General features: G+C 32.5%; 1 protein-coding gene across 1 annotated transcript; it reads right to left on the bottom strand.

The window, feature by feature from the left end:
• Positions 1–20,620: 20,620 nt before the first annotated feature.
• Positions 20,621–36,686, bottom strand: LOC143078243 (uncharacterized). Its single transcript, XM_076253164.1, has 5 exons — positions 36,548–36,686; positions 33,960–34,060; positions 25,200–25,487; positions 22,063–22,095; positions 20,621–20,811 (listed from the first exon to the last, which is right to left on the bottom strand). The coding sequence occupies exons 2-5, from the start codon at positions 34,012–34,014 to the stop codon at positions 20,660–20,662; spliced, it is 528 nt and encodes a 175-aa protein (XP_076109279.1). The 5' UTR covers positions 34,015–34,060; positions 36,548–36,686; the 3' UTR covers positions 20,621–20,659.
• Positions 36,687–55,472: the final 18,786 nt, after the last annotated feature.

Genomic DNA, 55,472 nt, shown 5'->3' with positions numbered 1-55,472 from the left:
TTTTTAAAAATATGTTACAATTGCATCGTGAAATGTTCCCAACAAAATCATATTTTGTCAATGTTATTGACGAATTAAATCTGCAAAAACTTTTAATTACCTCTTCCGCGATTATAATCTTGTTTGTACATAAACAACCAATGACATATAGTTGTAGGAAAAACGGTAGTATTTATTCTTCCATCGGCGAAAATACCACTTTATAATAAAACCTTGACAAAATAGTTAGTTGTTGTATTAGTACATTTTATGTACTTCGTTATTTAGTTCTAGAAATTGATGCCTAATGGTATCATGACCAGCTACGAAAAGAGCTTGACAATTTGTATATGGTTACCGTCGTTTTAAAACAAATTTGTGAAAATTTGGAAGCCTTTTTCAAATAATTCTCAAGAAAATATTTCAATGTGTTTCAAAATCTAAAATGTAAATATATTACATCCTTACATCCAATCAAAGCGCTCGTAAATTCACTTCCTTCACTGTGCCTTAAAAGAGCGGTTCAAGATATTAGAGGTCCATTCAAGCTCTTAAATCGAAATTCAACATCCAACGACATGGATTACGCCTTAATGGGCACGAAAGGACAACCTACAGCCAGGAAAATATAATATTACTTTTTTCTGTATAGATATATCTATTCAGACAGAGTAAAAAGGGGGACAATAACTAAGACCCCATTTTCATAAGAAAAGAAGACACAGATTTCGCAAATCTATGCGATGGCGAAGACAAAATGTTTTCAGTTTGTTTTAAATGTCTGTAAACAGATAAATATGGAACAACGAACATCTGAGATAGTTTTGGCGCTGTACATGCGCATACGTTATTTTCGATTCAATCGTACTAGTTTAAACCGATCTCTGCGTTCACATTTAAAGTAAGATCGGTTTACTTTAGATCGATTCAAACTAAACTACCTCTTTTGGTTTTTTAGTTTAGACCGATTGAAGATCGATTCAAAGCGTTCACATTGGCCCTTAAATCGATCTAAAGTGAACCGGTCTAGTTTAAATCGATAAAAATGTCCTAGTGTGAACGGGGTCGTTGTCAAGGAGGTTATCAAAATCCATCTGCCAAAGAAGGACGGACAAAACCATGGTCAAAAGTAAATAAAAGGCGAACAATAAGCAAACTTATCAACACAAACCCCCCAAAAACATATAGTGAACTCAGGTGCTCGAGAAGGATTTAATTTAAGAAGTTCCTCCTCCCAATATTCATTCATCGTACGGCTACTAATGGCAAAAAAGGTCCAGTGACAAATCATTACCGGTGATGATCTCTTTTTGTATCTTGCATCTATTATGAAGCCGACTAGGGTGATAATTAAAAGCTATTATCATTTTAAATACAAAAGAGGCTCTATAAATGTAAAAATTGTAATTACAAATTTGTATGTGAAGATTTGAAAAAAAAGGCTACAGAAGCACTGATCAAGCCTTGATTATAACAAAAAAAATCAGAATAGTTTTATACACATAATCTATATAATGCATAAAAATATAAACATATTCAGTGACATGCAGAACAAACTTCCGTCTGATAATTTTATTGTATAACACATTTCAGCTCTGAAAAAAAAGTAATATCGGATGTCCTCGCAGTATATATTATATCGACAACTCATGCAATTGATTTATAGATTTAATCAAGTTTTTTTTTTAATTTTCTCATAAAATGTTGGTTTTAAGTTTATTAGGTTCGTTACAATAAATTACATTTAATCGAATGACATCTTAAATTGTATTACAGTTGTGGAATAAATAATTGAAAACGATGCGAAATTACGGAAATTGAACAATTTTTATTAGTTTAAATGTGGTTATTATGCACAAGATGTATATGTGCTTATATGATCAACGGTAAATTTATACTTTAAGGAACGATTAGTGAATATGAAGTAGCTTAACTTGACACAATTAACCAAAGACTATACTAGAAGGCTTGCCAAAGAATTGGTTTATTAGTGCCAACAACCAAAGATTTAGTCTTCTTTAATAAAACAGATATGTACTCATATGATCAACGGTAAATTTATACTTTAAGGAACGATTAGTGAATATGAAGTAGCTTAACTTGACACAATTAACCAAGGACTATACTAGAAGGCTTTCCAAGGAATTGGTTTATTAGTCCGAACAACCAAAGAAGTAGCCTTCTTTAATAAAACACATATGTACTCATATGATCAACAGTAAATTTATACTTTAAGGAACGATTAGTGAATATGAAGTAGCTTAACTTGACACAATTAACCAAAGACTATTCTGGAAGACTTGCCAAAGAATTGGTTTATTAGTCCCAACAACGAAAGATTTAGTCTACTTTAATACAACACAATCATATTAGTGCATTTGAAGTAGGTTAATTTGACACGTTAAACAGCTTTAAAGTAGAACTGTCTATTTAGCTGGTCTAATGCCCCTGCATTGTGAATTGACATTTGAATGTGGTAGTGGTTGAGATACAACAAATCGATGGAGTTGATAATATTAATATCACTTTCTCATGTTTTTTTTTTCTTCTACTGTCTCGAATCCTTGTATCATTTGAAGTGAGAATGGCTGTGGTTCTAAAAATAACTTTCTGGACACCAACATCCCGCCCGTACGCATACACAATAAACTCAATCATTCTTAAAACATATAATACATAAGTTATGTGAAAATAAGATGCGTAATGAGTGCCACTGAGGCAACTCTTCATTAGTTCATAATGTGTAAACAACTTAACAAATATAGGTCAAAGTACGGCCTTCAACACGGAGCCTTGGCTAACAGAAAACTATTCAGGACCTCAAAATGACAAGTGTAAAACAATTCAAACAGGAAAACCAACGGTCTTATCTATATAAAAAACGAGACACACTAGTCTTATGACAAATGAAAAATAAGTATTTTTCAATTTTCTACAACAACTCTCTATTGTTATAACGTTTCTCTAGATTAATAATTAAATTAAATTAACGTTTCTTTTTTTTATGGTCTTTAGTTATTAAAACAAATTTATATTTTGTCATTCAATGACTTATATAGGTTTTTGACAAATACTAAATTTGCTTACATTCATACGTTTAAAAAAAACAAGCGCTGTAACGTTATCTTGGACTGTAACAGTAACAAATCAAATAATTTCACAGTTAACGAAAGAGGATTTATTTAAAGGTTTTGTCATAGCTTTCGAGGGTTTTACCTAAGCCTTTGGTCTAAAAATTTTAAAATAAGAAAGCGGTAAGGGTCTTATCAAAGCGTTCTTTTACCACCAAAACTGACTGTTTTTGATCACCGTAAAATCATTTAGTGAAAAATTTCAATTCAAATAACCTAGACGAATATTTAAATCAAATAAAATACAAAATCAAATTTAAAAAATATAAATGTGTTGGTTTTTTTTTTTTTTTTGTTGGTTGGTGGGGGGAGTTGTGGTTGAACTACTACTCTATCTATATACATCATAGGTATATACGTTTGTAAAACCTACTAAGAATATTCACAAATGTTCATTATGAAATTTCCATTTGCCGATTGAATTTTTCATCTGTGAATCTGTGCAACCAAATAATTTTTCTATTAATATATGGTTCATTCGCAATACCATGCATTTACCTTTTATAGTGTACCTAATGACACTTCTGGTTTTAATTTAAATTTATATTTCTAAATCAAAGTTTTAAGTTAAAAAAAAAATGTAATAATTGTCAGTTTTGAATTTTTTTCGGTTTTAATCATCATTAATCAAATTAATATCAAACGTAGTTTTTGATGATTCCGATGCGCATGTGTAGACTAACTAAGAGATACAAACACGAGGATTTATTTCTATGTTTAATTTAGGGCATTAAAAGAATTGTCTTGATCATATACACATGTACGATCAAGTTTTCCCAATGATCTTTTTTTTTTCACGCCCAGTGGAACATATCACAAGCATACGAAGGACGATAATATTTCAATAAAAAGGTTAGTTTTACAAAGTGTGTTGGACGTTATGAAGAGATGGAAGTGTAGACTGCCACGGGAAAAAAACAACTATATATTTGAAAAAAGGAAAAAATGTTTATCATGTTTTTTGAGATAAGTCACTTATGGACCCTTCAAGAAGTGTTTGCTAGTGTTATATAACTTCTAGGGTGAACGACACTGTCCAAACGTGATGCATTGGATTAAACGTCATAATTACAACTGGACATCGCTGCAATATATGCATCCACACAGTTAAAAGGACGCCTTCATTGGCATGGATTTCCCAGACGGATGCGGGAAATCCAGACGAACCAAATTGAATGTTTAAAGCCACAATCAATCATTCAATCGAAACTTGAAATGGACAAAATTTCTTAGTTAGAATTGATAGAAATAAAAGTATAAATTTCTCACAATGTCCAGACAAAGTATAACTAAACTGTAATACAAAAAAAATATGCTAGTTTGTAAAAGACTTGAAGACTAACCTACCTCACAAACCCCTTCTTACTCAGATCCTCATATTTATAAATTATAAATGTATTTATTACCGTAAAATATCTTTTGATAGTTCTATTTTTTTCTCTATTTTATCCGCAATACAAGAAATAAAGTATACATCATTATGTACAACTATACAACTGACAAACAAATATATGTAACGACACTATGTTTTCCTTCTTGTCTTATGTTTGTTAGGTCAAGTATTCACGTTTTTATGAAGGAACATAACAGAGAAACACAACATATTATGTTGAGATGCATTTTTCGTAAGTGCATTAAATAAATAATACAAAAAATATCACTGTGACGATTCTGTTTTTCTTCCAGAGGAAAATTTTATGTCAGGTAAATAACCCCATCGTAAATATGAAGTAGGTATACAATGAGAAAACGCCTATATCTGTTAGTTCGATGACCCCTATAGAAATCTATAAATACATAGAATATTTTAAAAAATATTTGCTTCCGCTTCTGGTCCAAGACCACAGTTATTCCGTAGTGCATTTCTTTCAGACAGTTAATGAAAATTAAAAAAAATCCCAACTTCGCTTTCCCAATAAAATTTATACAGTGTTTTGTACTACTTTTTGGACAAGTTATATATTAATAGAAAACTATATCGGCTCTAACTAAAAATATGGACAATTTTATGCTAAGGGGTCTTGAAATCTTTTGACAGCTTCCGAAGTGCTAATTTTCAACCTTTTCACAGCTGGACCAAATCACTACTTAACTTTAAAATTCATGATTTTTTGACAGTTTCATTTCATCCCGCTACTTGCTATTTGAGGCATAAAACAATGAGAAATACATTTGGAAGGGGTATACAAAAAAATTGGCAAGTACCTGCTCTCCTCATGTCTGCCTCTAATCTTGAGTTACAGAAAAAAATTGACAATGAAGGTCGGTAGAAGACAAAAGATTTACCTAATGTGGTATGTTCTATAAAGCAACATCTAAGCAGAGTATATATCCTAGTTGAACGATATGTCCGGGCTTGTATTACTTATCTTGATTTCTTTGATATCTAGGGTTGCTTCTCACAAGGAAGCTATTAAACCAAGAGTTCGAAGTGGTAAAGTTGAAAATTATCCCTTCATAAATTATGAAACGTTGTCAGTTTATTTTCTAGCAGTGAGTTTGGTTTATTTCGCCTCTCTTTTAGCGTGACTGTTATGAAATCTGCACTATACATTTCGTGCGTGCCAAGCGCTTTCTCGATATATTCACCTGAAACACTCAAACCTAAATCGAATACGTGAGGAACTGTAGGACTAAACATTCAGCAACTTAGCCTGAATCCGACCATTCTATTTAAAAGACATTCAAGAAATACCCACCATGAGCACTGTATAGTATATAACAGACGTTTTAGGAAATTTAAAATTTCTGGTGTGTTTTATATAATTTAAAAGAAAAATATACAAAGCGGTTTAATAAACAAAATATTTTCAGTGCTGAAAGGTAAATTAGGAATATTGCACGTATGAAAACAAACATTTCGTTTCCCATGTTTATTGATGGTTGGATAAATCATTTAAAGAACTGAACTGATAATATTTATATTTTTTTTAACTTATAACAGTTTTTTGGTGATAATTCATCAAAATTTACAAGTTTTAAAGGTTTCTCATTTTTTATTGATATTTGTAAAAGTATAATCAAAACCAAAATATGTTATATATTTTAGGCCTTTTGAATGTCTGTGTGTGTACCGGATGGATATCAGGGAGCGATCATTTGAAATATCAGGGGTAGGATGCTTTTAAAAATGAATATCAATTTATCTTGCCAAAGACAAGATAGAATTGAAAAAAATGAAAACAATACGTTTAATAATTTCATGCGTTCGAATCGCTTTTCTGGATTCACCTTCTGAAGAGTCTTTAACACAAGACGCAGGAACATTTATATACCGTAGAAAAATAAATTAAAACTTCAAAATGAGTATGCGTAATAATGGATGAAAATGAGTTATTCAAAAAAAAAAAACTCTCCCGAATATAAAATGGTCCGTCGTTCCCGTATTTCAAAACCACGTGTCATGTGTACGGAAAAATCTATATTTTAAAATGTTGAAACCACAATTAATATTAATGGTTGTTATTCTAATTATTTACCCATAAAATGTGCGTAATACAAATTTTGATATGAATCATATACCGATCCATCAATTTTTCTTGGTAACTAAGAAAGTACAAAATTGTGTTCTCAATCTATTTCTAACCATGTCTCATTGACAGGTTTACTCCATGTTAACTATTTGAATATACATAAACAATAAATGTTGATCTTGTTAAGTGTTATGATGAATGATTATATATCCAAAGGTGTAATATATATCACAGTAACCTGAACTCTGCTGTAAAAAATATATCAGACAAGACTTTGTTTTTGGTATTATAAATTCAACACACATTCTTTCTTCCGTCGTCTTCCCGATCAATCACTTCAAACCAAAGAAAGACAACCTCATTCTCGCATTAAAGAGATTTTTTCTATATGCACGAGGTGATATGCACGCTCGTTTTATTCAAATCACGCTCATTGAATACGCCTGACTGCATGTCATACGATGAATCTTGCACTTGTACTTTTGTGCTAACAAGTTTAAAGTAATGCGGGACGCGAAAAATTATTAAACTTGTGCTTTAAAAAATTGAAAGTATGCCGGTAATAAAATCTTTATTAAACTTGTGCTTTAAAAAATTGAAAGTATGCCGGTAATAAAATCTTTATTTTAAAAAAAATTGAGTAGGAGTCATCTGAATTATTTGTTGTCCAAAATTATTTAAAGGTTGACTGACTGATGACTACTGATTCGAGCATTTGAATGATTATAGAGAAGATCCGTGGTGTAGTGGTGAGTGCACCGGACTACTAACACAAAGGTTCCTGGTTCGATTCCCGTCTGGGATGAAAATTTCAGCGACTGAATATTAAACTCTCCCTTGAAACCATTTGCGAGTATGGTCTTGAAGAAACAATAATAGTCCGACGGGAAGGGGACGATAAATGGCTGACCCGTGTTAAGAGAGAGCCATATCTCTTGCACGTTAAAGACATCCATGTAAATTTCGATTAATATAAGTTACAAAACTTGTTTCCCAATCCACTATAAATAAATATGTTTAAACTAAACTAATGGTTTTACACTAGTAATTGTTTCGGCCCTTTATAGTTTGATGTTCGGTGCGAGCCATAGCTCCGTGTTGAAGACCGTACTTTGACCTATAATGGTTTACTTTTACAAATTGTGACTAAGATGGAGAGTTGTCTCATTGGCAGTCAACGTTACTTCAACGTGTTCAGGAAATAGATATCAATTACAGAGATAGAGCTTGTCTACATCGAATATATTTGATGGACCATTTTTTTCCTCTGTTTTGTTTGCATGCAAGTATTTCTTTCATGACATTTTTTATCCCACACACCAGAAAAATGCAGACAAAGATAATCGGGTGATTACATGCAAGTAGTTTTCAAGACAATGTATTCCGTATCATGCTTCATGGGAAATGCAGAAATTTAGTGTCAATACACGAACATTACTTCTCTTATGCCGCGATAACTATTCACAAGTGTGATGAAAACTAGTATAAAGACTTGTACGACTTCGCCTCCAGCAGAGGAATAAACAAAAAATTCAAGTATATTACATTTTTTTTTTTTTTTTTCAGTACACTTAGGGATTGACCGTTTAACTTCAAAACGGGGTTAAGGTTTTTTTCATAAAAAATATATACACATGTATTGTAGTCAATTAAACAGTCGACAAAATAATGTTCTGATTCCTGATTTTCCGAATACCGGATATCATAGTGCTTATTTCGAAAAACAATATTTGGGGGATATCGTTAAACAAAATTATTCTTAAAAAACTCTGAAAAAAACATACCCATCTTTTGAAGCTAAAAGGTCAGTCCGTAAATGTATTTTTGTTTACATGTGTAACAGGAGGGTCGGGTGTCTATACGTCACCGTTCCCTCGTGAGTACTAATGTGAACCCAGAATCGCTAACAAAATCCAACACAAACAAACTTCGACCGTAACCATTATAAATGTACTTTTATTTCATTCTCTAACCAAAAATGCGGTAAACGACGGATGCCTTTAATATTGGTCTCAATGGCAAATATATACCACAAACTTCTGTGTTAGCAATTCAGGTTTCTCGTTCGTTTCTCTGGGAGATTGTGTTATAGTAAGACTCGAGATTTATTAAGTTCAGATACTTTATATAGAAATAACATAAATCAACTTGTAACAATTACCAAGTAAAAACAATATAATTGAATCAAAAAGGCAAAAGTAAACTATAAACAGTTTTCTTCAATTTAACTTCAATAAATCGGTACTTTGTTTACAACAAAAATAAACTTATTTCTTTCTTTAAATTGAATTTATATAATAAGAAGTGTAGCTATCTAAATAATAACTGTTGAAATATCGGAACACCCTTTTTACGAAAAGTCAAGTGCACCGCGACACGTGGATAGATAGGGCTTATCTATTTATAAATTAACATCGCAAAGTTACTAAATAAATCTAGAATCAGAAGAACACACTGCGGTGAACGATTGAAAAGCTCTACCAAATAAAATTCTACATTTTTATTTTAATCTTAACCAGTCTACTTAGATGGGGGACAATATTTAATCAAAATTTAGTCACAGACAAAATATCGGCTATATATAGAGAGAGGAGAGAGAAGTAGACCTTACTCAAGTCACTGGTCAAGAGACAAACTAAACTATATATAGAAAGAGGAGAGAGAAGTAGACCATACTCAAGTCACTGGCCAAGAGACAATAGAAAGAGGCGAGAGAAGTAGACCATACTTAAGTCACTGGCCTAGAGACAAACTAACAAATAGAACTTTTTAACGACCTAGACTGGCTATACAGCCCTTGCACGTTCGGGGACAAACTAAACTTCGAAACGGCCGCTTTTATACCACCGTTGACCAATGAAATTAATTATTCAAATTTATTTTCTTTAACCCCATATTAGCCAATGAAAACTGCGGTAGCATACATCATTCGGAATCAGTGCCAATATGGATGAAATAATAACATTTGAAGATTTCCAAAAAGAGATATCGGAACTATCTATCTAAAATTTCAAATAACATCCAAAAATATGTAAGACAAAGTTAAACTAGATGGTAGGTGACAACGTCTCTCCCTCTTATGTGAACACGAACTATACAATTTAAATGATATACGAAAAACCGGCAAAAGTTATTTTTATTAAAAAATGGCAATTTCAAAACATTTAAATGGCAATTATTTGAATATCAAAAATAAAATTATTCAAAAACTATTACAAAAATATCAAATTATAAAATAAACATGTATAAAACGCAAAATCAAACAAAGTTCACAATAAGTCCATATAACAATATCACAGTCGCAGGTACGTACTACAATACGATACACCACAGTCACTTGCATTCTGGGAACCATCCAGGCTTGGCCTTCAGTTGTAATCTTGGTCCCAATCCTGGTACATCGAATATGTTAGCCACTTTGTCTCTGGGCACAGTCATGGCACCTTCCAAATTCGGAAAATCCTTCTTATGCTCAGCGGCATACCTTTCACGTTTGCGTCGTGCCGCTTCCCGTGCTTCAACATATACTCGAGTTTTGCCTGTCGTGGCAAAACATCTTCTGGATCCCGGTAGTTCATGTTAAGAAGCTGCTCAGGTTGAACCTTACACAGTATAGCATTGGTGTTTTCGACAGTCAGATGATGGAAAACCTTAGATGACGGGTTAATTCACACCTTCTGCCGAACCTAGACTGGCAAATCGAACACTGGTATATTAATACAAAAGGGAGGTGTTTTGCCTTCCAGTGCTTGATGCAGATGGAAAGTGATGAATATATAGGGGTTTCACACCCCTCTACTTCACATCTCATCCCCTCTGTGGCCAGTAATCTCTTTTCTTTATATTGAAGTTAACTGCATTTGATTGTGCTTGTGCCATTTTGAAAAAACTGAAAATATATAACTGATAAATAAAAAAAAATTAAAGATTTACATTCATTTAACATGTCTTAATAAATTTATCTATTTAATTAATTAGTCCAATTCCGCTAAATATGAATATTAGTGTGGACAATGCTGAAATTATAGACGTTTCGTTTATATTTCAATAAGGACAGGAACTATATATACAGTCCGCGAAAAGTTAAGCACCACCCTATGTTTAACACCTATGACATTTTTCAACACATTTGAATCTTAAACAAATCTCAAAAGTGAACTAAAAAGTGGTATACTCTTGTTAAGGTATGAATCGTAAACAAAATTAGTGTCAAGTTTTATAATATTTTTTTGAAAGTTTTGACTCTCAAAATTTATGATTGAATACTGTCAAAATCACAGTGTTAAGGCAAGAATAAAGTTTCACTTTGACAAAATAATTTTATTGTTTAACAACATTTAATTTGCACACAAATATCATAGCACAAAGTAAAAGGCATCTGGTAATGTAAACATGGAATTTTGCATCAATATGATATGTATCCCCCCCCCCCCCCACCCCCCAGCTTCAACTAAAGTTCTCTTTACGGTGTATTATACTCTGGAAAAGTTGTCTGGAATTTGCTTTTGGAAATCTCTGCCATTTGAATACTATTGCTGTGCTCACCGCATCGAGATTTTGACGAAAAGCTACGTTCCGGCGGTTACGATTTCGTCCAATTCTATCCCGCACATGCTCAATTAGGTTCATATCCGGAGACATAACCGGCCAACAGATACTGCCAATGAACTCTTGCTGCTTATCAACTGTAACAATTCTAGCTCTGTATGGTCTAGCATTATCGTCCATGGACAGAGGACGATCAGCAAGTGGATGGCCATTGAAATGTGGTACAACGATGCCACGAAGCACCAAGTCTGTAAATTTAACCATTCATGTTCCCTCCCAAGACATGAATAACAAGTTTACAATTCAACGAAAAACATCCCCACGCCGTTATATCACCTGCACCAAACCAAAAGCATGAGTTCTTTCGTTGTGGGCTGTGTTGCGTTCTCACCAAACGCACATACGGATCGTAAAAGAATCGACTCTAGTCAGACCAACGAATTTTCCACCAATTTCTGATGTTCCAAAGAGGATGGTCTGAAGCCCCTTGTATACGAATTTGTCGATGCCTTAGTAACAGACGTGGACGTCGTACAACTCTACTTGTTCGCAGATCAGCGTTATGGAGCCTACGGATAACATTTCGAACACTTATCCTTCCACCCTGGGGGCCATTGCAGTCGAAACTGAGTTGCAGGAGTAAGTGCATGAGCCCTAGCGCTGCGAATTAACAATCTGTCACTACGAATTGACGTTTTACCTGGTTTTTCAGATCGAGGTCTGTAATTTACACTTCCTGGTTGATACACAATAATGTTTATTGTAATCATTTACAAACAAAAGATACGACTAAGCAATACTTTTATAAAAATTATAACGTAATATATATAGTTGTCCTTAACATTTGGCGGACAAAAATAAATCAAAGCTAATCAAATTGGGTAAATTGCAATAGCAACGGGTGCTTGCAAGCGAACAAATAAACAAGACCACCCATTTATGCTCCGACGAAAATATAGGATTCAAAGTTATATCTAATAAAAATCAACTGCTACACAATTAAATAACTTTGACGGACTAACAGATGGTTTTAACATAAATTAACATGCATTATCATTTAAAAGAAAATCACTTAAATCGAATATTTTAATAAAAGATTAGTGTGCACTCTATTTGATGATCAGTTTATTACAGTTTAAATTCTAAATACACATCTCCTTTCGAAAATTTGATATAGCTGTGGTTGAACAACTGCATGGTGTTTTCATCTGCGGTGAGGATATTTTCTGATCTTCAGGTTTCATTAATAGCTTAACATCTGCCGTAGTCTCAAGTACGTCAGAAATCCTCTTTACTTGAACTTCGGGTTTTTTGTACATTCTGACTCTGTCGCTTTTTTACTAGCTGCTCGTCTGAATTGTCACGGAAGAGCATTGTTGTGGTATTAACCTGAAAGAAGGGTGGACACATTTTAAGATGTGGGGTATCTCAGATTTAAATTAATACTGGGTAAATTTTTTTCTATATGGAAATAATTAAAACCCAACAACATCTTTTCATACCTCAAAGTCTTTGACAAGTTTTCACACCAACAAAAGTCTTTAAGAAAAGCGTATTTTGCAAGTACTGTGATTCATCATAGCCTTAAGTAAACAAAACAAAATTGTAACATAGAAAAAGTAAAATCACAAAAATTCTGAACTTAGAGGAAAATCAATTTGGAAAGTCTATAATCACATGGCAAAATCAAATAACAAAACGCATAAAAAACGAATGGACAAGAACTGTCATATTCCTGACTTGGTACAGGCATTTTCTGATTATTATTTTTTAAAACGAATTGGAACATGCAAAAGTGGGAAATGTATTTATCTAGCATAGTCATCACGGGAGATGCATGACCAAATGATGTTTTCTTAGATGCATAACCAAATGATGTTTTCTTGGATTAGCATACTTTTGATAGATGTAGAATTAAATGATATTTCATAAATATGAAAGCATTTGTATTTTTTTCATTTTTTAAGTATTTGAACAGATATATACAATACTAGTTTATTGGCTTGACATATAAAGGCAACAGTAGTATACCGCTGTTCCAAAGTCGTAAATCGATTGAGAGAAAACAAATTCGGGTTACAAACTAAAACTGAGGAAAACAACAACCCCAAACGACTATGCAACACACTCGGTAACTAATAAGATAACAACTGCCTTTTTCTTGACTTGGTACAGAACATTTTAAGAAGTAAAAAGACGGGTGCCATATGTGGAGCAGGATCTGCTTACCCTTCCGGAGCACCTGAGATCACCCCCAATTTTTTGATGGGGCTCGTCGTGTTTATTCTTTAGTTTTCTATGTTGTATCTTGTGTACAAAATGTCAGTTTAGTTTCAAGGTATGAGTTTGACTGTCCTTCTGGTATCTTTCGCCACTCTTAAAAATGGTGTGTTGAACCAAGTTTTGTGGCTAGCCAAACCTTGCGCTTTTATGGCAATGTTAAATACAGTTAACCCTCGTTGTCTCGAACTCGGTTGACTCGAAATTTCGGATGAGTCGAAGTTTTCACGTGGTCCCGAACTTTATTCCATACAAAAGTATGTAATTCGACTCCTGATGAGTCGAAATTGGATGAGTCGAAATTTCGGTTGAGTCGAACTAAATTAACGGTCCCAAGGTTAACAAAAGCATTCAAAATTCATTTTTTATCTCGAACTAATACACATATGTCAAAACATGACCTCCGGGATTTAAATGAATTGAATAGTTAATCTGACAATACACGTGTAATTAAATTTCCGGTCACTGACCACTGTATTGATTTATGACATGCAATTTCCATGAGTGTTTACCTAAGATTATCTTACCATATTCACCCGGATTTATTATTGCTTAAGTTTACCAAGCTAAGCAAGAGTTGTGTCCCTTAGATTGTCGAACTTCCGGTGTTCGTTTGAGTCGAACTATGTGTATCTGGTCCGTCTGACTTCGACATAACGAGAGTCGACTGTATAACAATAAAAAGACAACATTACATGACACTGTCAGGACTACAGTACAAATAAATGCAAGAACATTCAGGACAAAGAACTACACAATATTCTTTATAAAGCACAAAAATGTCAGTATTCACCTCAGAAGCTAACAAAACCTTTAAATAGACTTATTAAGAAGGGATATAGTTACGATACTGTTGTCAGGTCATTAAAGATTGCATATTTTGGCGTTAATATTGATTCACTTATAGGGTCTTTGCATCGGAACTAAACACATTTATTCTTAATAAACCAGTTGTTGGCATGACACGGGTTATGTTCTTCTCATATATGTTATGATGGTATGATACTAAACCCCTCACGGGGAGGATTGTGCCTGATATTCATATGATGAAGACATAATTTTTCAATCAGTTTAATTGAGGTCCGGAGCTCAGTTAACTGCTAGTAGTCTGATGTTATTTATGTATTATTGTCATTTTGTTTATTTTTTTTGGTTACATCTTCTGACACCAGACTCGGACTTCTCTTGAACTGAATTTTAATGTGCGTATTGTTATGCGTTTACTTTTCTGCATTGGCTAGAGGTATAGGGGAGGGTTGAGATCTCACAAACATGTTTAACCCCGCCGCATTTTTGCGCCTGTCCCAAGTCAGGAGCTCTGGCCTTTGTTAGTCTTGTATCATTTTAACTTTTAGTTTCTTGTGTACAATTTGGAGTTTAGTATGGTGTTCATTATCACTGAACCAGTATATATTTGTTTAGGGGCCACCTGAAGGACGCCTGCGGGAGCGAGAATTTCTCGTTGCATTGAAGACCTTTTGGTGACCTTCTGCTGTTGTCTGCTCTATGGTCGGGTTGTTGTCTCTTTGGCACATTCCCCCATTTCCATTTTCAATTTTACACAAATAAACATTACAAGAGCATTTATCGACATGCTAATAGTTATCAAAGTTAACAGGCTTATAATTCTATACACAATGCGTGCGTTTCGTCTACATAAGACTCACCAGTGACGCTCAGATCGAAAAAAAGAAAGAAAGCCAAACAAGTATATGTACAAAGTTAAAGAGCATTGATGACCAAAAATTCAAAAAAGTTGTGCCAAATACGGTTAAGGTTATCTTATGCTTGGATGAGAACGATACAAGGATGAGGCATAGAAACGGTGAAATGCGAGGCTTTTTACTATAATTGTCTATAGGAAAACTTCTGAATGGTTTGTTTATCGTGTTATTATTATTTAATTGATGAAAATATTGGTGGAAATTCCGATTTAAAAGGGACCATATTTTGCGGAGTAATGTTAAAACACAATAAAAAAAGCTCGAGTCGTTCCACGCTTCATTGTTTACATTGCAAACAAACAAACACAGTTTCAAGAGGTTGTCTTGAATAATTAAATATAGTTCCGGCAACTACTATTTAAATATTCATGAGGAAAAGTAATGTTGGGCTGTGACTGTATATATGTAGAAATATACTGTCAACACATAAAACCAGTATAAAACAAGGGAATTAAGCTTATAACGGGTGTGTCAAGTAGCTTGTAGATTTATGACTCATTTTCTTCATAATTTTTCTGAGTATAGTTACTGTTGCTATCAACTAAAAGTATTAGCGAATAGTTCATTTATGCTTGAATACTATTTTCTCACTTTCTCTCTTATTCTTCATATAAACCCTGTTGTTATAATATAAATTGTTCAAAAAGTGGTATATATAAAATTTTGACCTATCACAAAACAATTCTATAAAATGTTGGTTATACCAACGAATAACTTCATCTGGTCAAGAAAAAGTTTCATTGAGAAATTAGAAAATGAATTGCCTTTCCCGAGTGACCTGTTTTTGTCTACCCTCATCAGCCTGTTTGCACATGTCTTTCATATAGCCTTGTATGTATGACTATCTTTTGTCGTGAACATTTTGTATGTCCCGATGCGGTCTTTCCTGCTTTTGGACATCTATAAAAGACCCTGTTTGATTGTATCACAAAAAGGTAAAACAGGAATAGCTGAACAACACAATGCGATTGAGTGTATTTTCTTATTTCCGGAGACATTTCTTTAGCCTTAGATGCCGCCTTGACAATTTTTGGATGTTTTCCTCTGAAACTGAAGATAAATCCTTTCTTAACTACATCCGAATGTACATCGATTGACTTCTAGATCAGAAGTTCGTCGGCTACTCTCTAACCAAATATTTTACAATTGTAAAAATACACAGCATACGAAAGGTATTTCGAATCATTTTCATAATTGTAAAACAAAGCTGTCTTAAAAAAATTTTCTTCCTCTGCAGTAATGCGTTCAGGCCCATTTGGAACGTGAGAATTGAAGCGTTCAATGTGCATCTTCATTTTCTGTCCTAAAGTCTGGTGTAAAACTAAGGATTTTTTTCTCTTAAAATGATTCAAATCACCTGAAAGTCTCTAAGGAGTCTCCATATTGTCTCATCCTTGTTTCTTAAAAAGTTATCAGAGGGTACAAAGACCTTGTTGATAATTTTTTTCGTATCAATTTCACAAATAATACACGATGGTCTTTTAGTAAAGATTCTTGGTACTATCGTTATTTAAGTTCATAATAATGTCTTATGTTATTCTTTAATATACTCTTATGAATATTACCTTTACTGTGTATTTGTTTATCCCGTCCATGTGTTATAATCTATGGTAATTGTTGAATTGCCTTTCATTATTTTTGTGTCTGTGCTTGTTGGGTTTTTTGAAACATATAATGTGACTCTGTACTTATGCATCTCGTCATTATGTTATTGTGCTATTCTAAATTATTGTGTTATTGTCTTGAAGTAGCTGTCAGTAACTGCGAGTACTCGCAGAGCTGCATCTGGTGTCTTTTTGTTTGTTAGGAGTTAGGATGTACAAGTACCAATCCACGTCCAGTCTGTGCGTTTGTTCGATGTGTTCCTTTTTACTTCTTATGTTTTTCTATTACACCACTGTCCCAGGTTAGTGGGAGGTTGAAGTTGAACCTCAAACTAATTGAATCAGAAAAATTCAAAAAACATTTGAGTTTTTTTCAAGTTAGATTTTCATAGGACTTTTTGAAAAATGAGGTTTTTTTTTGTCCGTTTTTGTACGTTGATTTTCTTTAAGTTAATTTAATATACGATACTAAGATGGGGTTATTAATTGTATCTGACTGTATTATAAAATCTTCAGCTAATAACATGTATAAAACCAAAGAGTTGTGGGTATTTTTTTTTTTTTTTTTTTTGGCACATTTTTCATTAAAAAAAATGCAAACTTATGACTTATGAAAAATAATGTGAATATTTGGTATTGTTTATATCTGTTAATTTTATTTGTTCCGCATGTACCTTATTTAAAGAAACTTTATTCCACAGAAAGAAGAAGCAAATAGTATGCTTAATAAGTTTTATTCAATTTGAGATTCTATACTTTGACATGTTGAAAAATCGAATAAATGGTCAACTAATGAATTATGAAATCTAGGTTGTGTCTTGTTGAAAGATATAAAAATACCTTATAGAGAGTTGTTTGTTATACTATTAAGAATGCTTAAATATCAACGCATTCTGTTGAATAGAAGCGGAACAATTTTGTATCAATTATTATTAAACGCGATCATGCCGTCATATTTTGTTTACTGATTATATGTCACACACAAATTTCAAGTTATAAAGAAAAGTAAAAAAAACACACACAAAACTGTATCACTGTCACTTACATTCTTATTAACCATATGCCGATACATATAATTGTCCTCTTTTTGAGGCTTTTGGTCTTGCCTTTGTAATTGAACGACTCCATTTGGCCTTATGTATCATTTCTTCAGCGGCAATTGTGGGTGCAGCTCGTCTTTGTTATCTAATCCTATCCATTCCAGTAGTGTTCATCGTTTTGGAATGCACTACAAATGGATGCACTTTCTTTATTTCCTTTACCACGTCATTTGGTAAAATCTTGTGTCGATACGATGTATGGACGGTTACTCACATTGGATGAAGATGGCACACATTATAGCTGATTGTTGTATTGTGATTTTAACAACTCGATTTCCACTAAGTCTTTACAACTTTGCCGTAAGGTAATCTCTGAGACTTGAGAAAGTTCATGTTTCTGAGAATCACGTCTTCTCCTCTCGAGTTTTGTACTACAAGATGTACCCATTTTGTGATTATATAAGATAATCGAGATATTCGAACAGCTGATTTAACTGGGGGATTTTGCAATGCAACGCAACAGCGACTTCCCGAAATGCAACAAAAGACGGTGTCAAGTTTAGCATCCTTGCAACACAAGATTCAAAGTTGGCCGATAACGCTTTGATGATGTTTCAATAATTAAACATCCTTGTAAAATATAACAACTATATTACGTTTGTCTCAATTCAATAAACAGATCTAAGCTATACATATGGAAAAATATGCCCAATCTAAGATTCTGATAATATCTAGATCTAAACATTACTTTTTACGACACTACAGAAAAGATGAGCTGTAAAAATTGTTGATGCAAAATCATTACGCGCACGTAAAATACAGCAATTATTGACCATAGTTAGTCTTGTTCTTTTTATGTCCAATTATTAACACATTTGACGTCCAATTTTATCTTTCCCCAAGTATACGATTTAACTTAATAAACAAATACTAAAACCCTGTTCTATGTTTAAAGGATTTGCTTAAATGTTGCGATCTTGCACTATGCTACTAGTCAGGGAATATGCATGATTGGTTTAAAAGCAACGGCATGTATGCCTTGTATATTTCATAATTGAAAGTAGGCGTGGTTTACCTCAGTGAATACACAGTTAGTAGTGATATTTCGTCCCTTTGTTAAAACAACACGATCACGTGTTGAGGAATAATCTGAAAGGATTCAACAAACGAAGACATTGATGTAGAAAGATTGAAATGAATTCATTAAACTGATTATACTCAACTTGCAATTGGTGTCATTTTATTCGGTATAGACCATCGCAAGTCTGCTTTTGTTAGATGTATTTCTATTTCTATTTTCTCATAATATCGAAGACTTGATCACTTTGATGATCTTTGATAGGCATTGTAGTACCACATGTTAAGATACTCGGTAATATAAACTCGTTACAGTGTATTTGTATGTAACTAACATTACTGAATATGTGAGGTTGAACTACGATTTAATATATCTCAATCTGATAAAAAAAAAAAACGTATCCTTTGGCTAAACACGCATCCATTGATACAAAAATAAAAGGGATTGACGAAAAAAGCTATATATTCAGCAAGCCTTTGCAACTATGAGCAACATGAACATCAAAGAAAGAACTAGAGAATACTAACCAAAAATATAAATATGACTTCAACAGTCTTAGTGCGGTAATATTGCATGGTGGCTCCGTTTGTGACATTCTGCAAATGATAGCATTTATGATCTCTCAAAACGTAAAGATGCTGATTCTTACTCGACTACAACAACATAATTGCGACCAATCTAACATATACGCCAATGAGACAACAATCCACCAAAGTTTAAATGAAATGGGTATAAGCAAGTGTGTTGGTTGAGAACATTACACACAAGCATGGTATATTCACACCGTTGATTTTCCCGTTTGAATGGTTTTACACGTCTAGTTATTTGGGGTCCTTCATAGCTTGTTGTTCGGTGTGAGCCAAGCTCCGTGTTGAAGGCCGTACATTGACCTACAATGGTTTACTTTTACATGTTTTATAAATAGTATTTGGATGGAGAGTTGTCTCATTGGCACTCATACCACATGTCCCTATATCTATATATTTCAATTTTACTTTACAATTTCACACCTTTGTGACCAAATTCTTTATTCATAATGAATGGAATTGTCAACAGAAACGCACGAGTGCAACTTGTTGAGCAGGAACTGCTTATCCTTCATGAGCTTCTTGGTTCATCATTTTGTTTCTGTGTTGTAAGTAGTGCTTATATTATAAACCTGTGTTTACTTTACAATAGTTTCATCACATTCCGTCTCTAATTGACTTTAGCTTTACGGATGTTGTGGAAAACAACGGTTGACACTAGGAGAGCAGAAACTGGCCACTCTGGTTTTAGTAGTCGGAGTTCTTGTGGATTATTTTGTATTTGTCTTTTTTGTCCATGCTATTACTGTGTCTTCGAATTAATGTGCGTTTACCTCTTGGTATCTTCACTTCCTTGCAACAATCCCAAGAAGAGCCGGAGGGGCAGACATTCATTTCTGTGCTGTTTATTTTTGTAGCCTATTTTTCTCTTTTCTTTATACGTTGTGTCCATTCTTACCTTTTATCCCTTCTTTTTTACTGGTCCCTTTTCCTCTCTTCTTTACTTTTTTCCATTAGTGTCTATTCTATTAACCTTTATACAAAACCAGAGAAATACACTAAACTGTATGTGTCATATTAAAGAAACAAAGAACAGAAATTATAAGTATGCAAACACAAAATCATTGAGAAATCAATTAATTTGAATACGGAAAAAAGTTGAATCACAGAATTACTAAACTCGAAGTATTGAAACTATATAGTTACTAATTTGAGTTTAAAATGATCTTTTTCCATTCACTCTATTGGATCAGTATGCACAGGGTCAATTGCTCCTCAAGGCTCATTCTTTTCATATTTTGTTGCTACTTTGTTATCAGAAAAACCATATTTCTTTTTTATTCCGCAATAACATAGTACTACACCTAGTGCTAAATATGTAACACAGCCAATTACGATACCAATAATATCGCCAAATTTTAAACCTCCTGTAATAGAAACAAATCCATCATGAGTACATATAAGCGAACACCTTTATATTAGCTGTCATATTATTGTTCACCAATTAGACTGAAATTATAATATTTGATTTATGAATATGTAAAACATATATACAAATTATTCATAGTCTAAAATAAACAATTTAAATAACATGGGCTCTATAATATAATGATGCGTTTCGTTTGTAGACGCCTTCAAATTAGCTATCGAGTTGACCTCCGAAAACCTCCGATGGCCATATAAGGGATATATACAAAAATATAAAATAATAGATATGAAAAGATTAAACGAACTCGTGCAAGTTGATTTTTCTAGGTATATTTAATTTCATATTATATATTAAAAATATATGTAATTCATCTTTTATAAGAAATATTGTTTATGTGGATCGAATCAGTCAATCAAATGATTTACTTTTGTTTCACTTACAATGTTGACATACTTTTCCTGTAAATAACTGATCACCCACGAATCATGCGTTATCCATCTCTAACAAAGGAGTTAAATTGAAGTTCACATAATTACGGATTCTATGAGTTCAAATTATTCACTCGGAAATCAATACTTCATCAGGTATGTTTCTTAGCATATTTTGACAAAATTGAAACATATATGCTAAAAGCTTTTTTTTTTTTTTATTAATTCACTATTTCACTTTCATTAATGATTGAACATGATGTTTTTTTTTATATATATAAGCTACGATATATATATATATATATATATATATATATATATATATATATATATATATATATATATATATATATATATATATATATATCGTAGCTAGTTCCCCTTTAAGCTTATATATATATGAGAAGATGTGGTACTATTGCTAATGAGACACCTCACCAAAAGAGACCAAATGATAAATTTGAATACAAAATAACACAAGGTCAACGTACGGCCCTCCACAAAAAAGCAACTACCTATTCCGCACAGTCAATTCGAAAAGGCCTCGAAATGACAAATGTCCAAAATTTATAACGACATGACTTATGACAAACTAATGAACGTAAAACATTTGATTCACATTACCAAACGACAACAATGGCGTACAAGCTCTTGACTTTGGACAGGCCAAATTACTAAATTCGTGTTATGTAGATTTTCAAAAAGTTAGCATCTTTTTCTTAAATAATATACAATTTTCAAACAACATAAGGTTATTGTTTTTCTATTTGCTGTGATTATATTTAGTTTATAGCATTCGCTCTATTTTTTATTTGTCTTACCTGGCTTTGTCTGGTCCGTTGGATGTGCTGAACCTGAAATGCATTGCAGACAGATTTCAACATTTACATGTAATACAATAACTTCTTCTCTGAGTATATATTTCATAAACGTCCGATGAAAAGTGAGTTTCCGGCGATCTTTAATTAATTTCCATATTGTGTACATTTTCAATGTATAAAACTCCATTAAGTAATTTTGAGGTGCCGCTTATTTGTCGAACTCTTTCGAACTATTGCTTAGACCTTTGAAATAACTTTTCACTATGTCCTAAAACTAGAGGTTCTGAAGAGCCTGTGTCGCTCACCTGGGTCTATGTGCATATTATACAAAGGACACAGATGGATTAATGACAAAATTGTGTTTTAGTTATGGTGATGTGTTTAGGGACTGTGCAATATTTATCTGAGGGTGGGGCCGGTGTACAGCAAATATTAAAAAAAAAAAAACTGTATGCCCCGCCAATATTTATTATAAAAAAAGTTCTTGCCCCGCTTCAATTAATGAAAAAAAAAGTCCTTGCCCCGCTGGAAAAAAAATGAAACACATATATGGAAACATGATATTTTTTAACTAAAATGCACAACATTCAATAATACATGTATATCAGAGTTGATATTTCAACTCAAATGCATTTAATTCAATATTATAAAGATTTTATTTTTGAAGGAAGTCAACTTAGGAGCGCTGTGATTGAATGTAAGGGTACAATATATTTTTTTGTATTTATCTATGAATAATTGCAGTGTGTATATTTACAAAATAAATTTGATAACCTATTGAAATATTTTCTAGACAATTATTTGAAAAGACTTCCAAAATTTCATAAATTTGGTGTAAAATGATAGTGGGCATCAGACTTCAGTTATTTTATACTATTTTGAAGCTTTTTATAAGTACATTTGATTTTTATCACAAAGAATAAAAATTATTCACTGAGAACAATACTGTGTTGAGAAAAGTGCTGATTCATCATAATAAGTCAAATTGATGGGTACTGATATAAAACTTTATTCTGGGAGTTCAATATTAACTATATTGTATAAAATGCACCAAACTATAGTTCTTTTGTATTTCTTTTCACCTTTCACAATAAATAGTTCAATTGGAAGCACCAGAATTCAAGACGCGACAAATGTTTTTAACTGAGATATTTGCCTTCTTTGCTGTGTAATTCCCTAATGTATCACTTGGGTATTTCTCTAGCTATTAAAATTGGAAATGTTCTGGTTAAGTTTGTACTGTTTATGGAGTAAGGCAATATTTAATCATACTAGAAGCATTTTCAGCGTTAAAATTGTCCATCTAAGAAAAAAAGAGGCCCACTTGAGGCCAAATTTAGATAGAATTTATATTCTCCTGTGTAAAGAATTTGTTCACATTCTTGGCAATTCATGCAGAAAATATTTCAATAGTGCTTGATTTTGTAGTTTATATCTTTAATTATATCAGGCATACATAATTTTTCATTTTCTACTGTTTGCAAGGACTTTTGTTGGAAATTAATACTCCCAAGGGACATAATTCAGCTTTTTCATAGATTAAGTTGTAATTCTTTTAATGTTTAAGAATTTAATTTTGTCATGTTAAAGATTTATTTAAAATACAATTGAAGTTGTTTTATGTTTAAGCATTTATTACCATATGTTATGTCATATGTTTAATTTTCAAAACATTGTTTATAGTTTTCCAGAATTTTGATCAGAATTTCATTTTTTTTTTATAAATGATTATTAAAAGCATAAACACACAAAAATATATTGAAGCACTGTATTATGTTATTTTGTTTTAGATTCAATTGTTCTTTTTCTATCAAGTTACTTTTTTCCACAGAAATCACAAATAGTTTTAATCTGTTATACTCTGATTTAATTTTTTTATGCACACACGAAGAGTTTTTAAAAAAGTGTGCGCCCCGCCAAAGGTTTGTTACAAAAAACTTTGCGCCCCGCTCATTAATTGCATGAAAAAAGTATGTGCCCCGTCCATGTTTGCACCGGTCCCACCCTCAGATAAATATTGCACAGTCCCTTATAGATCTTATTTTACTGAACATTCTTGCTGCTTACAATCATCTCTACCTTTAACTTTGCTCAGTAGTTACAGTGTGAAATATTTTGTAAAAATTTACAAAACTTTTGAAAATGTCTAGTTAAAAATTGACTATAAAGGTCAATAACTCATTAAGGGGTCAATTGACCATTTTGGTCATGTGGATTTATTATTAAGTCTTACATTGCTGTACATTATTGCTGTTTACATTTTATTTCTATATTTAATAATATTTAAGATAATAACCAAAAGCTGCAAAATTTTCTTTCAATTACCAGTTTAAGGACAGCAACCGAACAACAGATTGCCTCAATGGTCTACAAATTTAAGGGCAGATAGATCTTGACATCATCAACAATGTTATGATGCCGTATTTGCTCTAAATGCTTTGGTTTTAGAGATATGAGCCAAAATCTACATTTTACCCTATGTACTCTTTTTAGCCATTTTGATTCGCTGGCAGGGTCGTCTGACGCAATTTTAATACAAGATACCTTAATGATTATTGTAGACAAGTTTGGACCATTTTTGTCATGTTGACTTATTTGTAGATCTGCTTTGCTGAACATTATTACTGTTTATAGGTTATCTCTATCTATAATAATATTCAAGATAATAACCAAAAACGGAAAAAATTCCTTAAAATTACCAATTCAGGGGCATCAACGGGTTGTCCGATTCATCTGATTATTTCAGGGAAGATAGATCTGATAAACAATTTTACCCCATGACAGATTTGCTATAAATGCCTTCAGAGATACAAGCCAAAATCTACATTTTACATCCTATGTTCTATTTTTAGCTGTGACGGCCATCTTGTATGGTTGGCTGGATCACCGGGCACATTTTTTAAAACAAGATACCCCAGTGATGATTGTGGCCATGTTTGGTTAAATGTGACCCAGTAGTTTCAGGAGAGGATTTTTGTAAAAGTTAAGAACGACGGACGCCAAGTGATGAGTAAAGCTCATCAGGCCTTTTAGGCCCCATGTGAGCTGGAAAAAAAAGGTTAGATGATTTTCAGAACTATTCCGAGATACTGGTTATATTGTGAAACCTATGTGACATAATATATATTAAATCTCACGTATTTCAACTGTATAAGATGAGGTCATAGTATCATGAAAACATGTCCATTCAATATGATCATCTTTCTCAAGTAGTGGGTTTATGATTACAAAAATGCCTGATGAATTTCCAGAGAACTTGAAGTTGTCCTTAGAATGAGTTGTGCAAAATCCATCACTTATACATGTGATAAACCCAATATTAGTATTACTCCATGATGCTTGCCCTTGAAATGATACAATTTGACATCCCAATTCGAAATGCGAATTCAATTCAAGCGAGCCATATCCTTTGATAGAAATGAAACCTGAAAAACAAAAGATTTCAAGTTAAAAACACAATTGTATAGTTTTCTATAGTACCTATAGTTTTTCTGGTACTGTGTTGAATTGATTCACAACCACTGTGTCATTATTGTGTATTTGTTTAATTATAAATCAACTTTGCTTTTTTGAAATACTTAGACATTTCTCCCTTCAGGAATAAATAACCTTAGACGTATTTGGCATAACTTTTATGATTTTGTTTGTCCATGATTCTCTTCAAATTCGTGCTTTATTTGGCCTTTTCAAAAAAATATTATTTGAATGTCCCTGATGAGTCCTTTGTAGACGAAACCCACGTCTGGCGCAAATACAAAATTTGAATCATGGTATCTATGATGAGTTTAGTTACAACCACTGGGTCGATGCCACTGCTGGTGCAGTTTTGAAACCCCCAGGATATCACCAACCCAGTAGTCAGCATTTCTGTGTTGACTTGAGTTTGCATAGATATGTTAAAAGTTATGAAGTAACTGTTTATAAAAATTTGAATTTAAAAAATACTTGGGCTTTTCTTCCTCACGAATAGATTACATTAGCTGTATGTGGCTAAAATTTTAGGAATTTGTGGTTATCAATGCAATGTTCTTCTAATTCGTACTTTATTTGGGCTTTTTAACGATTGGAGCGTTACACAAAAAAAGTCTGAAAAGAATGTTAATAATTACGGTTCGGGTCTGTGGACCTAAAACTGTTTTAAGTCACTATCTATAGTTTAGGACAACCTTTGTAGTAGGTTAAAAGTCCTTACTACTGTAGTCACAAATTACTAACCATTGGTAGCATGGCTTGTAAAGGCACTGGTTTTATATAAAACACTTTAAAATAATAACAGAGTCAAAATCAACTCTTTAATCAATTTAATATACAGTTTTAAGAAATTTTGCAAAACAAATATAATAATCCCTAAAGCATAAAACAGTACAGAAACCCCCCACACTCGTGAAACCTCAAGCGTCATTCATAATACTTTGTATTTCGTTGTAAAACAATCTAGGTCAGAGGCCAATTTCTTTATATGGGGAAATCTACTCAAAATAATCTGGTAGCGATGTTAGAACAGTCACAGGTAGTATATTCTCTGGTATAGAAGAGGGACGAAAGATACCAGAGGGACAGTCGAACCCATAAATCCAAAATAAAGTGACAACGCCATGGCTAAAATTGAAAAAGACAGACAAACAATAGCACACATGACACAACATAGAAAACTAAAGAATAAGCAACATGAACCCTACCAAAAACTAGGGATGATCTCAGGTGCTCCGTAAGGGTAAGCAGATCCTGCTCCACATGTGGCGCCCGTCGTGTTGCTTATGTGATAACAAATCCGGTAAATACGAAGGGATGATTTCAACTTTACCATTTGAAACTCTTGATTTAGTTAAAAGCTTCCTTGTGAGCAGCAACCCTCTATCAAGAGAATCATAAGAAATGCAAGCACGGGATTATCGTATCAATTGGGAGATATATGTATGCAGGTGCTGCTGCAATGTTGCTACTTAGAAATGGAAAGTTCACAATTTGAAAGCTGAAATCATCTCTTTTGTCGTAAAGTTTTGTTTTCAACCGACCTTCATTGTCAACTTCTAGATGTAAGTCAAGATATAGCTTACAGGGTATTGTAACGATTTCGCCCCTAAACCGAGTGGTTATTAGTTGAATAAGGAGGCTCGATCGAACATAATTTGCATGGATCCTTTGAGTTTGTATACTGTTGAAATAATAACCAAGTCAGGTATAAAGTTCAGATGCATTTTATATGAAATCTATATAATCGAATATTTGCAAATCACCATAAAAACATCAAAAATACATTTATATTTATAGTAGAACAAATTGAAAACTGTACCTATACGCCTCATTTTAAGTCCAGATTTTTAGTATTCGTATTGTCATTTTAGAAAGTCTTACTGGTTAAAATACAACAATAGGGAACCATTTGACAATGATTGAATTTAGTAGTGTCAACCCTGTGATTATGACCCGTGTATATATAGCAAAATCCTAAATTCACCGTTTGGTGGTGCGCCTGTCAGATGCAGAACGTACAGATAAGGTAATAGGTAACAGATGAATATACTATCGGTATCGGTATCGGACTCGACCCGGAAATTGTTAATTATTGGCGATATTAATTATGTGGAAAACAAAAGGGTCTGGAGTGGTGTAATTTTTAATCTACACCATTGTCCTATATTAGCTATATAAAGTTGAATTCTTTGATTTGTCGTTTTTACCTAATGACGGCTGACAAATTGGACCTCGTTATTTTTGTATTATAGATACAATGTGCCGTAATCATCTATAACGGTTTCTCTCTGCTAAAGTGAAAGTATATTTCCAGAAAATCTCTTTCATGTTATCGTATCCATAGAAAGTTGTCTAAGTGGAACGACAGCTGACTTTCCCGTAGGTCGAAGGTTGTCTTCGTCAAAACCAACAATTGCCAAGTGTAAGAAGGTTTAGTTTTCTTAAAAACAATTAAAACTTGCACATCAAATAATAACGACATCTAGAGGACTAAATTCCGACTGCTCTTGCAGGCGGTGAGAATGAATCTACAATGGATCGACCAATCAAAACGTTTATGTAAACAAGCAATCTCGTGTACTAGACCGCCAATACACAATTAAATATGGTTCCTCTAGTAAATAAACTGTCTCTGATTGAATTTAAGATGATTACGGCTAAACACAAGTTATTCCAAATTAGAAAATAAGTAAGCTTATAAGGTAAACACATTACAACATCAGGTATTATAAAAATACCTGCCAAGCAATCGTGAATGCTCTGTACAAGGTGAAATTTCATCGTTAAAATAGCGATTCGAAAACGTAAACAAACACCTGACTCGTAAAGTTACTACTATTGAATATGGACATTTCTATATCTTATCATTCCCAATAGATGAAACGATAAATACATACACTTTTAATATAATTCGGACACGATACCTGAAATATAACAGTGTTCCTACATATAATCTCAGTCACACAATTAATCATCCAGACTTTAACGGCTGCGACCACGAGAAAGGTAAAACAAAGAAAGTGCAGTCTGGATAATAAGAAAAATAATGATCATAGCTTTACATAAATAGACTTATCCTTAACCCTTACCCCTATTTGAAACATTACTCGCACACACGGGAAGAGTTCGCCTCGAACTAAAAATAATAAGACAATGCTACCTACAACAATTCATACTTATTCCTCGGTGGTGTTTGAAGTCCAAATATCCCTGAGTTCCAAAACTGTCCCGTATGGCAGGTAGCATCTCTCTTCCTTCATGATACGACTGGTACCAATTAGTATGAGCCTTCTTTGGTACCGAGGAAACGGGTTCTCCTTCAGAGGTTTATTTTTTCCTGGAAAGTCTTAGCCAGGGGGAGTTTCAGGTAATATGATGGTGCCTCAGCGAAAATCAACACTGGATCTAGCGATAAATCACTATAGTCTGTAAGATCAACCTCATTTTCTTTTAGTTTGTTCCACTTGCCTCAGCGAAAAACAGCACTGGATCTAGCGATAAATCATTTAGTCTGTAAGATCAACCTCATTTTCTTTTAATTTGTTCCACTTATTTATTGTTCGGGTGCAATCTGTTTCTGCTGGGTGTATGGTTTTGTCTGAATTGATGGTTAGGTCTAAAGGTGCTTCAAACGAATGTAAAGGTAACTGTTGATGGTACTGGTGATAGTGCTGGTGGTGGTACTGGTGATGGTTTTAGTAACAAAATTGTCTTTCTTTTGGATAAATTAATAGGTTCGTCATTAGTTGGCTGCATAAACTGGTGCAATGGCCTTTGTCAAATCCAGGGTTGTGTCGATAGGTGTTGCAGTTTCTGGTGATACTGGATGGTTGGTAGGTGTGCAGTTTCTGGTTGCGAAATAAATGGCTGGTCTGATGGGAAATACGTCATAGGATCTTTAAATGGCTCTGGAGATGCGGGTTCTAGGTACTTGCTAAAGAGGATATCAGATGGTATAAGAAGTGATGGAGACAGAATAGGTGTGGTCCCTTCATTTCTCAATCTCTTCATCGGAAAAGGTTTTTCCGGCTAATTAAGAAGCTCAACAAGATCTGGCATCTGTTCATTCAGAAGTGCTTTAAATTGTTGTATAGTTGATTCTTACTGCCTTGGACTAGTACTTGTTGACAGATGGGTATGAACAGGTTGACTTCGTGACGGAAAAGTCCTTCCTGTTACGGTTCGGGTCTGTGGACCTAAAACTTTTAAGTCACAATCTATAGTTTATGACAACCTTTGTAGTAGGTTAACAGTCCTTACTACTGGCTATTGTAGTCACAAATTACTGGATTTCAACCATTGGTAGCATGGCTTATAAAGGTACTGGTTTTATATAAAACACTTTAAAATAATAACAGAGTCAAAATCAACTCTTAATCAATTAAATATACAGCTATCAGAAATATTTCGTACAAATATAATAATCCCCAGAGCATAAAATAGTACAGAGACCCCTGTGAAATGTAAAGCGTCAATCATAATATTTGGTATTTCGGTTGTAAATACCGTAGTAAAACAATCTAGGCCAGAGGTCAGTCTATCTTTATATGAAGAAACCTACTCAAAATACTCTGTTAGCGATGTTGGTTGTATATTCTCTGGAAAACCTTACAGGGTATAATAATAAAGGTCCCTTGTATCGGGTTGCAACGTTAGAACCAGAGCCAACGAAAGATGCATTTTTTATACTTAGCGCCCACAACCCACATCCCCATGGTACCAGTGGGGCAATTCTACAGTATTTCATTGGTTGATTGGCCACGGGGTAATATGTCGTGTGTCGTCTTCTATTCCCACGACAAGCACATGCGCAATCAAGATAAATAAATGGCGGCCTGAAGTAAACGTAGAAGTATAGGACAATATCGGAAAAGATGACTATGGAAGCTTAGAATTAACAAATGATATGCCCAGTTACAATATATAACCCTTATATAAATATACGATAAAGTTGAGACAGCGCGACAATGATAACCCGGAGAGAAATAAGGTTGGGATCATGTCGGGATCCCCCGCTTTTTGGACAAACAATAAGACCAACTCTATATCTAATCATTCCCAATAGATAAAACAATAAATACATACAATAATAATAATATAATTCGGACACGATACCTGAAATATAACGGTGTTCGTACATATATTAATCTCAGTCACACAATTAATTATCAAGACTTTAACGGCTGCGACCACGAGCAAGGTAAAACAGAGAAAGTGCAGTCTGGATAATAAGAAAAAAGAATAATCATGGCTTTACGTAAATATACTTATCCTTAACCCTTACCCCTATTGTGTAACAATAGTATAATTATGTCTAAATAGGTTCTTGATAGTTCTTGACACTTTCTATAAAATACCCTCCTGTATCATCTAATACGAGTCTTGATGAGTCTCGACCAATTCATGACTGTTTTGAAATAAAAAAGTTATAAAGGTACCAGGATTATAATTGTATACGACAGACGCGCGTTTCGTCTACATAAGACTCATCAGTGACGCTCATCAAAATAGTTATAAAGCCAAACAAGTAAAAAGTTTAAGAGCAAAATTCCAAAAAAGTTGTGCCAAATACGGCTAAGATAATATATTCATGTGATAAGAAAATCCTTAGTTTTTCGAAAAAATTCAAGGTTTTGTAACAGGAAATTTATAAAAAAAGATAATAAAATTCATATTCATGTCAACACCGAAGTGCTTACTACTGGATTGGTGATGCCCGCGGGGACGAAACGTCCAGCAGTTAAATTGGTCTCGATTAGTCTTAACATATTTTTGACATTCTTAATAATGTCTGAATATGTCTCGACACTTTCTTAAGTCTTAAAGCTGTCTTGACACTATTTCAACAGTATTAATTTCGCCTGAAATGTGTACAGTCTCATTTTGCACTGTTTATGACTTTTCATTGCTGTTAGTATGGCTAAATTAAACTGAAGAATCAAGGATTATAACTATGAATGAAAAGATACCCATTTGATGCAACTAAATTGGAATACCCTGAATGACCCCGATATAGTTTTAATTTTGATTTTCACTTGGAATATAAGTAAAAGTTACTGTCAACAAGCATTTAGATTTTTGCCTACACAAACTGCCAGTTTGCTTTACTAAAATAGGTGACTTGAGGCAGTTTTAAAATGTGACCATGTGTCTCTTTTGGACTTCACAAATCATCTGTTGTGTTTGTGTGGCTAAAAAGGGAGGGGGTGGGATGGGGGCTTTCGTTAAGGTCAAATATAAACAAGAATGTGTCCATAGTACACGGATACCCACTCGCATTATCATTTTCCGTGTTCACAATGGATAGTGAAATTGGGTAAAAAATCTAATTTGGCATTAAAATTAGAAAGATCATTCCTAAGGGAACATGTCTACTAAGTTTCAAGTTGATTGGACTTCAACTTCATCAAAAACTACTTTGACCAAAAACTTTAATCTGAAACTCGCACTTTCATTTTCTATGTTCAGTGGACCCTGAAACTGGGGTCAAAAGTCCAATTTGGCTTTAAAATTAGAAAGATCATATCCTAAGGAACATGTGTACTAAGTTTCAAGTTGATTGGATTTCAGCTTCATCAAAAACCTTGACCAAAAACTTTAATCTGAAGCGGGACGAACAAACGGACGGACGTACAGACCAGAAAACATAATGCCCCTCTAATATCGTAGGTGGGGCATAAAAAGAAGATGTGGTATTGTTTCCAATGAGACACCTCTCCAGAAGAGACCAAAATGACACAGAAATTAAAAACTACAGGTAACCGTACGGTCTTTAACAATGAGCAAAGCCCATACCGCATAGTCAGCAATAAAAGGCCCGAAATGACAATGTAAAACAATTCAAATGTTTCTGTGTAAATTATTACTATTGCTGGTGTTTTTTAAACTAATATCCATTTGACGTGGCTCGGTCCTCATATACATGTACATGTTTTCCGTTTGTGTGCTATAGTATTTTTATTCATTCTTGTCTTTCGTATTTTTCTTAATGCTTCAACTATATTAATTTTTGTTTTTCTGTGTTTAAACATGTGTTTGTTTTTGTATTGATTATGATTATAACACAATGTTGGCTGCTGTACCCTTATTAATGACATTTTTAAACTATGATCTGTTTGATTTTGTTCACATTGTCTGTCATAGATGTGAGAGCTTTAGCTAGCCATCAAAATAGCAGGTTAATACATGATGTGTTTCAGCCTTTTATTTTCCAGTTTGAATAGAGACTTTCATTTTTGAATTTCCCTCGGAGAACGGTATTTCTTGTTTGATGTCAACTCGTAGATTTTGTTTTGACTTTTTACTATTTTTAATATCAAACAAAAGTCCAATTAACTAAATAATATGTTTTTAGCAGTGCATACACACACACAACACCAAAAAAAATATATTGAGCAACATAAAATCTACCAAAGCCCTGGTTGATCCCAGTTAAGCTAGAAAGGAATGAAAGTTCCTGTTTGACCAATTTAATCAGCCGTGAAAAAAATTACCACGAAAGCAAAAAATGTATAACAAAACTCCAAGGCCAATTAAGAAAGGGGAAGTCTATGAAAATTGACAAAATCAATACTTATCAACCATGAAAACGATGTAAAACAAATGTCGTTTTCGGGCATTTTTCGAAGAAAGTTAGTGGGTGTAACCTGTTTTTAAGCAAACTTCATTTCTTGTTGTAAGATTTTTGCATACACATTTGCATCAGTTAAGGTAGACAGGGCGTCTTCCTACATCTTGGATTTTGAAATACAAGAAAACAAGGTCTAGATCTTTGATAAAACGTGCAAATTTTTAGAGTAGTAGGTAATTCATGTGTAAAAATTTTCATAATGATACAGAAAATGCCATGTTTAAACATCTTTATGGTTGTATTTTACAAAAAAACGAATATTTTTGTTTAATTATTTTTTTTCAACTTTGCCCAAATAAGGGGAGGCAACTCAAATGCAAGGGCACATAATTCAGATAGTGTTACTTTTACAATAGAATGTGTTAGGAAACTACCCATTTAATTATATAGCAAGAAAACGAGTCCGGTGACCCCCTTTTTTCTTTTTCTTATCTGAAAGCATATTATTTAATCTATCTTCTCATATTTTATCTCAAAATTCTATGGTGTAGTTTTTGTTTTATGGCGGAAATATAGGTTTTCCATGCATAATCTATACAAAATCTGACAATTTTGCACAACTTGTAGTGTGAAAATGAGTCCGGTGACCCACCCTTTTTATTGATGTTTTCAAACAAGCAGGATATCAACTACATTTTGGCAAATTTTAAAAAAATTCTATGGGTTATTTATAATTTAGACACCCCATCTACCTTAAATTGACAAACAATATAGCGTTTTCAGTTAATATATGCATTCTTCGATCAGACTTTGTAGAATATGGTTAATTGTGCTGTTTTGCTTATTAACTCACCGTCTATTGATTTCCAAGTCAAGAAAGTAAATAACCAAACAAGGAAATAGTCCATTGGCTTTTTTTTTAGGTAGAAACTTGTTTACCATTTGTTTAATTCTCTGAAATAATGCATACATTATTAATAATATTTTAAGAAATAATAAAACTTCCTTATATTTCTTGATTGTTTGTGTTGTGCTTGCCTATTATGTTTGTTTGCTTTGTTTACACATCGTTGTCAACGACTGTCATAAAAGTGCAAGGTTTAGCTATAAAACAAGGTTAAATCCACCATTTTCTGCCTGTATCAATTCGGGAATTTTAGAGTAGTCCATTTGTTTGATGCGTTTGAGTTATTCATTTTGTCATTTGATTAAGGGCTTTCCGTTTTGAATTTTCCTCAGAGTACAGTATTTTTGTGATTTTTCAAACAAATGTCTTTGCAGTAATCAAAGTACAATAAAAAAGAATAATCAAGACAAACGAAATGATCCATAACGTATTGTATGTTCCTTGCCTTTGTTTCAGCAGATCAAAAAAGATATTGTAGTCCTTGTATTTATAGATGTTTCTTTATTTGAATAATATTGTAAGTATCCTATTGTATATTTCAAATTGCTGAGGTGTTTTTTACAAGCTATTGTGCAATTGCTGGTTTTCGTTCAGTTTTTTATTTTAAGAAATTACGAGAACGAATCAGTTGATGGATTATATAATTCAAAGCAAAGCTTCCCATTCAATTGAAATTGTGTTTCAATATGCGTGGATCATACCGATTATTTAACATACATGTACTCGACATCTGTCAAAATCTATGAAAATAAGAGCTTTGAGTCTAAATGAACATGTATTTATAATTCGATTAATATTATATTATAATATAATTCAGTAATAAATATTACATTCAATGTGCGTACGTAAACCTATGCAATTTATTAGCATTTGAAATGACGATGCTGTCTTATATAATTATAGAAAATAGGCTGCACATCTTAAAACCTTTATAAAATTACTTTTATATAATAATGACTATAATTAAAACTTTATTGTTCCTCTGACTGATAGAGCATTTATATGTAAGTGTCGCGTTCATATTTCTCAAAGATAATCATCACAACGTAGTACTTTCCATCAAGACCTGACATCAACACGTTATTTAAATTGTGTGGATACCATAATAACTTACTGGGAGCATAAAAAATGCAAGGACTCAATATATTTTATGTTTAACATCTCAATCTTTTGCAGAATAAGACAAGCATTTAAAACTGGTGAAAAGGTGACATGTTATATAAAGCATTGATTTTAGATATATGCAAGTAACGATTTTTCTGCAATGATAAACACTTTATCAAGTCATTTCGAAATTCACTATTATAATCATTTGAAATAGTTTATATAAAATCGACCAAAATAGAATTAAAAAAAAAGCCAAAATGAATATTGAAAGTTAACTTTTGTTTGACTTCGTTTAGTACTACTACTTATTGCTGTTTAATTATCAATTATGTATTCAAAAGAATGTATTGAAAAAAATACAACCTAAAACAATTATGAAAGTCTTAAAAAAATATAAGAACTGCGTCGTTATCTATATGTTTTACCAGATGATATATAGAGATAAACACTCCTAATAAACAGAATACTTATGTTGTGAATGATAACCGAAATTTTAAAAAATAATCTCGCAAGTATGGCTATTACTATATTTTACAAATAATCATATCGACAATCGCCATAGATCATTCTGATAAAACTTTAAAGAATGTTTAATTTTATATATAATACGTATTGTAATCGAAAGGACATTTTGGCATTTAAATCAATACTATTTGTTTACTTACTTTTAAACACACTTGTGGAATGTATGTTCAATGATTACGAATACAAGTTTATTAGTTTTAGAAGACCTACCGATCTTACATTTCTCTGTATTTTACAAAATATGGATTAATTTATGTTGCTTAACGTCCAGTGGCAAATATTTCACGCATATTCAGGACAAGAATAAATAAAATACATTTGGTTAGTCCTGTATTAGTGGCAATAGGTCGAGGACACTTATATTGCTACTCGAAAATAATAGTGTATTGGAGGACAGAAATACCACCTTACAACATGCCAAAGTGTTGTTGCAATGATGAGCGTTGCACCCTACCTACACGAGGCATCGGACATAACTTCTTTATTTTGACAGGACGTGGTTGTTTACTTATACTTCCCGAACAGCAAAATAAACGCCCCTCTTTGGCAATGTTCTACTGACGGTCGTCGAAGCTTAGGCCTGTAGTGAACATATTTGTTATAAACAGTCACCTTTGGCTGGATTTTTTCTACGCAGATCTTATTTTTAACAATTAATACTCATAATAATTTAGTACAACGAAACCTGCAGCAAAAATGCTCTATAATCGGATGACACATTGCAAATATTTTTCTGCTCTTGTGATTGAATGCAGCCATTTTAAAAAAATTTTGTAACCCTTTACGGCAAATGACCATAGTTGCACGTTTCGAAGGTCCTCCTTAGTCATGTTAGTTTTGGTTTTGTAAAGGTTAATTTGTTTTTACTTTCAAACTCATAAATTCAGATTTAACTCACTTACCTAAATAACATAAGCTTGTAAAAAGTAAAATCACAAAAATACTATACTCCGAGGAAAATTCAAAACGGAAAGAGCAAAATCAAATGATAAAACATATCAAACGAATGGACACTGTCATATTCCTAACTATAAGTGTATTTGGTCATTGATTTATTGATTTATACGAGTTTCGTTTGTAAATCTGTTTGATAAATTTATTGTTTACAGATATCAGTTCGACCCAGGTAAAATATTTTATGAAATAAATTACAAATTCATGCATCTATTTTTAAATCAGGACGATATTAGTGTATCAGTAAAGAGCTTTAAAAAAAATCAGGATGTTAATTTTTCGAGGATGATACATACGTTTAATATTAGATTCAATGTTTTGTTATTATATTACGTTAATTTCAGAAAGATGTTTTGAACAATATAATTGCTGAATTTAGATGAAGACTTTTAAGAGATTGGTGGCATTCCCAGGGGGAAAACAACTGTGTGTCTCGCCTTGCCGACCTCTTATTTTCATGAGTCGAATTTTCTTCGGACACTTGTCAAAAAACAGCGAGATCAAAGAAGGCAGCTCATTAAATTGTACAATAATATATTGATCACGTTCTTTCCATTTACAATCCAAACCTATATGATTGAGTATATAAATATATCCTCCAGAATTAAAGAAAAGATAATCCAAAACTAGAAATTAAAATCATTAGCAAGGACTTCTCCACCTTTTATTGTTGGACTTATACATGTATAGCTTGAATTTGACATAATCGGAGCAGAATCTAAAACAAACGAGACGATTTTTATTCAAATATTGCAACTATCCCCCCCCATATCTCAACAGCAAAGTACTTACTTCACATGCACATTCGATAGGTTTAAGCTGGTACTCAGTGTTTATAAAACTTCACCAGTGTCTGAACAAAAGTTGACGAATCATGTTTATGTTACAGAGTGTCAAAGAATGTCTAGTTCTTCACTAGAAAAGCTCATCAGAAGATACATTACCTTGTTGATATATATTCCGTATACATTCCAGAAATAATCTATGAAGGTCTTGAAATATGGATTCTAGGTACTGACGTACCATTAACTTTATTTAATTGGCCATGGTTTTTAAAATCCTTTAATTATTTTTTTATTATAGTTTTACGAAATTTCTTTGCTGTTGTAACATAGGAGAAGAGACAATAAAAACTTAATTGGCGTAAGTAGTAGTACACATTTCACGAATATTCATGGCAAAAAAACTATAACAAAATGTGTAGGTTTTGTAAAATGTCTTACTTTTCCTTGTTTTAAGTATATAATAGATTGGAAAAGTATATGCACTCACAAGAAACAACTTTATATTTGGTTAGAGAGTCAATTGTTATAATAAAGCTTCTATTTAGTTAATTTTTTTTTTTTTTTTTTTGCTTCTTGTTTGCGTACGAAATATTGACGGAAAACTGCATAAAGCACTATAAAAATATGAATCTTTCAGACTTTGCATGAATTTTTTAATCTACATTATTCTTTGTCGGATTTTTTTTTAAAGAATCTTAAGAGTATGAATTTGTCTAATAAAGTTCTTAACTTTTTCTTGAAAACTGTCTTGACAGTATTAACATTGTCTAAAATTTTCTCGACTCTTTCTTCATCAGATGATAAGTGTCTTGATTAGTCTTGTCCAATTCTTGAATGTCTTAAATTTGTCTCAATCAGTCTTGAACGCTGATGTGTTGTGAGGAGACGGCACAAAAATATCCTTTCTTAATAAATCAACCGTTTAGATGTATTGAGTAGCATATTATATGAAGAAGAAAAAAACAATTTTAACTTATCCGGCATGTTATTCTGAGTCCAGATATAAGACTGGTCCAGTCAAATATCGCATTGAGCCGTTATTTTCTGTAATACTCATCCAGCCTAGACTGTTGGAAAACGCAACATACAACGTCCTCATAAAGAATAATTCGATTGTTCCAATATTGTCCTACAGAACTTATTGTCCTACAAAATGGCTCCCTTATTACTCCTTGTTTTCCTGTTTATTTTACAGAGAACACATTGATGAATTCCGATTGTTCAAAGAAATATCTCACAATTTCAGAACCTACAATTCTTACAAAATTTATTAAAGAAACAAACTAAAATGAAGGAAAGGATAGAGAAAATTGAGAGTAAATTTGACCAGATAAAACGAATACCGTTAGGATTAAGAAAGATTGAACACCATGTCATAGTAATTAACAGATTGAGAACAGTTTTCATTTGATCAATCGAACGTTATACAGAAAAAGGAAGAAAATTTGATAGACTTAAAGTGCCGCTCAATGAAAAATAAGTCATCAGGAGCCCCACTAGGAACCATGCCTATATAAGTCACTGATTTTCTAGGTCCCTTACCCACCACACCTATAGGCAATAAATTTAATTTATTTGTGACCCGACTATTTAACACATTAGGTCGAGGTTTTTCCTGTTAGAGAAAAGACTCCTGTTGTTTGTGCACAGTTGATCTTGAATGAAGTCATATGTCGTTGTGGCAGTCCCTTGACTATTCATTCTTAATAAGGTCGAGCCTATGAAAGTCAATTTTTTTCAGAAATTATGTAAATTCTTGAAATAAGGAAAACTAGAACAAGTTCTAGAAATCCGAACTGTAATGAACAAACTAAAAGGTTGAACAGTAGTATAATATCCATGATAAACTCACATCTTAAGGGAGAACAGACCAATTGGAACATGAACTTGGACTTTATATAAAACTAGAATACACCCGTGATATCGCGGGTCCGTGACTGAATTAAAGTATATAACTATGCGCAAACCTTATTTTAGTATTAGTATTGTCATCTGATAAAGTCATGCCGATTATAAGATACACAGTTTTCTCTGCTTTCAAATCTTTCTGTTTGAACCCGTCGAATAACTGGAACTTATCAATTATTGATAATATTAATTATTTGGAAAAACAAAAGGTCCTGGAATGGAGTACTTTTTAATCAACAGCATTGTCCTATATTAGTTATAAATAAAGTTGAATTCTTTGATTCGCTGTTTTACGTCATGCCCGCTAACAAATTGAAAACTGTACCTATACGCCTTATTTTAGTCCAGATTTTTAGTATTCGTATTGTTATCTTAGAAAGTCTAACTGATTAAAATACTACAATAGGTAACAATTTGACAATGAAGTAGTGTCAACCCTGTGATTATGACCCGTGTAATACTATATAGCATATTAATCCTGAATACACCGTTTGGTGGTGCGCCTGTCAGATGCGGAACGTACAGATAAGGTAATCGGTAACAGGTGAATATACTATTGGTATCGGTATCGGACTCGACCCGGAACTTCTTAATTATTGGCAATATTAATTACGTGGAAAACAAAAGGGCCTGAAGTGGTGTAATTTTTAATCTACACCTTTGTACTATATTAGTTATATATAAAGTTGAATTTTTTGATTCGTCGTTTTTACGTGATGACGGCTGACAAATTGGACCTCGTAATTTTAGTATTATAGATTCGTATTGTTATCTTAGAAAGTTTAACTGATTAAAATACTACAATAGGTAACAATTTGACAATTAAGTAGTGTCAACCCTGTGATTATGACCCGTGTAATACTATATAGCATATTAATCCTGAATACACCGTTTGGTGGTGCGCCTGTCAGATGCGGAACGTACAGATAAGGTAATCGGTAACAGGTGAATATACTATTGGTATCGGTATCGGACTCGACCCGGAACTTCTTAATTATTGGCAATATTAATTACGTGGAAAACAAAAGGGCCTGGAGTGGTGTAATTTTTAATCTACACCTTTGTACTATATTAGTTATATATAAAGTTGAATTCTTTGATTCGTCGTTTTTACGTGATGACGGCTGACAAATTGGACCTCGTAATTTTAGTATTATAGATGCACACAGAGCTAGTCCAGATGAGTCTACATGACTGCCCCTAAATATACTTATGTGAGCTCGAGGAAGGGCAGTTAGACTTCCATATGAATTATTACATAAAGGGCAACCCCTAGACCCAAATGAAACTAATAATTCACGGGGCAATCATGGCTTAAAAATAAAAGAAGGATCCATCGTACACACTGTGTTACAAGAAAACATTTATAAGTAAACTGTAGAAGGCGAAAAGACTACTATGACAATAAAACCAATGTATATGAATAATAAGTGTGGGGAAGGTGTGGTGTCGTAATTTGATTAAAAGGAAAGGAATGTGTCCTATACTACAACTCGTTTTTATTGTTTTTTGTCTAATGACCAAGAAAATAAATGACCTGAATTAATTAAATACCCCCAAAAAAGTTTGTCAATCTGATAAAGTCATGCCGATAATAGTCAATCCCACCCTAAATGGATAAAAAAAAAAATGATTTTTTTGACGAGTCAAAACATTTTTTAATTTTGCCATTTTAAAATGTGCGTTTACATTACACACAAAAATTGATAATATCTGTGTTTTGAAATCATATGTCAATTTATGTCCTACATGTATAACTATTGACAATATTTTGATATGAGCGTCACTGATGAGTCTTATGTAGACGAAACGCGCGTCTGGCGTACTAAATTATAATCCTGGTACCCTTGATAACTTTTTATAGAAGTGAAGCAGAAATGAAAGGACTTCTGTCATTGGTTAATTTTAACGTACTTAAAAATGCATCTTTATTCATTTCCAAGTTAACCAAGATATTATAATATTAAAATAAAAAGTAAAGGAATTCAGGAATAACAGTACTGTAGTTGAAGAGTTGTCAACGTCAAATCAAGATTGACGGTGGCAACTCTTCAACTACAGTACTGTTATTCTGATTCTAATACATTACAAAAAGAAATAATACGATAAAACTTGGAAAAATGTCTAAACTTGACAAATAAAAAAAAATCCGCGAAACTTCATGAACGATTTTGGCGCAAAGACGTCATAGGTAAACGTGACGTCATAAAAATGAAAACTTACAAACTGGAGATTATTACGTACCTGTACGCTTTAAATTCGGATAAATTTACATAAAAACTGCGAATTCGAGGTAGGTGTTGTTTTATTTTCGATTATGTAGTAGTAATCGAACATTTGTTGATTCAATTATTTCAAAATTGAAATGGTTGTCCCTCCTTAGTTACGCCTGATCAACTGTGGATTTGACGGCAACTTTTAGCCAATGAAAAAAATTGTTACATACAAATTGCATTAGAATTTTCTATATATTTCATTTCTAAGTTGTTTTATTTATTTCTTTAATTGTATGAGATTGTATTTTGTTATTTACCTGTTGTTTCATATGTCAATGTGACGGAGTGTTTTTAAAATAAAGCATATTGTTTTGTATATATTGACAATACGTTTGACTGATTTTAGTCAGTCTTTTGTTGTTATTATCGATACTAGAACACACTCGCAAAATCGTGGGCTTTTAAAATGTGATTGAACGTATGTAAACTGTCGTAGGATGACGTTTTCATGAAAGTGATAACTTAAGAAGTAAAAGGGAATTGGGGACAGGACAACTTTTTAGCCCTCCCCGTTTTTTTTTTCGAAGTCGTCATTTTCTGTTTTCCGTTAATTTCAATTATTTTCGCCCGTGGATAGTAAAATTGAAATTGATAGTAATTAGCAAACACACTTCATTTATGCATGAGTAAACTGAAATTGATGAATAATTTTAAAAACAGTTTTAAACGCAAATCTTGTCAATTGACTTAAAAGTACGTTCGATGAAGGAAACAATATCCGGACGCCTTAATTTGCGTTTTTCTCCCAAAATAACCGAAACTAAATAATCATTAGCAGTGATGACAAATGCGACTATGCATGCTACCTATGGGACATAGAGCCATGATGATTAGTTAAGTGTGGAATGAGAAGCGATACACAAAATGAGGTCTTCTAATTTAATAGTAGATATACTTGACTTAGGGAGGTCGCATGAACTTTTAAAGTTTATCAACTTAATCCTTGCAAAGTCATAAATAGTCTAAATTTCTTTCATGCCATTTTTTCCATTGTTTTCTGTACTTACACTTAAATCAGTAAAATATCAAATACGGTTTACAGAATTTAACACAATTGCCACAAAGGTCATGTGTTCTAAAAATAAAATCACCAGAATAATAGGTCATTTATTATGATGTTTGTGATCTGGTTTTTTTTTTGGGGGGGGGGGGGGGCAAACTGGTATATAGGAACTTTTACTACGGGAGAGTCCCTGTACATGTGTTTAACAGGAGACTTTTATTTTCCTTCATTTTTTCAGATGTCTTAACAAGTTTGTATGACTGAAAGATGCTTGGCCTACAGATGTTCGAGATGTCCCCCAACAGAGGAAGTCAATGTGGCAGAGATAACACGTATGGAGGCGCATATCTACAAGAGGCACCTGGCCCTAGAAATGGCTCAATTCTGCTATACCCTGTGCATGTACAGATGTGAATCCTTGAAAACCCTACACAAGCATGTGCACACATTCATGCCACATGTAAACCAAAGAAATTTATGTATTAAAGAGAACAGATTCAGGAGACTCTGAATACTTGTTAACTCATGGTTTTAATGCTTTTTCAGTCTTTCCTGACTATGAGGTGTTCCCAGAGGTATTGGGCTTCAAAGGTCCGTGCAAGACCTCTGGCCACTCCAGTAAGGGCAGCCACTCACCAATATCAGACATAGGCTGAAGTAAGGGCAGCTGCTATACCAGCCACTCGCCCTAATCAGACCCAGGCTCTAGTAAGAACAGCGGCTCTATCATGTATATATAACAACTATATTATAATGTTACGGTTATGGAATTCTTAGTTAATCATTTTTAATCATATCGTTTGTGGGTCACGCACGTTCTTTATATTGTGTAATGAATTGTAAATACTATTGTAGATTGAAAGGTAAATGATACGGAAAATGTAGACAAATCTTAAGAGTATATATTTTTATAATTATATGATTTAAGTGACAAGTGTAGAATTTACTATTTAATTGTACGAGTTGTACATTTAACTTGCAGTCAAGTAAAACTAACGTGATTCTGTGGTTCCTTGTAGTTATACCGATATCTACGATCAACAATCAGACATGTAGCTTTTATCCCTTTATATAAACGGTTCACTTGAACGCTGGGGCCGCCATTGTTTGTTTACAAATGTTCTTATAAAAGTCCCCGTATAATAAAAGTGCAATTTGTGTCGTATCGTTAAAAACGTCAAAAGTGTTTCCAAATCGTGTCGTGTATTTTCATATTCAGTTTAATTTGTTCCTTCTGGGCAGCCATATTGTTCATTTGTAAACAAACTAGCAGAAATAGAGAATTTATATATCCAGTTATTTCGTTAAGGTAAGGTTCTAATAATTTAGGATGTTTGAGGATTATCATTAATATTTATTCTAGATCTTTTTATTACTATAAGGTTTATTTGGATTACGCTAGCTAAATAGGAAAGTTCATTGTGTATTATTTATATACTACCGCCGATTGCGGAACACCGCGGAAACTATTAAATTTGAATTTCTTCTATGAACTTTCCTTAAATGTATTAACTTCTATTTATACTGAAATGTGTAAGGATCTGTAAGGATAACATACTTTGAATATTTATTGAGTTTTGGTTATTACTAGTCCACTTGCCAATATCTGAACCAGATCTACTACCCCAGCCCCTCCTCATGTAACTATCACAGGGACCAGAGAAGTAACCAGTTTTTATTGACTATTTCTTTCGTTCCTGTATAAAGTTTTAACTATAACAGAATATTGTTATAACAGGGGCGTAGCGACCGGTACGGCAGGTACGGCAGGCGCCGTACCAATAATTATCGTTGGTACGGCATGCCGTACCTAGAATTCATATTAAAAAAACAAAAAACAAGGTTTTTGCACTGCAATAAAGAAAGCAAGATGGTTTTTTTACAGAAAATAAAAAAAAATATACTGTTACGGTATGCAGTATAGTGTACATTTATCGATACCGGGTAACGTTCGACAACTCGTATGACTGGTATATGCGTTGTACGAGTAATCGACCATGACCCGGTATTAATTAAAGAACGGCATTGTTTTACTTATAACTAATCCCGGGTAATTAACCTAATCTCGCAAAAGATTTTGATAAATCATGGTTATAAACGAGCATAGCATCACAAATATGTAGCATCATCTAGGGTAGATCTATACAGATTTCACAATATTAGTTAAAATGAATGACTTGTAAAAATACTACATATGGAAGAACTAAAGTTAGCAATTTCCAATGGAGACGTAAACTTTGTTAGGCAATTATTTGCCACAAAAATAGTCACTTTGCCCACACAACAAAGTAAACATGAAACAATTATAATAGATGAGTTGTCCGAAATCTTGATTCCGGCCGACCTACCTGCAATAGAGACAAACCAACGATTTATAGCAGTGAAGACGAAGGGCGATGGCAATTGCCTGTATAATGCAGCTTCCCAGTGTATTACAGGTAATAATGCATATTATAAGTAAACATTGATTAGGGGGGGGGGGCTTGCATTTCACTGTGTTCAGAGGCAGGCTATTTCTGTTCTGCCCCTCCACAAATTATTAACACAAAAACTGCCTCTCCCCTCGAAATCAACTAGTCATATCTATCGTAACTTTTGTTTATGCATATATATCAACTTGAGTTTAGATATTCAATCACAGAACTGAACTCAGTAGGCGATAATATACTTTTTTAATTGCGGCAGACCAGCGAAACGAACAAATTTTCTTTTGAAGTATTGAATGTTTGGGGTCAGAATGTTTATATTTATATGTGATTAGACATGAATGATTTGTTTTACCTCAATGTAGGCAAGAATATTATTACATGTCCAAAATTTGCCAGCCTTCCTTTTCAATATGATTTGATTGTCCCCTTAAACTGCATATGTTTCTGTTTCTAGTCACCAGGTACGATGGGAATATAAACTAATTTAACTCTCAACATTCTGTATGATGTAGGTGCCTGCAATTCAGTGATTATCGATTGTTATTTGTACATTTTTTTTCATAAATTAGACTTTAGTTAGTTTTCTCGTTTGAATTATCATTTTGGGCCTTTTATAGCTGGCTATGCGGCATGGGATTTGTTCCTTGTTGAAGGCCGTACGGTGACCTAGAACAGTAAATTTCTGTGTTATTTGGTCTCTTGTGGAGAGTTGTCGCATTATCAATCACATCATATTTTTTTTTATATTCAAACACACTTTACACTCATTTCTTAGCACTATACAACTATAAATCATTCGGGAAAATTTAAACATAAAATGCATGAATATAAGCACATTAGCAGAGCACAGCACATCCTCAACTGCGCTGTTTAAATAATTCTTTTAAACAAATCACACGGAAAAAAGAATGACGGTAATTTCATCTTGTAATTCTCTTCTGATAGGAAAATTAACGAATTTATCGTCATTTAACAAAACGATAAAAACTAATTAAAAACAGTTTTTAAGCGCTTTGTAAAATCATTTTTATTGAAAAAAGACCAAATACGCAAGAGTTCCGTGAAGATATATATTTGTCGTAATGGGTGGTAGTGAAAAAAAGAGCTGAAAGTAAGCGTTCCGTAGCGCTTAAATCTGAAAGCACACTTTATGAATATACGCCGTAAAAGTTAATCCAACAGTCTTATAGTCGATGAGCCACCCTTGCCTGTTTCTTTAAGAATAAAGGAACATAATCATAGACCAGCTATGGCCTCTTTGACTCATCATCATTTCTTAGTCTCTGTTTTATGGCTTGATTAATACAACGAAGTAACTTAACGCTATATGAAAATTTTGTTCTATTTTATTCTCAAAACGCATCCAACTCTGCATTTCCTTCCCATAACCAACTTTTTCCTGAAACGTGTTTTCTGCATTTAATAAATGAAACCAACTTTATCCATATTTCTATAATTTTTTTTTTTTTTTTTTTTTTTTTTTATATATATAGATAATGAAACATTAGCCAGCGATTTGCGATATTTGTGTGCAGCTGAACTTTATGTGAATGCAAGTTTCTACGCTAATCTAGATGCCTTTGGTAATGATGGTGAATTTGGGATGTCTCTTACTGGATCAGCTGAAAATGTTCTAACTTCGACAAATGACAGGTACTTTTCAATAGATTCCTAAATTTTAACATAGACGTATTATGAGTGTGTTGGATTATCGACATGTGATATTTTGTACATGTTTCCGACAGACCTACCGACAGACTAACCGATCGACCGACCGATCGACAGACAGACAGACAGACAGACAGACAGACAGACAGATAGATAGATAAACATAAATGATATTTTTTTTTTATAAAAATCTATAGACAGCTTTTGAAATTTAAAAAGGTTTAAGTGCAAAAAATAAGTTAACTATGCATATTGTCATAACTTGAGATAATATTAACTGGACACAATTTCAGAGAATCAGCAATAAGCCATGAAGCACTGGAAACTTGCTGCATTATTCCTAGACCTAAGTGGAGTAGTTTGATTCACATTGCAGCCCTGGCAAGTGTACTCAAAAGACCAGTTTATTCTGTATATCCTAGTAATGTAAGTCTAAAAGGTAAAATCACAAAAATACTGAAAGGGAAATCCGTAATCGAATGACAAAATAAAAAAGCTCATACACATCAAACGAATGGATAACAACCGTCATATTCCTGAATTGATACAGACATTTTAGAAATGGTGGATTTAACCTGGTTTTATATAGATTGATAAACCTCTCACTTGCATGACAGTTGCATAAAATTCCACTGTCTCGACAACGATGTGTGAACTATACAGTATTCGTTTTTACTAATGTTTGAGAATGGCTTTCGTGTTAATTAGTTTGTATAATACATGAATGTTCCTGGATACACACATATAATATACTAGACAAAAGAAATATAAACTAGAAAAAAAATCATATAACATTTACGTTTTGCTTTTTGAGCAATCGTCATGACTCGTATAATAATATCAGATGCACGGGATTACCAAGCGGTAGCATGTATACACATATAACTTTTTTCACCTTTTCAACCTTCTTCGTTATATTTGTTTCCTTTTTTCAGACGGGATTTCCATACAGATATCTCTTCCACCGAGAGATTGTGCACTATCGTCTGATCAACCAATTTACATCCTGTGGTCTGTTGATGGTGGTCTACCTAATGGTCCATTTACTCCAAATCATTTCGTATCTATTTGCCTTAGTAAGTATCAAATATAAGGTTTTTCCCCAAATGTTCGGCCGTCTTTTTGTTTTGTCCATCTCAATCTTTACAGAGGATAATTATGGCACGCCGTTATTATATTTATTCAATTTCGAGATATCTTATTTAGTTAAATAAGATATCTTATAAACTAATTGAGATATCTTAATAACAAAATGAGATATCTTATATATTAATTGAGATATCTGATTTATTAAATAAGATATCTTATATATTAAATAAGATATCTTATTAAAATGTTTATAAAGATATCTTATTAAATATATAAGATATCTTATTTAAAATATAAGATATCTCTATTAATTTATAAGATATCTTATTAACTATATAAGATATCTTTTATATAGTTAATAATAGAGATATCTTATTTACTTAATAAGATATCTCAATAAGTTAATAAGATATCTCTATTAGTTTATAAGATATCTCTATTAATTAATAAGATATCTCTATTAGTTTATAAGATATCTCTATTAATTAATAAGATATCTTATAAAGTATGTATTTAAAAGATATCTTTATAAAGAAGTAAGATATCTTATATACTTTATAAGATATCTTATTAATTAATAGAGATATCTTATTGATTAATAGAGATATCTTATAAACTAATAGAGATATCTTATAAACTTTTAGAGATATCTTATTAACTTATAGAGATATCTTATAAACTAATAGAGATATCTTATAAACTAATAAAGATATCTTATAAACTTTTAGAGATATCTTATTAACTTATAGAGATATCTTATTTAATTGGTTATAAAGATATCTTATTTAATATATAAGATATCTCCATAAGTTAATAAGATATCTCTATTTGTTTATAAGATATCTCTATTAATTAATAAGATATCTTATAAAGTGTGTATTTAAAAGATATCTTTATAAAGAAGTAAGATATCTTATATACTTTATAAGATATCTTATTAATTAATAGAGATATCTTATTAACTTATAGAGATATCTTATAAACTAATAGAGATATCTTATAAACTAATAGAGATATCTTATTTACTTTCAAATTAAATAAGATATCTTATAAAAATTAAAGATATCTTAATACTTAATAAGATATCTTGTTAAATAAATAAGATATCTTCAAATTTGAATAAATATAAAAACGGCGTGCCATAGATAATTGTGAGGGCATTCCGGTGTATTGCTGTCGCCTAGATCTCAATTACGTAACTGTCGTGTTCGTTTTTTTACCGATCTATAAACATGATAAATACGCCGACATCACCGAGTGCAAACCAGCATTCCTTATCGCTTGTTATGAATTGGTTTCTTCAATAAATACTCATCAAATATTTTTTTATTTTAAGTAAAAAATATTTAATATCTATGCACGTGTACAAAAAATTGTGTGAACACATGCAGTAGAATATCTCAAGAAAGATTGCAATCTCCCATGCAGAATTATCGGTCCTTGCTCTCTCGTTTTGCGGGAAAATATAAATGCAAACTCAAAAAGATTCGACCGTCACTGATGAGTCTTTTGTAGACGAAACGCGCGTCTGGCGTATATACAAAATTTAGTCCTGGTATCTATGATGAGTTTATTCAAATTCCATCTTAAATGAAAATCGAATTAGTACAGAAGAGTGTCCACTATAACTTGCACTGCACTATTGTTATTAAGTAGAATAGAAAGACATACAAATGGCTGAACATTATAAATATACATGTAACTGTAATATGCAAATATTGATATAATAACCAGAGTATACGTAGTTATACGTTGGGGTTTGAATTCTCTGTCATTTATTTATCATCCACGCACGAACTTGTCTCAAAAAACAATTATAGCTGTACGTTTACCTAAGTTTTGGATATAGAGATGTGATTTTTTTGTATGTAATGACTATTTAACTTTAAACCATCAAGACAATAATGTAGAAGAGCAGATGTCCTATACAAAAGGCGCAAATGTCCTATGGAAATGCTCAAACGTCCCGCGCCGGCACTGTGACCTATAATTAGTGTACGCGTTCAAGTTTATTTGTGTTATTCTGTCATTCATATTTTATCAGGAATTTAAATGAAACCATGCAACACTTAAATATCTTCTAAGATTGCAACTTTTTGTCTAGACTAATTCTGGTTGGCTAAATTCCTGATAAAATATGAATGACAGAATAACACAAATAAACTTGAACGCGTACACCTAGGTTGATATAAGAATTAACAAAACATTTTCTCAGTCAAACAGAAAGACCTACCCTAAGTTCACCTTAGCAATACTTAATACGCTTAAGTTTCACTGAAACACTTATTGCGAAATAGGAGAAATTAACATAAATCATATAAATAAACAACATCACATTTATTTTTCAAATAACCATAACTAAAACTTTGTTAGTAAACTTACCGCGAAGTAATCTGTCAAATTTCCTGCACGTTTCTTGTTCTTTTCTGCGAGAGTTTTATTTTCAGGGTTACTTGTTCCTAAATAATGTATAACATAGAAGTTGATCATGAGGTTTGATTGCCAATGAGACGTGCAGCTATGTATTAGAGACCACTTTTAAGTTTACACATACATTACTAATTATAGGTCACAGTGCCGGCGCGGGACGTTTGAGCATTTCCATAGGACATTTGCGCCTTTTGTATAGGACATCTGCTCTTCTACATTATTGTCTTGATGGTTTAAAGTTAAATAGTCATTACATACAAAAAAATCACATCTCTATATCCAAAACTTAGGTAAACGTACAGCTATAATTGTTTTTTGAGACAAGTTCGTGCGTGGATGATAAATAAATGACAGAGAATTCAAACCCCAACGTATAACTACGTATACTCTGGTTATTATATCAATATTTGCATATTACAGTTACATGTATATTTATAATGTTCAGCCATTTGTATGTCTTTCTATTCTACTTAATAACAATAGTGCAGTGCAAGTTATAGTGGACACTCTTCTGTACTAATTCGATTTTCATTTAAGATGGAATTTGAATAAACTCATCATAGATACCAGGACTAAATTTTGTATATACGCCAGACGCGCGTTTCGTCTACAAAAGACTCATCAGTGACGGTCGAATCTTTTTGAGTTTGCATTTATATTTTCCCGCAAAACGAGAGAGCAAGGACCGATAATTCTGCATGGGAGATTGCAATCTTTCTTGAGATATTCTACTGCATGTGTTCACACAATTTTTTGTACACGTGCATAGATATTAAATATTTTTTACTTAAAATAAAAAAATATTTGATGAGTATTTATTGAAGAAACCAATTCATAACAAGCGATAAGGAATGCTGGTTTGCACTCGGTGATGTCGGCGTATTTATCATGTTTATAGATCGGTAAAAAAACGAACACGACAGTTACGTAATTGAGATCTAGGCGACAGCAATACACCGGAATGCCCTCACAATTATCTATGGCACGCCGTTTTTATATTTATTCAAATTTGAAGATATCTTATTTATTTAACAAGATATCTTATTAAGTATTAAGATATCTTTAATTTTTATAAGATATCTTATTTAATTTGAAAGTAAATAAGATATCTCTATTAGTTTATAAGATATCTCTATTAGTTTATAAGATATCTCTATAAGTTAATAAGATATCTCTATTAATTAATAAGATATCTTATAAAGTATATAAGATATCTTACTTCTTTATAAAGATATCTTTTAAATACACACTTTATAAGATATCTTATTAATTAATAGAGATATCTTATAAACAAATAGAGATATCTTATTAACTTATGGAGATATCTTATATATTAAATAAGATATCTTTATAACCAATTAAATAAGATATCTCTATAAGTTAATAAGATATCTCTAAAAGTTTATAAGATATCTTTATTAGTTTATAAGATATCTCTATTAGTTTATAAGATATCTCTATAAGTTAATAAGATATCTCTAAAAGTTTATAAGATATCTCTATTAGTTTATAAGATATCTCTATTAATCAATAAGATATCTCTATTAATTAATAAGATATCTTATAAAGTATATAAGATATCTTACTTCTTTATAAAGATATCTTTTAAATACATACTTTATAAGATATCTTATTAATTAATAGAGATATCTTATAAACTAATAGAGATATCTTATTAATTAATAGAGATATCTTATAAACTAATAGAGATATCTTATTAACTTATTGAGATATCTTATTAAGTAAATAAGATATCTCTATTATTAACTATTTAAAAGATATCTTATATAGTTAATAAGATATCTTATATAGTTAATAAGATATCTTATAAATTAATAGAGATATCTTATATTTTAAATAAGATATCTTATATATTTAATAAGATATCTTTATAAACATTTTAATAAGATATCTTATTTAATATATAAGATATCTTATTTAATAAATCAGATATCTCAATTAATATATAAGATATCTCATTTTGTTATTAAGATATCTCAATTAGTTTATAAGATATCTTATTTAACTAAATAAGATATCTCGAAATTGAATAAATATAATAACGGCGTGCCATAATTATCCTCTGTAAAGATTGAGATGGACAAAACAAAAAGACGGCCGAACATTTGGGGAAAAACCTTATATTTGATACTTACTAAGGCAAATAGATACGAAATGATTTGGAGTAAATGGACCATTAGGTAGACCACCATCAACAGACCACAGGATGTAAATTGGTTGATCAGACGATAGTGCACAATCTCTCGGTGGAAGAGATATCTGTATGGAAATCCCGTCTGAAAAAAGGAAACAAATATAACGAAGAAGGTTGAAAAGGTGAAAAAAGTTATATGTGTATACATGCTACCGCTTGGTAATCCCGTGCATCTGATATTATTATACGAGTCATGACGATTGCTCAAAAAGCAAAACGTAAATGTTATATGATTTTTTTTCTAGTTTATATTTCTTTTGTCTAGTATATTATATGTGTGTATCCAGGAACATTCATGTATTATACAAACTAATTAACACGAAAGCCATTCTCAAACATTAGTAAAAACGAATACTGTATAGTTCACACATCGTTGTCGAGACAGTGGAATTTTATGCAACTGTCATGCAAGTGAGAGGTTTATCAATCTATATAAAACCAGGTTAAATCCACCATTTCTAAAATGTCTGTATCAATTCAGGAATATGACGGTTGTTATCCATTCGTTTGATGTGTATGAGCTTTTTTATTTTGTCATTCGATTACGGATTTCCCTTTCAGTATTTTTGTGATTTTACCTTTTAGACTTACATTACTAGGATATACAGAATAAACTGGTCTTTTGAGTACACTTGCCAGGGCTGCAATGTGAATCAAACTACTCCACTTAGGTCTAGGAATAATGCAGCAAGTTTCCAGTGCTTCATGGCTTATTGCTGATTCTCTGAAATTGTGTCCAGTTAATATTATCTCAAGTTATGACAATATGCATAGTTAACTTATTTTTTGCACTTAAACCTTTTTAAATTTCAAAAGCTGTCTATAGATTTTTATAAAAAAAAAATATCATTTATGTTTATCTATCTATCTGTCTGTCTGTCTGTCTGTCTGTCTGTCTGTCTGTCGATCGGTCGGTCGATCGGTTAGTCTGTCGGTAGGTCTGTCGGAAACATGTACAAAATATCACATGTCGATAATCCAACACACTCATAATACGTCTATGTTAAAATTTAGGAATCTATTGAAAAGTACCTGTCATTTGTCGAAGTTAGAACATTTTCAGCTGATCCAGTAAGAGACATCCCAAATTCACCATCATTACCAAAGGCATCTAGATTAGCGTAGAAACTTGCATTCAAATAAAGTTCAGCTGCACACAAATATCGCAAATCGCTGGCTAATGTTTCATTATCTATATATATAAAAAAAAAAAAAAAAAAAAAAAAAATATAGAAATATGGATAAAGTTGGTTTCATTTATTAAATGCAGAAAACACGTTTCAGGAAAAAGTTGGTTATGGGAAGGAAATGCAGAGTTGGATGCGTTTTGAGAATAAAATAGAACAAAATTTTCATATAGCGTTAAGTTACTTTGTTGTATTAATCAAGCCATAAAACAGAGACTAAGAAATGATGATGAGTCAAAGAGGCCATAGCTGGTCTATGATTATGTTCCTTTATTCTTAAAGAAACAGGCAAGGGTGGCTCATCGACTATAAGACTGTTGGATTAACTTTTACGGCGTATATTCATAAAGTGTGCTTTCAGATTTAAGCGCTACGGAACGCTTACTTTCAGCTCTTTTTTTCACTACCACCCATTACGACAAATATATATCTTCACGGAACTCTTGCGTATTTGGTCTTTTTTCAATAAAAATGATTTTACAAAGCGCTTAAAAACTGTTTTTAATTAGTTTTTATCGTTTTGTTAAATGACGATAAATTCGTTAATTTTCCTATCAGAAGAGAATTACAAGATGAAATTACCGTCATTCTTTTTTCCGTGTGATTTGTTTAAAAGAATTATTTAAACAGCGCAGTTGAGGATGTGCTGTGCTCTGCTAATGTGCTTATATTCATGCATTTTATGTTTAAATTTTCCCGAATGATTTATAGTTGTATAGTGCTAAGAAATGAGTGTAAAGTGTGTTTGAATATAAAAAAAAATATGATGTGATTGATAATGCGACAACTCTCCACAAGAGACCAAATAACACAGAAATTTACTGTTCTAGGTCACCGTACGGCCTTCAACAAGGAACAAATCCCATGCCGCATAGCCAGCTATAAAAGGCCCAAAATGATAATTCAAACGAGAAAACTAACTAAAGTCTAATTTATGAAAAAAAATGTACAAATAACAATCGATAATCACTGAATTGCAGGCACCTACATCATACAGAATGTTGAGAGTTAAATTAGTTTATATTCCCATCGTACCTGGTGACTAGAAACAGAAACATATGCAGTTTAAGGGGACAATCAAATCATATTGAAAAGGAAGGCTGGCAAATTTTGGACATGTAATAATATTCTTGCCTACATTGAGGTAAAACAAATCATTCATGTCTAATCACATATAAATATAAACATTCTGACCCCAAACATTCAATACTTCAAAAGAAAATTTGTTCGTTTCGCTGGTCTGCCGCAATTAAAAAAGTATATTATCGCCTACTGAGTTCAGTTCTGTGATTGAATATCTAAACTCAAGTTGATATATATGCATAAACAAAAGTTACGATAGATATGACTAGTTGATTTCGAGGGGAGAGGCAGTTTTTGTGTTAATAATTTGTGGAGGGGCAGAACAGAAATAGCCTGCCTCTGAACACAGTGAAATGCAAGCCCCCCCCCCCCCCCCTAATCAATGTTTACTTATAATATGCATTATTACCTGTAATACACTGGGAAGCTGCATTATACAGGCAATTGCCATCGCCCTTCGTCTTCACTGCTATAAATCGTTGGTTTGTCTCTATTGCAGGTAGGTCGGCCGGAATCAAGATTTCGGACAACTCATCTATTATAATTGTTTCATGTTTACTTTGTTGTGTGGGCAAAGTGACTATTTTTGTGGCAAATAATTGCCTAACAAAGTTTACGTCTCCATTGGAAATTGCTAACTTTAGTTCTTCCATATGTAGTATTTTTACAAGTCATTCATTTTAACTAATATTGTGAAATCTGTATAGATCTACCCTAGATGATGCTACATATTTGTGATGCTATGCTCGTTTATAACCATGATTTATCAAAATCTTTTGCGAGATTAGGTTAATTACCCG

The sequence above is a fragment of the Mytilus galloprovincialis genome, chromosome 6 (genome assembly GCF_965363235.1).
Source record: "Mytilus galloprovincialis chromosome 6, xbMytGall1.hap1.1, whole genome shotgun sequence".
In the NCBI taxonomy this organism is placed as follows: domain Eukaryota; kingdom Metazoa; phylum Mollusca; class Bivalvia; order Mytilida; family Mytilidae; genus Mytilus; species Mytilus galloprovincialis.
Note: the sequence above shows the minus strand (reverse complement) of the source record. Positions and strands in the feature narration are given on the sequence as shown.

Coding starts and splice junctions, on each gene's coding strand:
- LOC143078243 (XM_076253164.1), bottom strand. CDS start 34,014: ATGGACTATTTCCTTGTTTGGTTATTTACTTTCTTGACTTGGAAATCA. Junction 25,488..33,959: donor GACTTGGAAATCAATAGACG/GTGAGTTAATAA, acceptor TTTGTTTTTCAG/GTTTCATTTCTATCAAAGGA. Junction 20,812..22,062: donor AACGGACCAGACAAAGCCAG/GTAAGACAAATA, acceptor TTTCTATTACAG/GAGGTTTAAAATTTGGCGAT.